This window comes from Scyliorhinus torazame, chromosome 20, assembly GCF_047496885.1.
Source record: "Scyliorhinus torazame isolate Kashiwa2021f chromosome 20, sScyTor2.1, whole genome shotgun sequence".
In the NCBI taxonomy this organism is placed as follows: Eukaryota; Metazoa; Chordata; class Chondrichthyes; order Carcharhiniformes; family Scyliorhinidae; genus Scyliorhinus; species Scyliorhinus torazame.
Genome location: NC_092726.1, coordinates 8,590,950 through 8,662,452, shown reverse-complemented (window position 1 = coordinate 8,662,452; position 71,503 = coordinate 8,590,950). Strand labels below are relative to the sequence as shown.

At 53.0% G+C, this 71,503-nt stretch overlaps 2 protein-coding genes across 2 annotated transcripts; one reads left to right on the top strand and one right to left on the bottom strand.

Annotated features, from left to right (window-relative positions):
• Positions 1-15,029: 15,029 nt before the first annotated feature.
• On the bottom strand, positions 15,030-53,554 carry cds2 (CDP-diacylglycerol synthase (phosphatidate cytidylyltransferase) 2). Its single transcript, XM_072485626.1, has 13 exons — positions 53,354-53,554; positions 36,639-36,757; positions 34,561-34,657; positions 32,111-32,208; positions 30,569-30,708; positions 28,555-28,613; positions 27,607-27,689; positions 26,143-26,230; positions 24,589-24,657; positions 23,770-23,922; positions 23,379-23,498; positions 21,531-21,634; positions 15,030-20,722 (listed from the first exon to the last, which is right to left on the bottom strand). Exons 1-13 carry the CDS (start codon positions 53,405-53,407, stop codon positions 20,599-20,601), a joined length of 1,308 nt encoding a protein of 435 aa, XP_072341727.1. The 5' UTR covers positions 53,408-53,554; the 3' UTR covers positions 15,030-20,598.
• Positions 53,555-55,370: 1,816 nt separating this feature from the next.
• pcna (proliferating cell nuclear antigen) lies at positions 55,371-61,573 on the top strand. Its single transcript, XM_072485625.1, has 6 exons — positions 55,371-55,753; positions 57,252-57,349; positions 58,706-58,773; positions 59,832-60,026; positions 60,746-60,869; positions 61,251-61,573. Exons 1-6 carry the CDS (start codon positions 55,533-55,535, stop codon positions 61,328-61,330), a joined length of 786 nt encoding a protein of 261 aa, XP_072341726.1. The 5' UTR covers positions 55,371-55,532; the 3' UTR covers positions 61,331-61,573.
• The last annotated feature ends 9,930 nt before the right edge of the window (positions 61,574-71,503 follow it).

Sequence of the window (71,503 nt, the reverse complement as noted above, 5' to 3'; positions counted from 1 at the left end):
CGGGTATCTGTTATTCAATATATAAACCACCCCGAACCCCTCGATTATATCCCAGTCTGTAACTCACTCCCGGGTATCTGTTATTCAATATATAAACCACCCTGAACCCCTCGATTACATTCCAGTCTGTAACTCACTCCCGGGTATCTGTTATTCAATCTCTAAACCACCCCGAAAACCTTGATTAGATTCCAGTCTGTAACTCACTCCCGGGTATCTGTTATTCTATATATAAACCACCCCAAACCCCTCGATTAGATTCCAGTCTGTAACTCACTCCCAGGTATCTGTTATTCTATATATAAACCACCCCGAACCCCTCGATTAGATTCCAGTCTGTAACTCACTCCCGGGTATCTGTTATTCTATATATAAACCAACTGAACCCCTCGATTAGATTCCAGTCTGTAACTCACTCCCGGATATCTGTTATTCTATATATAAAACACCCCGAACTCCTCCATTAGATTCCAGTCTGTAACTCACTCCCAGGTATCTGTTATTCGAGATAGAAACCACCCCAAACCCCTCGATTAGATTCCAGTCTGTAACTCACTCCCGGGTATCTGTTATTCTATATATAAACCACCCCAAACCCCTTGATTAGATTCCAGTCTGTAACTCACTCCCGGGTATCTGTTATTCTATATATAAACCACCCTGAACCCCTCGACTAGATTCCAGTCTGTAACTCACTCCCGGGTATCTGTTATTCTTCATATAAACCACCCCGAACCCCTCTATTAGATTCCAGTCTGTAACTCACTCCCGGGTATCTGTTATTCTGTATATAAACCACCCCGAACCCCTCGATTAGATTTGTCTGTAATTCACTCCCGGGTATCTGTTATTCTATATATAAACCACCCCGAACCCCTCGATTAGATTCCAGTCCGTAACTCACTCCCGGGTATCTGTTATTCTATATATAAACCACCCCAAACCCCTCGATTAGATTCCAGTCTGTAACTCACTTCCGGGTATATGTTATTGTATATATAAACCACCCTGAACCCCTCGATTAGATTCCAGTCTGTAACTCTCTCCCGGGTATCTGTTATTCGATATATTAACCACCCCGAACCCCTCGATTAGATTCCAGTCTGTAACTCACTCCCGGGTATCTGTTATTCTATATATAAACCACCCTGAACCCCTCGATTAGATTCCAGTCTGTAACTCTCTCCCGGGTATCTGTTATTCGATATATTAACCACCCCGAACCCCTCGATTAGATTCCAGTCTGTAACTCACTCCCAGGTATCTGTTATTCTATATATAAACCACCCCGAACCCCTCGATTAGATTCCAGTCTGTAACTCACTCCCAGGTATCTGTTATTCTATATATAAACCACCCCGAACCCCTCGATTAGATTCCAGTCTGTAACTCACTCCCGGGTATCTGTTATTCTATATATAAACCACCCAGAACCCCTCGATTAGATTCCAGTCTGTAACTCACTCCCGGGTATCTGTTATTCTATATATAAACCACCCAGAACCCCTCGATTAGATTCCAGTCTGTAACTCACTCCCAGGTATCTGTTATTCTATATATAAACCACACCGAACCCCTCAATTAGATTCCAGTCTGTAACTCACTCCCGGGTATCTGTTATTCTGTATATAATCCACCCTGAACCCCTCGATTAGATTCCAGTCTGTAACTCACTCCCAGGTATCTGTTATTCTATATATAAACCACCCAGAACCCCTCGATTAGATTCCAGTCTGTAACTCACTCCCGGGTATCTGTTATTCTGTATATAAACCACCCCGAACCCCTCGATTATATCCCAGTCTGTAACTCACTCCCGGGTATCTGTTATTCAATATATAAACCACCCCGAACCCCTCGATTATATCCCAGTCTGTAACTCACTCCCGGGTATCTGTTATTCAATATATAAACCACCCTGAACCCCTCGATTACATTCCAGTCTGTAACTCACTCCCGGGTATCTGTTATTCAATCTCTAAACCACCCCGAAAACCTTGATTAGATTCCAGTCTGTAACTCACTCCCGGGTATCTGTTATTCTATATATAAACCACCCCAAACCCCTCGATTAGATTCCAGTCTGTAACTCACTCCCAGGTATCTGTTATTCTATATATAAACCACCCCGAACCCCTCGATTAGATTCCAGTCTGTAACTCACTCCCGGGTATCTGTTATTCTATATATAAACCAACTGAACCCCTCGATTAGATTCCAGTCTGTAACTCACTCCCGGATATCTGTTATTCTATATATAAAACACCCCGAACTCCTCCATTAGATTCCAGTCTGTAACTCACTCCCAGGTATCTGTTATTCGAGATAGAAACCACCCCAAACCCCTCGATTAGATTCCAGTCTGTAACTCACTCCCGGGTATCTGTTATTCTATATATAAACCACCCCAAACCCCTTGATTAGATTCCAGTCTGTAACTCACTCCCGGGTATCTGTTATTCTATATATAAACCACCCTGAACCCCTCGACTAGATTCCAGTCTGTAACTCACTCCCGGGTATCTGTTATTCTTCATATAAACCACCCCGAACCCCTCTATTAGATTCCAGTCTGTAACTCACTCCCGGGTATCTGTTATTCTGTATATAAACCACCCCGAACCCCTCGATTAGATTTGTCTGTAATTCACTCCCGGGTATCTGTTATTCTATATATAAACCACCCCGAACCCCTCGATTAGATTCCAGTCCGTAACTCACTCCCGGGTATCTGTTATTCTATATATAAACCACCCCAAACCCCTCGATTAGATTCCAGTCTGTAACTCACTTCCGGGTATATGTTATTGTATATATAAACCACCCTGAACCCCTCGATTAGATTCCAGTCTGTAACTCTCTCCCGGGTATCTGTTATTCGATATATTAACCACCCCGAACCCCTCGATTAGATTCCAGTCTGTAACTCACTCCCGGGTATCTGTTATTCTATATATAAACCACCCTGAACCCCTCGATTAGATTCCAGTCTGTAACTCTCTCCCGGGTATCTGTTATTCGATATATTAACCACCCCGAACCCCTCGATTAGATTCCAGTCTGTAACTCACTCCCAGGTATCTGTTATTCTATATATAAACCACCCCGAACCCCTCGATTAGATTCCAGTCTGTAACTCACTCCCAGGTATCTGTTATTCTATATATAAACCACCCCGAACCCCTCGATTAGATTCCAGTCTGTAACTCACTCCCGGGTATCTGTTATTCTATATATAAACCACCCAGAACCCCTCGATTAGATTCCAGTCTGTAACTCACTCCCGGGTATCTGTTATTCTATATATAAACCACCCAGAACCCCTCGATTAGATTCCAGTCTGTAACTCACTCCCAGGTATCTGTTATTCTATATATAAACCACACCGAACCCCTCAATTAGATTCCAGTCTGTAACTCACTCCCGGGTATCTGTTATTCTGTATATAATCCACCCTGAACCCCTCGATTCGATTCCAGTCTGCAACTCACTCCCGGGTATCTGTTATTCTATATATCAACCACCCCGAACCCCTCGATTAGATTCCAGTCTGTAACTCACTCCCGGGTATCTGTTATTCTACATATAAACCACACTGAACCCCTCGATATTTCTCATTGAACTGGTGCAAATGACTGAATCAGTTGCTGAGGCTGCAATAGTTACAGGTGGCTCCCTCTCCCTAATATGGACAATTGGGAGCTTTGCCTTCAATAGTCGGGAAGTTTAAGCAGTGGAATGTGCCAGTCAGTGTTGGCTTTGGTCAGTTTTCAGCCTGTCCATTGTCCAGGTGGGCTTCCAGACGGGAATATTCCATTTTAGGAATAGAAAGCATTGGGAAGGCCCCCAATCAGCTCTGCCGCTCCCAAACCATGAGAAGGCCAGTCACAAAGTTTTACAAAATGTAGAAATTTTCCCCATCAATGCCTTTTCCAATCCAAAAGTATTCATTTATTTAATAAGGGGCCAATCAACTCAGGCTTTCTCGTGTCACGGAAAGCGTAAGTTCATTTATCTTTCTCAGGTTTAGTAAGTAATATTAAAGACTTGACGCGCACGTACTCAAGAAATGTGCTGTTGGGAGTCCGGCATTTCCTGCCCCAGAAATAAGGGTGTTAGCGTCCAATATACGTTAAAAGAATGTTAAGATCCAGTCCTTTACCTGTCTTTCAGGTGTCGATTGTTGAACGTTGCGGCTGTTTGCAGTTCGTTGGTTCCCGGCAGAATTCTGGAGTTGCCTTTGACAGCAGACACCAAGAGGAAAAGGCTATTGAGAAGCTGAGCTGGAGCATCAAAGGGGACAAGTGGGTTTGGGTCTGACTTCCTGTGGTTGGTGTCACTTTAACTGTTCAGCAGCAGGCCGGCACGGTGGCGCAGTGGTTAGCACTGCAGCCTACGGCGCTGAGGATCTGGGTTCGAATCCCGGCCCGGGGTCACTGTCCGTGTGGAGTTTGCACGTTCTCCCCGTGTCTGCGTGGGTTGAGCCCCCAGAACCCAAAAGATGTGCAGGGCAGGCGGACTGGCCACGATAAATTGCCCCTGACAACTACCATCAATTGTTGCAAAAACCCATCTGGTTCACTCATGTCCCTCGAGGGAGGGAAATCTGCTGCCCTTACCCGGTCTGGCCTACATGTGACTCCAGACCCACAGCAACGTGGTTGACTCCTAACTGCCCCCCCCCTCCGAAATGGCCGAGCTGGCTTTGACAGCAGACCAAGGCAGCACGGTTCAATTCCCGTACCAGCCTCCCCGAACAGGCGCCGGGATGTGGCGACTAGGGGCTTTTCACAGTAACTTCATTTTGAAGCCTACTTGTGACAAGAAGCGATTTTCATTTTCATTTCCTTTCATTATTTTAAAACTTGTGTTCTTCAATATTGCACCCCGGAGTTAGCGTTTAGCACCACCTGGTGGTGCTATGATAGCCACGTGTTTGAGTGCATCCCAGCTGATTGAAAGTGGGAGCCGTGGACACCTTCTCGAGGGTCTGCGAGATCGTCGGGAAGTGCAGTTAGGAGGCAGGAATTAGGTGTGGCTCTGTACACGGGAAGTGCAGAGGTGGCTGTCTCACCTGGAATGTGGAGGAGAGCGGGGAGACCAGCACACAAGAACCATGCCCGAATTCATTAAAAGCATCATAGAAACGCTATTTACCTGGACCGCTGCGCGGGTGGGGGGGGGGGGGGTCGGTTAGCTCAGTTGTCTGGAGGCTGGCCCGCGATGCAGAGCGACGCCAATGCCGCGGCATCGGTTGACGTTACCCACGAAGGCCCCGTCTTCTCAACCTCACCCCCTCGCCTGAGGTGTGGCGACGCTCAGGTTAAAGCACCACCAGCCAGCTCTCTCTCGCAAGGGGAGAGCAGCCTGTGCTCCTCTGGGACTGGGGCAACTTTCATCTCTCCTGTCTCACTCCAGATTGTAAGTTTTCTCTGGCGGGGAGAGGGGAGGAGGGGGGGTGTCCACCATTATTGATCCATTTCAAAAGGGGCCTTTTAACCAACAATCAACGAGTACCACCGCTTCAGAGAGCGTTACTATTCGTCAAGAAACACAAGGCTAAAAAACGGGGAAAATGTCAGAGTGTCTTTGAGAAAGATCAAAGAGGTGGCAATGGAGTGAAAGGGGTCAGAGGTTAGAGCTGAGGGAGGGATTATCTATCTTTTTCAAGGCTGGACAATCCCGATTATTGAGTTCGATTCCCTCTCCATCACCAAGACAACCCGTCTCAGAGGTACGACGGGTTCCAGCTCCGAGCATTCCAACTAAAATGAAGCGACACCAAGCACCGGATTCTTCACCCATGTGGATTACCCATAGTGTGGGCTACAGTTCACCCGGGCAGCGTGGGCTCTGGTATGTTGCAGGCTGGAGCTAGGCATCGCAATGGGAGAGGTCTCCATGTCCTTTCCATCACATGTCTGATCAGGAATCTCTCTCGCCCTTACCCGCCTGCCATTGCCGTGTGTTGGACGGATTTGCAGCTCGATACACAACTTGCGCAGGGGGAGATGTGAGCGCCCGTTCCTGGGCCATCAAGTCCTGGGGTGGCTCAGACCCAGGGACACCACAGCACAAGACATCGTGATGATTGTGCTGGAGTCGCCGAGCATTGAAGACGGAGGGAGGGCGCGCGGGGTTGGGGTATTTTGATCAAAGGCTGGGGTGTTAATAAGACACACACGCCTGACTGAAAGCCCGGATTTGCTCCTAATTACTGACTGAATTGTGAACTTGCCTGGATGGTGCTAACCAATGTGTGTGTGTGTGTGTGGGGAGGGGGCGTCTCAAGGCAAGTCATGTGACTGAAGCCAAGATCCAGGTACTCGCTCCTGACAGATCCGACACCATGGCAGAGTGGGAAGTCATGGGGGCAGGGGAAGAAGGGGGGGGGGCAGTTTGGAAGACTTTCCTCCCGATCACGAAGCACCTAAAACATCATCATTGCCCCCCCCCCCCCCCGGTCCAGAAACCCGTGTGCAGCACTCGACCAAATAATATTAGTGGTGCAAAGAGCCAGCACGGAGACGAGCGTAGCCGCACCCAGTGCTTCGCTGTGGCACGGCTGTCAGTGTGCGGCACAAGGGATGATCCTCCTGTTCATCCTCCGCAAAAAACACCCGGATCATAAAAGGAGCGAGAGACTCACCAAAGATTGGAGTATCTGCTCTAAAATTGGCTGAAGCCCACCAGCTAGCCAGGCCAAGAATCACACTGCCTGCCTCTTTTCCCATCGATGATGGAGCCAGGATCCAACATAGAAAATCAGCGGTGTAGCCACCTGGATCGGCCACTTCCCGTTTAAAATGGAGATCCGCTAAGAATGCAGGGAAATTCAGCCAACGCAGGAAAAACAAGCAGGTGTAAAGTTTCCTGTGTATCAGAACTTGCAGGAACCCAGACAGCACTGAAACCAGCAGCCATCTACATATTGATGAGCGATCCCCGGGGACAATTGGAAACAGTTAAGAGAAACAAGGCCAAGCCAGACTCCTCGGCGCCAGCAGGGGCCAAGACAAAGGAAGGCCAACAGACACTCAGGGACCGCCCAGCGATTAGGGAACAGCTCCAGTATTGGAGAAATCGAACCAAGTGATCAGAACTTAGTCCAATCACTTGGAACTAGATACGGGATCCGCCCAAAAGGGCACAAAGCCCCTGAGGACTATAAAATAGAGTCCCCAAGTTTGTCCTTCTTGGCAGGGTCTCTCAGCAGCTCGAAACAACCCTTGACCGTGACCTGCCTAGTCGCTGCACCAACCAAGTAAGTCTCCAGTCAATGCACGCTATGAGATCGGCGCTCCCGGCTACCAGGCCATACCAGCTTTGAAGCCTGCAGACTCAGAATTGAACAAAAGGCCATTTGTTCCCCTGACCTGGTGGGCCAGTTCCGAAGCTAAGTACAGGCCTTTTAGTGTTAGAGATAGTCTAGTAAATAGAGTTTTATGCATTAGTGATTGACTGTGTATAATAAATGTGTTTTAATTTGAAACTTACTAACTGGTGTGTTGAGTTATTGATCAGCATTTGAACTTAAACCTCGTGGTGGTATCATAAAGATACCTGGCGACTCGAGAGCAAAGGTTATAAAACAGATCAAATCAAGTAAAGACACAACGAGCAACATTTTACGGGACAACCAAAAGTTAGCAACAGCGGAGAAACCCTCAAATTTTCCTTTGCATTCAACATCTCGACAGTCTTTCTGCAGTAAGCGATCGTGGCAAAATTCAAAGAAGCAGACTTCCAGTGGCGGCTATGAAGGAGTAGGTCGCACATTTGGTGGCTCCCACTCGGTTCGGACCTTTGGACCTTTTCCCCTGATTTTTCACCGGACTTGATTTGGAAAATTGATGATAGAAGCAATTGTGAAGTGGATTCCCACATCTGTGCATGGAGAGGAGGACTAGAAGTGCTCGCAAAGGAAGAAACAGACAAACATAGAAGACTTGGGCTGAAGCTGTAGCGGGGGAAAGCATGGCGGATGGCCGGAGTCCTGGCTTGTCGACCCAGTGGCCAACGGAGCAGCTGATGCAATTTATCCAGGAGGGCTTCGCCAAGCAGAAGCAGGAATGCTTGGACCCGATTAAGGAATCAATTGCGCGGCTGGAGCTCAGATTGGACGCCCAAGATCGGGCGATCCAGAAGGTGCTGGCTAACCAGGAGGGACATCAAACTGCGGTGGAGTTGGAGGTGGTGATGCTGAGAGACCAGCAGAAAAGGCTCCTGCAGAGGTTGAGGACCTAGAGAATAGGTCCCGCCGGCAGAACCTGAGAATTGTCGGTCTCCCGGAGGGGTCCGAAGGAGCGGACGCTGGGACTTACATAGTGGGCATTTCGAGAAGCTGCTGTGGGATGGGACGTTCTCCCGACCCTTGGAGGTGGACAGGGCTCACAGAGCGCTCGCGAGGAGGCCGCGTGCGGGTGACCCCCCCGCCCGCCCCCCGAGGGCAATGGTGATGAGATTCCACGGGTACTTGGACAAGGAGAGTATTTTACAGTGAGCCAGGCAGACACGGAGCTGTAAATGGGACAACAGTATCCTGCGGATCTGTCAGGACCCGAGTGCAGAGGTGGCCAGGAGAAGAGCGGGGTTCAATCAGATAAAGTCCGGCCCGCCTCTGGGTCACGTACGAGGAGCAACATTTTTATTTTGAGTCGCCCGAGGAAGCGAAAAGGAAAGGACTGGTGGCGGATTGAGGACTTTGAACTTTGCTGCACCAACGAACACAGAAAAGTACAGCACAGGAACAGGCCCTTCGGCCCTCCAAGCCCGTGCCGACAATGCTGCCCAACTAAACTACAATCTTCTACACTTCCTGGGTCCGTATCCCTCTATTCCCATCCTATTCATGTATTTGTCAAGATGCCCCTTAAATGTCACTATCGTCCCTGCTTCCACCACCTCCTCCGGCAGCGAGTTCCAGGCACCCACTACCCTCTGCGTAAAAAACTTGTCTCATACATCTCCTCTAAACCTTGCCCCTCGCACCTTAAACCTATGCCCCCTAGTAATTGACCCCTCTACCCTGGGGAAAAGCCTCTGACTATCCAATCTGTCTATGCCCCTCAGAATTTTGTCGACCTCTATCAGGTCGCCCATCAACCTCCGTCGTTCCAGTGAGAACAAACAGAGTTTATTCAACCGCTCCTCATAGCTAATGCCCTCCATACCAGGCAACATCCTGGTAAATCTCTTCTGCACCCTCTCTAAAGCCTCCACATCCTTCTGATAGTGTGGCGACCAGAATTGAACACTATACTCCAAGTGTGGCCTAACTAAGGTTCTATACAGCTGCAACATGACTTGCCAATTCTTATACTCAATGCCCCGGCCAATGAAAGCAAGCATGCCGTATGCCTTCTTGACTACCTTCTCCACCTGTGTTGCCCCTTTCAGTGACCTGTGGCTCTGTACTCCTAGATCTCTCTGACTTTCAATACTCTTGAGGGTTCTATCATTCACTGTATATTCCCTACCTGCATTAGACCTTCCAAAATGCATGACCTCACATTTGTCCGGATTAAACTCCATCTGCCATCTCTCCGCCCAAGTCTCCAAACAATCTAAATCCTGCTGTATCCTCCGACAGTCCTCATCGCTATCCGCAATTCCACCAACCTTTGTGTCGTCTGCAAACTTACTAATCAGACCAGTTACATTTTCCTCCAAATCATTTATATATACTACAAAGAGCAAAGGTCCCAGCACTGATCCCTGTGGACCACTGGTCACAGCCCTCCAATTAGAAAAGCATCCTTCCATTGCTACTCTCTGCCTTCTATGACCTAGCCAGTTCTGTATCCACCTTGTCAGCTCACCCCTGATCCCGTGTGACTTCACCTTTTGTACTAGTCTATCATGAGGGACCTTGTCGTTCACGTTTAAAAAAGAGTTTCTTGTTTTTCGTTTGTTGGACGTTATTTGTAATGCCTTCTGTATTGATTGGGGGCCAGTTGCAGAGCTGAGTGAGTTAAAGTTTACATTTGCACTGATGGGGATGGAGGTGTGTTTGTTAAGATGCTGGATCTTCGGTTTGATCTTTTCTTTGTTTATCGGTTTTTTTCTAGGGCAATTGGGTTGGGACTGGTTTTTCGTTTGAATATGTGTATATGAGCGGGGGAGGTGGGGAGGGAACAATAGGTGGGAGAATGTCTGGCGCCAGGGGTGGGGGCCACCAAGCTAGCTGGGCGGGCTTGCTCACGGAAGCGCAGTGGGGGGTGAGCAGATGTTAAGCTTATCAAAGGGGCTGATTTACATTGTGCGTTACCAGGGCGGGGGAGAGGGGGGAAAATGTTCTCCTGATGAGGGAGGGACTTTTGCTGAGGGACAGTGAGGAGGTCGGAGGCGGAGGCTGCCTGGGGGCAGGCCAGTGGAGGCATGGGGTGCGGGCTGGAGACTGGCCCAAGAAAAGTGATGGCTGATCGGCGAAGAGGGGGGGGGGGGATGCAATGAGCCCCCCAACTAGGCTGATCACCTGGAATGTACAAGGGCTAAGTGGGCCGCTTAAGAGGGCACACGTGTTTGTGTATTTGAGAGGACTGAAGGCGGACGTGGTAATGCAGCAGGAGATGCACCTTAGAGTAGCTGGCCAGATCAGATTAAGGAAGGGATGGGTCGGACAGGTTTTTCACTTGGGGCTGGACTCGAAGACTAGGGGGGTCGCGTTCCTGATTAATAAGCGAGTGGTGTTTGAGGCGGGTAGAATAGCCTCGGACGTGGGAGTTCGGTACATTATGGTCAGCGGGAAACTGGAGGGGGTGCAGGTGGTACTAGCAAATGTGTATGCGCCAAATTGGGATGATGTGGAGTTAAAAAAGAGGATGCTGGGGAAGATACCAGACCTAGATTCGCACAGGTTGGTCATGGGGGGAACTTCAACACAGTTATTGACCCTGGTCTAGACCGTTCGAGTTCAAAGACGGGCAGGGTGCCAGCAATGGCTAAGGAGCTAATGGGGTTCATGGAGCAAATGGGGGGGTGGGGGTGGACCCACGGAGATTTGGGCAGCCGAGAGTGAAGGAGTTCTCCTTCTACTCTCGCGTGCATAAAGTGTACTCCCGGATTATTTTGAGCAGGACTCCACTGACAGGGGTGGTGGACACGGGGTACTCGGCGATCACAATCTCAGATCATGTCCCGCATTGGGTTGACCTACAGCTTAGCAAGGAGAGTAGCCAGCGTCTGCACTGGAGACTGGACGTGGGACTTTTAGCTGATGAAGAGGTGTGCGGGCGGTTGAGGAAATGTATTCAGAACTGGAAATCAACTGGAAATCGGAAGAGGTGGTCTGGGAAGCACTGAAGGCGGTGGTCAGCGGGGTGCTGATCTCGATATGGGCCCACAGGGAGAAGGTGGACAGGGCAGAGACGGACCGACTAGTAAAGGAGATATTATAGGTCGACAGGAGGTATGCGGAGAGCCCAGAGGCAGGGCTTTTAAGGGAACGGCGGAGGCTACAGGCGGAGTTTGGCTTGTTAACCACAGGGAGGGCGGTCGAGCAGCTGAGAAAGGTGAGGGGGGTGATTTACGAGCATGGGGAGAAGGCCAGCAGAATGCTTGCACAGCAGCTTAGAAAGCGAGGCAGCCAGGGAGATCGGGAAAGTAAAGGATGGGGCCAGGAACCTGGTTGGAGACTCAGCAGGGGTGAATAAGGCTTTTAAGGAGTTTTACAGTCGGCTGTCTAGGTCGGAATCCCCAGCTGGGCCGGAGGGGAGGAGGCACTTCTTAGGGGGGCTGAATTTCCCAAAGGTGGACGAGGAGCTGGTAGAAGGGCTGGGGGCCCCGATCGGGTTGGAGGAGATAGTGGAGGGTCTGAAGGCCATGCAGTCGGGTAAAGCCCCGGGGCCAGACAGGTACCCAGTGGAGTTCTATAAAAAGTTCTCTGGGATATTGGGGCCGTTGTTGATGAGGACACTCAATGAGGCAAGGGAGCGTGAGGTGCTTCCTCCGACAATGTCACAGGCCATGATGTCATTGATCCTGAAGCGGGACAAGGACCCGGAGCTGTGTGGGTCCTACAGCCCCATATCCGTATTGAATGTGGACGCCAAACTGCTGGCCAAAATCATGTCCTCTAGGATTGGGGATTGTGTTCCGGACGTTATTGGGGAGGACCAGACAGGGTTTGTTAAGGATAGGCAGTTGGTGGCCAATGTAAGAAGGTTGTTAAATGTGATCATGGTGCCCCCGGAAGGTAGGGAGGTGGAGGTAGTGGTCGCAATGGACGCAGAGAAGGCTTTTGATCGGGTAGGATGGGATTATCTGTGGGAGGTACTGGGACGGTTCGGATTTGGGCGGGGCTTTATTGACCGGGTCAGGTTGCTGTATCAGGCTCCTGTGGCAAGCGTACGGACGAATAGGACAACATCGGACTATTTTATGCTGCACCGGGGGACGAGACAGGGATGCCTCCTTTCCCCACTGTTGTTCGCGTTAGCCAGAGAGCCGTTAGCAATTGCTCTGAGAGCCTCAAGGGCTGGTCCGGGGGTGGGGGGGCGGGGGAGAAGAGGAGTGGAACACAGAGCTTTGCTTTGCGCAGACGACCTGCTCCGATATGCATTGGACCCATTCGAGGGGATGGAAGCAATTATTAGGATTCTGGGGGAATTTGGCCGGTTTTTGGGGTATAAACTAAATATGGGGAAAAGTGAGATGCTTACGGTCCAGGCAAGGGGACAGGAGAGGCGATTGGGGGAGCTGCCATTTACAGAGTGGAAGGTGGAAGCTCTCGGTACCTAGGCATCCAGGTGGTGCGGGAATGGGAACGGCTGCACAAGCTAAATCTGGCCCAACTAGTAGACCAAATGAAGGACGATTTTCGGAGGTGGGGCACGCTCCTGTTGTCACGAGCTGGGAGGGTGCAGACGGTGAAGATGACGGTCCTCCCGAGATTCCCGTTTGTGTTTCAGTGTCTCCCCATCTTTATTCCACGGTCCTTTTTTAAACGGGTCAACAAGGAAATTACTGGCTTTGAATGAGCGTATAAGACCCCGCAAGTAAAAAAGGGGATGCTTGAGCGGAGCCAGGGGGAGGGCGGGCTGGCGCTGCCGAACTTCAGTAACTACTATTGGGCGGCGAATATAGCTATGATCAGGAAGTAGGTGGTGGGGGGAGGGTCGGTGTGGGAGCGAGTAGGGGGGGCTTCCTGCAAGGGCACCAGCTTGGGGGCATTGCTAACTGTGCCTCTGCCGTTCCCGCCGGCACGGTACTCCACCAGCCCCATGGTGGTGGCGGCCCTGAGGGTCTGGGGGCAATGGAGGAGGCAAGTGGGAGCAGAGGGAGCATCGGTCTGGTCCCCAATCTGTAATGATCACTAGTTTGCCCCAGGAAGGATATCGGAGATGGCAGAGAGCAGGGATTGAGAGGATGGGGGATATGTTTATAGAGGGGAGCTTTCCTAGCCTGAGGAGAAATTTGGATTGGCGAGGGGCAACAAATTTAGGTACCTGCAGGTGCGGGACTTCCTACGTAGGCAGGTTTCAACCTTCCCGCTCCTACCACCAAGGGGGATACAGGACAGGGTAGTTTCCAGTGTGGGTCGGAGAAGGGAGAGTTTCTGACATTTCCAAGGAACTCATGGGGTCAAAGGAGATGCAGACGTAGGAGAGATAGAGGATGGTCTCTGGGCGGATGTGTTGAGTAGAGTCAACGCGTCCACAACTTGTGCCAGGCTCAGCCTGATATAATTCAAGGGCGTTCACCGGGCTCACATGACAGTGGCCCGAATGAGCAGGTTCTTTGGTGAAGATAGGTGTGCAAGGTGTGCGGAGGACCAGCGAACCATGTCCACATGTTCTGGACATGTCCGAAGCTTAGGGGATTCTGGCAGGGGTTTGCAGATGTCATGTCCACGGTGTTAAAAACAAGGGTGGCACCGAGTCCAGAGGTGGCAATTTTCGGGGTGTCGGAAGACCCGGGAATCCAGGAGGAGAAAGAGGCAGACGTTCTGGCCTTTGCTTCCCTGGTATCCCAGTGACGGAGGGACTCAAAGCCCCCGAAGTCGGAGACCTGGCTATCGGACATGGCTAGCTTTCTCTGTCTGGAGAAAATCAAGTTTGCCTTGAGAGGGTCACTGTTAGGGATCGTCCAGTGGTGGCAACCGTTCGTCGACTTCTTTGCGGCAAATTAATCGTCAGCAGAAGGGTGGTGGGTTGGTAGCTTAGTTTAGCGGTTAGTAAAGGCGGGACTTGTAAGGGAGGAAGACGGCTTTTGCACTATGTTGATAAATTCATGTACATTGTTTATTTTGTTGTTGTTGTAAAACCATACCTCAATAAAATGTTGATTAAAAATAAATTCCAAGGAGGGAAGGGGGAACTCTGGAACAGAAGCAGAAATGCTCACAGGGACAGGAGCAGCAGATACCTGGCAACAACACCACCTGGAGGTTCCCCCTCCAGCTCCCTCGCTGCCCCGACTCGGAAACGTTATCGGCTGTTCCTTCAATGTCCCTGGGGCAAAATCCTGATACGCCCTCCCTAACAGCACAGTGGGAGCACCCACACCACGCGGACTGCAGCGGGTTCAAGAATATGGCAGGCCACCACCACCTTCTCAAGGGGCAATTAGGAACAGGCTATAAATGTTGGGCCCGGAGCCCACATCTCGTGAACGAACAAATGAAGAGGCAAATGGACAAGCTAACGGGTTGCAATGTGCCAAATCTCAGATGCGCTGCTCTCTTTCAGAATGTCTTATCTGGTGTTAAATCTATTTGGCACCCATGTTGACTATTTTAATCTCCCCCCCCCCCCACCCCCTACCCCCACCACCAGCAAATGTCCATTTCACATCACCCTCCCAACTCCCAGAAACAAACCTCAGTCTGCAAGTGCAGCATCCGATCGCAAATGGGATTGGGGTCACATCAGGGCCACTTTGTGGCGTTTTGATAAGACTACCCGGAGAAACCCGAGCCGTGACTGCGTGAAGACAGCAGGCTTGCTCCCCTGAAGGACATCAGTCAACCAGTTGCCTTTTGAAGGCAAGATTGCAGCTTCGTAGCTGCTAAAGAAACAGAAGGCTACTTTGTCATTTAATAAGGTTCTTTTTATTTGCAACATATATAAATATTGTGCCCACTTTAACACCAAATACATATATATATATATATATGTATAATATATATATACACACACACACATACACTGAGGTGGACACGTTCAGTACAAAAACAAGCACATATACATTAACACAAGGCAGCAGGTATCACTTGAACTGAATGATTCATACTTGACATACACTCACAAAGAAGCATTAATAAAATAAACAATTTACTCAACTACTTTACCTAATGTATTACTCCATTCTGTAATCTGACGACTTCGAAGGTAAGTCTGTTCCCCTGACCAATGAGGCATTTCAATATTATTGCAAATTCCTCCATCTGAACATGTTCTAAATGGGCAGGCCCTTTTTATTACTCCCTTATCTGCTTGTTTTAGTCGATAATTCGCAAATCAGACTCGAAACGCAGCTCACGTTTTCACACAGCTGACATTTTTGAGGTGGGGGAGTGGTGTCTGGGATCAGTATGGGGGGGGGCGCATTGCCCCAGCTCTGCCCTGTTCATTTTGGATTCTGGTGGCATCTCGGGGGGGTTCTGCCTGTCCCTCACCCGCACACATCTCTGTTTACCTGTCTCCAACCCCTTCCTGCCTGACTCAAGTGTGCATCACCGCCAAACGCCCTGCTCTCTGGGCAGCCATGGTGACTGATGGGGGGGGTTTGTCCGATCAGAGACTTTACTGCTGGAAAGCGTATTATGTACACGGACAAGGAGAATCCACTCTCCATTTTAACTGTCATCAGCTGCGGCATAGTCCACAGAAAATACAGCACAGAACAGGCCCTTTGGCCCACGATGGTGTGCCGAACTTTTGTCCTGGATTAAGAACAAATCAATCTACACCCCAGCATTCATCCCAGAAGTTAATTCATTGTCGCGTGTCTGGAATTGATGGACAGTTTTGTTCACGCTGGCAATCCATGAAGAAAATTAAAAAATAATTTGGTTGCGTCCATTTGATGCCATACTTTTGCCCAGGTTGCACCAGAATTCTTGTATGCTTGTGCTCAGGGTCTTGGAATGAGTTAGAATCCTTCCTTAGCCAATTTAACTCATTTATTGTTTTTAACAGGCGTTAAAAAATATTACAAACGGGAAATAAACTTGAGTGTCCTCAACCAGATGCGCCAAACAAAGCAGCATTGGAGCTCCCCCAGGTCAGGCAGACACAGCATTTACTTTAGGCCTTCGTGTAATGTACGTCAGACAATAGTGCATGGACTTTGTTCAAGGAGTTGAAACGCGTCACAGAGTTTCCGCAGAACAGACGGGAACACCGCATTCCCAAACTTTGAACGAAGACAATTCCTGAAAGCTCCCTCACACCCACACCTTTTCTCGATCAGACATTTTTGCCTTTGAAGAGATGCTCAATTCATTAAATTCAAAAAAGATTGAAGGCCATCCACTATTGCGGCTGTGATGCTTGTGGCCATCTCTCACAGCGTCCATGTTGGGGTAGGGGAGCAGTGCACGAGGAATGGGTGAGGGGGGAGGATACGGGGAAGAATCACGTCACTGCAAGGTGCAGGGCCTCGTCAGCAGGTACCACAGGCAGCAAAGAGGACGCTGATGTGTTTCAGGTTGCTGTGCTGCCACGCACAGGTCACCTGTCTTCACTATTGCGGGCCAGTGTGTGACTGGAGTACACCCCGACATGGCCGGGTGCAGTGTTCCTCATGGTGACCAGGTTACAGTGAGAACCTGCAGAGAGTTTGAAATTCCCTTTTTGCTGTTAGCCCCTGGCTTGGTGGCATCACCATGCTGAAACAGCTCATCGTCCGAGATCAGCCCAGGTGCCAGAGGCAGCTGCACGACTTGTTCATTTGCCTCTGGTTGCTGGTGGGGTTTGGACGAGTGCCACAGGCTGACTTGAAAGGGTTAATGTGTCCCAGCGAGGGTGCAGCTATGGTGCTGGACCAGTTGATAATCTCTAAACTAGACAAGCAATGTAGACAATACGAAATACACCTTGAATTTCAGTGCCAGGCATTACATTTGTTTCGATCAAAGAAGAATTTCAGTTCAGCGGGAAGAGGATTTATCTTTCGAGTTTGTTACTGACAGTGCTTTAATAATGGACCAAATCTGAACACTGTAACAAATCTGTCCTTCGTTAAGCTCCCCCTCCCAAAAAAAACTTCTTTCAAGAACTGATGTCTTTACATTGTCATTTTCCCAACAACCTTTTTTTTGTGAAAAGATTGTTTTCGGTGTGTTTTTGACCAATTGTTGGAATTCTGACTCTGCGGAATCTTCAGCCAAGCTGATCACTTTTCAAACTAAATGCCAAACTTGCTCAAAACTAATTCCCGTGGACTTCTGACGATGAATCTTCCAACAACCAGGAAAGCAAACGTATGAAATAATAATTCACGGAAGGGAAGATGCTGAACGTGTTTGTGTTGTCATACAGAAATCCTGCTAATTATCCTCACAGGGAATGGGGAATCACATTCGGACAAACTAAGGGAATCAAGGGAAGGCGACTGCCGTGGGAAGGTTGACCGATTCATGAATTAATCCATCAGCATCGGCAATGCCAACACATGACCAGGGTTCCATCAGCTCCCTGTTTGGCTGCTCAAGCAGGAATCGGCTCCAGGTCTGGCGACCGGCCAGAGGTATTTCAAGAATGCCAGAGACTGCAAATCTCCGGAATTTCCTTTTACGGAGTTGTTCCATGGTCTTGAGGAATTTTAGAGAGCTGGCCTTAGCCCTGATCAGAGTGCTTTAAAAATGATACGACGGCAGCTTTCTCAGCCAATGAGACGGGCAGGATTTACATGGAGCTGCCAGTGTCACCTTTTGTCCAAGACATTGTTCATTTCCATCAGTTCCAACCCAACATCATTTCTGTCTTTGGCAAGTCTGGAAAATACTCGACTGGTCAGGCACTGGTATTATTGCAGTGAGATGGCCGAACTGATGCCAAGTGGCAGCATCGCAGGCTGAAAGTGTCCCACATTAACTGTGCACATGAGGGTACCTGCAGCCATTAGGTTTTCTGTGCACGTTTCCTTCATCACTTCCCCATACACCAAATTAATACAGCAGGACGACTAACAATCCAGAACGTAACAAAACACAAAAATAAGCCAGTGGGAATGAGCGCTGACATACGATGCTAATTCATGAGTCAGGATGTGACAACTTGACCCAGTTTGTCACCTGGCTTTATTGCGCATGGCACATGAACCCGCTGTGCACCCTCGGGTAGTCTCCAGAGCAGGTGTGTGTGTGATTTTCATCGTTCACAAGCGGACCCTGTCCGTGTTACACAAGGATTGTCAACACAGGATTTGTGGAGTTTATTTTGTTGCCGTGAAACGACCTTTCACAGCGATGACGGAGCGGAGTACTGCGAATTGACTGACACTCAGGTCCCTGAAATCCTGAGTACCCATCAACGGGGAGAGAGAGAGAGAGAGAGAGGGAGAGAGGGGAGCGGGGCAAATATAAGCAAAGGGAGAAAGGCAGTTAAATTGAAACGATTATTGGAAGAAACAAATTTCTTTCTCGTGTAGGTTTTGTTGGACTCCTGTGAAAAGGCTCACTTGTGAAATCTCCCTGGACTGTTCAGTGTTTTGTTTCCGAGTCAGTCCAGGGTCTGTGTTTGCCAGCTCTCTCTCCCTCTCCTATGTAAATGCGTTATTCTGGGTGTGTGCTAACCATATTTGACTGTGCCTGTCTTTTTCCTCCCAGCTGTCCTCACCATGATCCAGAGAAATGGACCCCGGAAGTGTAGAAGATTTTAGTTTAGTCGGGCAGCATGGTCGGCGCGGGCTTGGAGGGCCAAAGGGTCTGTTCCTGTGCTGTACTTTTCTTTGTTCTCTCCGTGTCACAGTGATCTGCCACCTCCCAAGGGGGGCTGTTAGGGGAGCAGTTTGCCTGCTTCTTCCCGTATCGCAATGAGCTTGGGAAGGGCAGGTTAACACTGGGTGCTGTGAACCCCAAGAGCAAACATACTCCGAAAAGCCCAGGAGTCAGCCTCCTTGTTGCTCATCCGATTGACAGCTGACTGATCATGTTGTGAGGTGAGCTGGGCTGAGCACAGGCAATTGTCAAAAACCTGCAGCGGGCTCCAACTGATCTCATCCACGCTCCAACAGGCACATTGCAATGAATCGCGTTGGCCTTGGGATGAAGGGCAGGAGACGAGACAGCTCGTGGTCACCATCCAGCATGTAGGTGCCAGCACGTGGAGTTGGGGGCGGGGGGGTTGTTGTTGTTGTTGTTGATGGATTGGTCTTTGCTGTGTTTCCGAGCAGGCTGCGGAAGCCATGTCTGCTTGTTGGTGAAGAAAAGCTTCGAAAGCGAAGGCACCGGAGGATGCCTGCAACCGGCCCAGAAAAGAAATCAACTGGAGTGAATTGAAATTGCAGCTCAGCAGGTTCCATGGCAAGGTTTTCGAGTGAAGTATCAGTGAAGGAAAACAGCTAAAAACTAAAACACTACCCTCCTGATGCTATACCCCTTCTAGATATACTTCTAGAAAACTTCAGATTTGCTTCAGTAACTGACTGCGGTCTGTGGAACGGAGATATCTATCTTGAAGTCTGTGGAAATTTGAAAAGAAATGGACAATGCTTTTGACAGTGCCTCACCACCATTCAGCCCATCAAGTTATCAGCTTCACTAACTTGTGACAAATGACATGCCGTCTGAGGAATTGCACACGGTTCTGGGATCTCCCCCTCCCCTCCGTCTCTCCCAGTCTCTACCTACTAGAATTCATGATGTGGAGATGCTGGCGTTGGACCCGAGGAAGGAACAGCGCTGCGCAAGCTAGTGACATCGAAACAAACCTGTTGGACTTTAACCTGGTGTTGTAAGACTTCTTACTGTACTAGAATTCAGACAGTGTAAAATTCAAGGTTGTCACTTCCTTCAGCTGCCTCAACAAGCCCGACGAATATAAATGCAAAACTTGATGTTTCCCCCCACCCCACTCCCCAAACGTTGGCATGGCCTGCGCGACAGCAAATTCTACATCTAATCTACCCGAAGCATATACTCTGGCTAAGGGGCGAGTAATGGTGGAGGATAAATCAGCTGGACCTCGGACACAAGATGCTGGCAGTGCTGCCGAAGAGTCTCGGGTCGGTATTCCACTCGGGCGATGTGTCCATGATTTATGCACAGTTTTGGATTCCGCCTCACAACTCCGCAATTGCTGTGCTTTGCAAATAGCAAGGGGGGAATCATTTTTTTAAAAAAGCAACTGGTGCGCGTGGGTGCGATGGTTAATCATAGGCTCAGCACGTCAATGGCCATTACGGCCTGTAACTTTGTGTACTAATGGGCTGAAGCCCCATGATTAAACTCGTGCCGACTTACTAATTATTGCATCAACCAGTGCGCGAGGAATGATTTGCGTCTGAAGGGATCTGGACCCTCTTGGTGACGTAAGGAAATTGCTGGTCGCATGCCAGCTTGGGTGCACACTGTGTTCGAGGGCGAGGTCACGGGCCGGATTCGGTTCCGAGGCTGTTTTGGCTGCGACCGCTTCACTGAACTCGCCAGTCCTACGCCCCGGTTGGCAGTACCCCCTTCTGGATCAGACTGGCCTTCAGACTCTTGAATATCTGGAGTTGCTGGTCGATGCGGAGGGCCAGGAGCTGCTGCAACAGTTTGGCGGGATTTGGGCCCCTAGGAAGAATCAGAGGCAAAGAGAGACACTTCAGTACAGACCCTTTCTAAACTCCACCTCCACAGGAACTCTCTGCAGCTGCACCCGCCCACGCGGTGAGGCAGAAGACTTGAATTTATACAGCACCTTACTTTCACAATGTCAGGACTTTACTAAGTGTTGAGAACGTAGGAGGCAGTTGCGAATCTTAGCCACTGTCATGTTGCAGGAATGTGATTAACACTGCAATGAAGTTACTGTGAAAAGCCCCTAGTCGCCACATTCCGGCCCCTGTTCGGGTACACAGAGGGAGAATTCCGAATGTCCAATTCACCTAACAAGCACGTCTTTCGGGACTTGTGGGAGGAAACCCACGCAGACACGGGGAGAACGTGCAGGCTCCGCACAGACAGTGACCCAAGCCGGGAATGGAACCTGGGTCCCTGAGGCTGTGGAGCAACTGTGTTAACCACTGTGCTACCGTGCTGCCCATTTGCAATTGAATAGTTCCTTCAGAGGAAGAAAATGCCCTAAGCTGTTTCACACAAGTGTAAACAGACAGACATTTCCTGCACCCACAACCATTCCATTTACAGCACTGACAGATCAGAGTCCCTTCACTCAGCCCTCAGTTGAGAAAGTTTGTTTTTTGTCCTGCACACCAATCATGTCAGTTTGAGGTTGTCGTCACATTCAAGGTGTTCTTTATAAATGCAGGTTATATGGATTGGCATAATCTGAAAACGCCTGGCACTGAATGGATTCCTTTCGGAAGGTTACGCCTTGCTGCCACATTGAGGAGATGAAGAATAAGTGAAAGGTTTTTACCTGATGAAGCTGGCGATGTAGACATTCACAAAGGTCGCCATAAGATATTGGCAATCAAAGCGGTCCATGATCCCACCGTGCCCCGGTATGGTGTCAGCAAAGTCCTGCGAAGACAATAGTCCGGTTTGATCATGGGAACGCCACATTTTCCTCGCATGCGCGCACTGAGTGTTGCTGGGCACATGTTTCAGCAAGATCACCTGTCACTCTTCGAAACTCCAGAGGGCTGATCAAATGTTTTGAGAAGAGGAGAGTTGCGACGGAACAGTATCTGGCTGAGAGTACATGTCGCAGACACATCCCTGATGAAGAGTCTTCTCGTGGAGGTCCGTAATAAGTACAAGTGAGGGTTACACATCACGAAGAATTGTGGAGCAAGTGGAAATGATAAGCAGAGTTCTGAGAACTCCTGCCGAGCACCAAGGTGGTGAATGGAAATGGGACGTCAATTAGATTAAGACACAAAGGTGAAGGAGGCTGCTTCATTTAGTACTTGCAGAAATACTCCCTTAGAAAGAGAGATTATTCAGTATCCCTTGCTCTTTTGATTTACCCCCAAGTTTAATTTAATTGCTTGGTTCAACCGAACATGGTACAGAGTGAGATTGGTGAGGCAGTGCTGGTGGTCAGAAGCAGGCGTTTGCAATGCTGTGCTCTCCAAATAAACCTCCTGTCAAGAGAACTATCTGTGTCCAGTATCACGTTCATCAACAGGCGTGGGATCCAATTATCAGTCACATTACTCCCACTGTCCATTTTGCCGAACATTAGGATTGGAATAAGTTCTGTAATTTGTTCTTTCAGGGATACGTGGCTGTCACTGGCTTGGCCAGCATCTGTTGCCCATCCCTAATTGCCCTCTGAGAAAGTGGTGGAGAGCCGCCTTCTTGGACCCGCGGCAGTCCATGTGGTGTAGGTACACCCACCGTGCAGTCAGAGAGGGAGTTCCGGGATTTTGACCCAGCGACAGTGAAGGAACGGAGATACATTTCCAAGCTGGGACGTTGCGATTTTGAGGGATTTAAAAATATATATATAAATTTAGAGTACCCAATTCATTTTTTCCATTTAAGGGGCAATTTGGCGTGGCCAGTCCACCTACCCTGCCCATCTTTGGACCACGCAGACACGGGGAGAATGTGCAAATCCTACTCGGAGCTGGGATCGAACCTGGGACCTCGGCGCCGTGAGGCAGCAGTGGTAACCACTGCACCTCCGTGCTGCCATTTTGAGGGATTTTTATTCTCCCAAGTCCTTTGCCACTTCACCCGAGGGTGACTCCTCAGCTTCCAGGCTGACTGGCATCTGAAAAGGGAAATTGGAGGGGACTCATATGGAGGGTTATTGGGAGGGGAAACGATGAAGTGAGGCCTCTGGATTAGAAATCCAGAGGTCCAGGCCCATGCTGTGGGGACATGGGTTCACATCCCATCACAGCACCCGATGAAGCAAAAAGCTCGTCTCAAGTTACGGTGACTGTGAAGCCATCATCGATGGTCTTACAAACCCATCTGGTTCGCTCGTGTCCTTTGGGGAAGGGAACCCGTCGTCTTTACCCGGTCTCACCGGCATGTGACGACGGCAAAATGTCTGGCTCTGAACTACCCTCCGAAATGGGCTAGCAAAGCTACCCAGTTGAAGGGCAATGGGGGATGGAGGCCCACATCCCATGACGAGAATACAGGGGGAAAAAAAGAGACAGACTGGATTCCCGGCTATGTTGCAAGATTGCAACAGCCTGTTTTGTGTGCGGTATGATTTGATGGTTTTTATCTCTTGCTGTGTGGGGCGGCTCCCAACATTGCACAATCGCTTCCCGGTGCCTCAGACAGGAAACAAAATCAATACCTTGATCTTGAACGCTCTCTTGAAACCGCTGGCAAAGAATCCTCCAAAGGGGCTGATGAGTGAGGCAAAGGTGGAAAGGGCGATACTGTGGATCTGGAAGGGGTATAGCCGGACAGTCTCCTACGGGAACGAGACAAGAGGAAGCATAAATAATTCACAGATAACCGTTTTTTTTTTGTCCATTTCAAGTTGGAACATTTAGCTTTAAGGGGCTGAGTTTCTGACCCTTGTTTTGCGGTCGCACACAGGCTGACGAATTGGCAGGAATGTTATTCAATGTGTCCTTTTATTTGGACGAGTGAAAGAAGTGCTTGCGACCGACCGGCGGCGCAGAGTGCAAAAATGAAAAAAAATCAGCCCCTCAAAACCTGACGGACTCACAGTGTCGTACCCAGCCTAGAAAGGATTGGAAAAGACAGGGGATGGTGTAATCCTGCAGCTGGAACAGCTCCGACGGCTCACAGTCCACCGTGAAGCTGTTTGCGTCACTGTTGAACTCAAACGGGCAGACAAAGTACTTGTATCCGGACATCACGTAGGACAGCTGTAAAAACAAAGAGAGACGGCAATGAAGGAGAACGGCAGCAACCAGGTGGCAGGCTACACGTCACGGTGACCGGGAGCCTGCTGTGTGATTCACCGTAAACCCAACGCAAACATATTCTCCCCGGGATCACAGGACGGAATTCGGCCCATTTGTCCAGTGCTAGCTCTTTTCGAGAGCAATCCAATTATCTAGCTCCCTGAGGTTTTTCCTTTGAGAATTTAATCGGATTCCCAGCACACTGCCCCCACTCCACTCCACTCCACGCCCCCCCCACCCCTCTCCCCCATGGTGACCGAATTCCCCCCAGTCCTGGGACCATTCTGGTTAATCGCCTCTGGCCAAGCCCTTTCTTGCCTAACGTTAGAACGAATAGCAGTCCCTTTAATCTGCAACCATTATCTGTGGGTGTAAATTACTTGGGCCCTTGCCTCTCAAACTAAAAGGATGGAATTCAGTCAGGAAAACATTTTCGTCACAATCCCCAAAGCGACATTGCACGTATCGCCGCTGTTGCTGTTTTTAAACTGAGCAACCACTCTGTTTAATGCAGGGACTTGCTGACTCAATGGGACGCTCGTGAGACACGACTGTACAAACAAATTATAGGAGCTCCTTGCTTTTTATTCTAACCCCGTCCACAGCGATATTTTTGTTGATTCTCACCAGGGCACCAAATAGAACAGTTGCGAAGAATCCTCCGATGAATCCTTCCCAGGTCTTCTTGGGGGACAGCTGTCAAGACACAGACACAACTGACAATCAGATCATTTTTAAAAAAGATGAGCACATTGAGAGAATTGTTATTGTACCCGTTGTTTTGCAACTTGTTCTTTGAGGTTTACAAGAGGTGGAGAGAAGTAACTTCAACAGTGACGTGAAAACGATCTGCGTCAGGCTGTTTTCTCTCTGTCCACCTCCACATCCCCCCATGTTCCACTCTGATCTGGGCCATTCTGAATGAACGAGGCAGCCCCACCCCACTCACATCACCCCAGGCACAGAAATCTGTGATTCCCTTGATGACTGCTTCTCGTGTGACTTCGGAGCATCTGTCTTCGCCATCCTCTCTGAAAGCCATTCGAGGAACTCGTGGCTGGGTTTGTATGATTATTCCTGGCTGTGGGCCTGCACCTGCCTGTTACTGATGCTGAATGCTGGCATTGTGTGCGGGATTATCCACTCTGTATCTCTCAGAGAACATCTCTCAGTCACCTGGGCTCAAGGCAAAAAGAGTTCCAGTTCTTTTCAATTGTTTTTAAGAGCCTTCCCAGCGCAGAAACAAGCTGGTGTTTCTGCTCCACATGGTACTCTCGTTATCTCACCCCAACAGCATGCCCACCTATTCCTTTCTTCTTCACGGATTTATTCAATTTCCACTGAAAGGGATACAAGCGTAATGCCTCCACTACTTCCTGTGGAAGCAAATTGCTGCGGCGTTCTCTCTCTGAGATCAGCTTTCGGATCTTGCTCTGGACTAACGTGTTTCAGGGAACGAGGGGGCGCCCTACCCGCAGCTTAAGACAGACTGGATTGGCAATGCGCTCTCCAGCTAGTTCAACGCTGTGCCCTGACTTTATGCCCCCGAACCGGTAAAGCCTCACTCTTGGACATTCCCTCCGCCCGCTCGTAACTGAGGTCCTGTTCGGCCTTCATTGCCTCGTAGTTGATTAAGAGACAAGACACCAGTGAGGTGCTGAAAATTCAGTCAGGATTGACTTGTGGGAAGACGTCTGACAACACCAGGTTAAAGTCCAACAGGTTTGTTTCGAATCACTAGCTTTCGGAGCACTGCTCCTTCCTCAGGTGAATGAGCAAGGAGCAGTGCTCCGAAAGCTAGTGATTCGAAACAAACCGTTGGCCTTTAACCTGGTGTTGTCAGACTTCTTACTGTGCTCGCCCCAGTCCAACGCCGGCATCTCCAAATCAGGATTGACTTGGACACTGGGTTGTCGGGCGATCGCTGCACTCGGAATTTTCTTGGCCAGGGAAACTTCAGCACCAGCTTCGAGAGCCACCGGGTGGAGAAAGTGCAGTACGAAGCTCCCTCCGCAACGTGCTTCAGCCTCAACCAGAAGAGAGCTCCTCCTGCAGCTACCTGCCATTTCTCCCACAAACCGTACTGTGGCCTTCTCTGAGCGAGCTCCCTCTGTTTTTGGCAGAGTTTTAAATAGTCTCTGCTCCCGGTGGTAGTGCCTCTCTGTCGCCCCACCCACTGACCTTGATGAGTGGAGTTCTGCCGAAGAAGAATCCGAACATGTAGGCCATGATATCATTGCAGATCACACAGGAAATGGGTACGATGAACCTGAGAAAGGGGAACAAAAGATAAATCAACGTCTGGGGGACAGAAAGGCCCACAGATCTATCAGGGCCCTGGGTCTTTAATCCACCCACTGGAAACAGTAGCTGACAATTACATTCTGAATGGCGCTGTGTTCCATGCTGTTAAATGCAGCATTTCTGTTCATGTTACTCATGACTGAGCTTCTGGCACTGGGACTGAATTACTCAAGTGCAGACTCTCAACCTCGTCTCTCAAGTTAACCCTGCACCGGGAAATGAAAATCGCTTATTGTCACAAGTAGGCTTCAAATGAAGTTACTGTGAAAAGCCCCTAGTTGCCACATTCCGGCGCCTGTTCGGGGAGGCTGGTACGGGAATTGAACCGTGCTGCTGGCCTGCTTTCAAAGCCAGCGATTTAGCCCTGTGCTAGACAATGCACGCTGTTGTCCATAAGACCCACAGTAATTTAAACTCAGGATCTCTGATAGGACAGGATCAGGGCTCAATTGGAGGCACGGTGCTTGTGTGCCTGAGAGACTGACAGAGTTGGACAGGGCTATGCCAGCATTACGTTTCCAAGGCTCGAGAGAGAGTCTTTGTTGAGCTTGGAGCCCTGGCCTACCTACACATGGCGTTGGGGTGGGGGGTTAGAGTGATGATTTGGTGTTCCCACAGGAGAGTTCAACAATGAAACATGCCACTGGGACCCAGTGGAAGCATCATTGCAGCTTCAAAAGGGAATTTCAGTCATAGCTAACTCCCACAGGCAGATGTACAGTGACAATCTTACCAACATCGGAATCCAAATCACCGGAACACAAGATTATTCATCTCAAGTCTCTGCCCCACTTGCCATGCATAATAATAATCTTTATTAGTGTCACAAGTGGGCTTACATTAACACCGCAATGAAGTGACTGTGAAAATCCCCTAGTCGCCACATTCCGGCGCCTGTTCGGGTACACGGAGGGAGAATTCAGAATGTCCAATTCACCCAACAAGCACGTCTTTCGGGACTTGTGGGAGGAAACCGGAGCGCCCGGAGGAAACCCACGCAGACACGGGGGAGAACATGCAGACTCCGCGCAGACAGTGACCCAAGTCGGGAATCGAACCCGGGTCCATGGCGCTGTGAAGCCACAGTGCCAACCACTGTGCGACCGTGCTGCCCAGTGATTTCAGCAGTGAAACACTGCGTGAAGCTCTCAGAGGCACTTCAACAATGTCAGGCAGCTCATGGCAAAGGCGTGCGTTTCTCTTCGCGCTCACTGGGGTGGGTGTGAAGGGCCCCACAAGGAAATCCTGTGTCGGTGAAAGGCTGAAGTGGACAGAAACAGGAGCCAATGAAAATGAGTCAAGTTTACACATTAGTGGCCAAAGGAACAGGTTGTCACGTACCAAATCATCCCATCAAAGAGGTTGTGGATGATCAGATGGGACTGAGTAACGACAATCAGCAATGTTACGTGGGTCCATCCAAACTGTGAAGGAACAAAGAACATCATCAGATAAACCCCCGGCCGGGCCACCAACTGACAGCCAATGTGCGGAGAAATGGGGGTTCCAGGGCTCTGGCACACTGCACCAAGCTGTTGCAACTGGCTCGAAACCCTAGACAGGGCTGACCTGGGGGGGGAATAGAATCAGCCTCACATCTGAGGCTGTGGGAAGCAGCATGGTTACAGGGACCAGCTCTGCACCCAGGAAACTACAAACTACAGAGAGTCGTGAACACCGCCCAGTCCATCACACGAACCTGCCTCCCATCCATTGACCCCATCTACACCTCCCGCTGCCTGGGGAAAGCGGGCAGTATAATCAAAGACCCCTCCCATCCGGGTTAATCTCTCCTCCAACCTCTTCCATCGGGCAGAATACAAAAGTCTGAGAACACGCACCAACAGGTTTAAAAACAGCTTCTTCCCCGCTGTTACCAGACACCTGAATGGCCCTCTTATGGACTGAACTGATCTCGCCACACATCTTGTCTACTGAGAAGTACTCGGTCTGCTTCACCCGATGCCTGTGTCTATATGTTTACATTGTGTATTTATGTGTATCCTATGTTTTTCATGTATGGAGCGATCTGTCTGGACTGTGCGCAGAACAATGCTTTTCACTGTACCTCGGCACACGTCACAATAAATCCAAACCAATCACCCAACAACGTGCAATGGAGACTGGGTGATTACTCTCCTTCCCCATTCAATTGGTTCCTCCCCAGCTTCCAGCCCATCGAAGCAGACCAATACGCCATGGCAGATTGGGACAACACCGAGGCTGGCACTAGTGGCAGCAGCAGTTGAAAAGCGAATGTTTTATTCTAATGTTGAGTGGTTTACGTACCATGTAGAACTGCAATCTGTAATGCTTCTTCACCAGGCTCAGGACAAACATGCAAAATCCTAGGAACAAAACAAAAATCATTGGTCTGGTGCCTTCAAGAGGACTTGCTGAAACTAGCTCAAGTCCCATTCCAATAGGTTCCTAGGTCGTTTGTGGTATGCAGTTCAACTGCCCCCTCAGGAGATTCTCGGCCCTTCCCGGGATGACCCCACCTTCGATCCTGCGGCTGCACGGAGTTGGCTGGTCTGAGGCATGATGGCGGCCGAGGTGGAGAAGCAGGAATGCTGCACAGGAAAGGGAGATGAAGCATGGAACTTGCAGCACACAAGCTATCCAGTCCAAACGTCTATGCTGGCGCCCCAGCCCCCTGCCACCCGGTCGACATGTCCGTCGCCTCCTTTATCCCTCCTGCGTTGGCCCAGCTACCCCTCGAATACACAAGAGCAAATTCACCTCAACCACTCCCTGTGGTAGCCAATCCCCCATTCTCACCACCCTCTGGGGGAAAGAAATTCTTCCCGAGTTTCCCGAGGTTCTTAACACAATCCGCCCCCGACACTGACCCACAACTCACGTTGAAAGTGAGGGCAGAATTGGGCTTGGATCTACCCCTGCCCTGTGCAGGCAGCTAGCTGATATTGCGCAGTTAGGAAAATCGGCCGCTTAGGTGGAGGTAGCAGAAGGCCTTTAATATCTCTGAAGCGTCATCCCAACGAGGAGCAACAGCTTCAGAGAAGGGGAGCAGAAAGGGTAGACTTTGAAGAGAAGTCCTCTTCACCTGTGGGGCTGGCCAGATTGACAACAAAGGTATTGTTCAGCTCTGCACTATCCTGTGGCGCCTCACTTCAAATCCAAATTCATTTTGCTGGAACTGTTCAGGGGAAAAGGACCGTTCTGTGGCCCTCTGTCCCATTACACAGTCATCCGACTCAAGGGTTGAAACAAGCTCAAAACACAGCTTGCAACCCCAAGGTGTTTGTGTAACCCAACACAAATGGATTGTCAGTCAGTGTTTTCTGTCGGGGCAGCATGTCCCTCAAGTTGCTATCGGGATAAACAGTTTTAATGCATTCCCGATGGCAGTTCACTCCAGGAAAAGGGATTTTCCCCACTTCAACAATCCATCATTGATTTCACAATTGGAGAGTGCAGGGACAAAGCAAGGTTAGAAATACTGGAGACAGTCAGCCCAGCAGGTGAAGGAGAGTTTCATCCACCAAATGGACACCATGCATTAAAACAAATGTTACTGTCTCTTTTTCCGTTCAAACACCCAGTGGAACTTGTGTGACACTAACGACAGCCCAGGATCTGACCGGCTCGGGTACAGCCTGAGATAAAGGGGTCAGTAATGGAAACAAGAGGCTCACAGCAGACCACAACCACCCCGATCAATGGTCAGATTGTTTGCATTTTCTTCTTGTTCTGAAGCTGATCAAATGTAAAATCTGCTGTGTGACGCAGTCTATGTGAAGTCTAATCTCACAGTGTCTTGTCTACAGTGTGTACTTCCTTCCTGTCATGCTCAATATTCCATAACTCAATGCATTGAAATATGTATTTGATGTATTCAGGGCAGCACAGTGGCCCTGTTAGCACTGCTGCCCCACAGGGCCAGGGGGTCAGCACCACTGCCAGGGACCCGGATTCAATTCCGGCCTTGGGTTACTGTGTGGAGTTTGCACGTTCTCCCAGTGTGTGCGTGGGTTTCCTCCCGGTGCTCCGGTTTCCTCCCACAGTCCAATGATGTGCAGGTTAAGTGGATTGGCCACAATAAATTACCCCTTAGTGTCCAAAGATTAGATGGGGCTCTTTCAGAGAGTCGGTGCAGACTCGATGGGCCGAATGGCCTCCTTCTGCCCGGTAGGGATTCTATGTTCAATTGTAAAGTTTCAGAGATAAATTTTAGCACCAAACCCTGTGAAGACAGATTGAGAAGTTGAGTGAATTGCTCCACGCTCACGCAGCGACTGTTTGGTCCACCCAGTGTTATTTTCGCAGATTGACACATTACCTGCCAGGTAAAGAGCAAAGGAAATGAAGCGATGGTATTTGCTCAGGATCCGTAAGGGCTCCTCTCTCTGAACCAGTGCGAAAAACGTGTCGGTTACCGTCTCCCCATAGAAGAAGTAATTAGCGCACAGCAAGAAATACCTGAAAGTGAAAAACATTCACCTCAAAACTTTGAGCAGGGAAAATGAAATGTTCACGTGAATCCTTTTAATCCAGCTCCTGTACTTTAGTTTCCTGATCTGGGAAAATTACAATCCTCTTTTCAAATCCCTCCCCACCCTCCTCCCTAAACAACTCTGATCTGTGGCACCTCCTGCAGCCGTCCCACTCTCCAGGAGATCTGCATCCCTCCAATTCTGGCCTCTCACAAATCCCCAATTCCACTCTTCCACCAGTGGTGGCTGTGTCTTCAGTGGCCAAGACTCCCAGCTCTGAAATTCCCTCTCTAAACCTCCGCACCACCCTCTCTTGCTCTGAGAGACAGGCAGCTGTGGGAGTAAACCATCTGCGTGGGTTTCCTCCCACAGTCCAAAGATGTGCAGGGTAGGTGGACCGGCCATGCTAAATTGTCCCTGGGTGTCCAGGGAATGTGCAGGTTCAGTTTACAGGGATAGGACCCCTCTTTCGGAGGGCTGCTGCATACTCGATGGATCGTATGGCCTCCTTCTGCACTGCAGGGATTGTATGGAAGTCTCAGAAAACGACTAAACAGCCCATTGAGGTGGGGGAAGGGACAGAAAACACTGGAGGGCCATTCAAAGGCCCGCTGAATTTGGAGAGGCTGGGAAATCCTGGCGATGGGAGAGAATTTCCCCCATCACGTCTGGCCTACACAATGTTCGCGGCGAATGGAAATGAATGGGCGGACGCATCTTAAACACGATCCCAGCTCTGTCCAGGGGACCAGATCAGGACTCTCTCCTCAGGTTTAAACACCAATGTGATTTCTACTCCCACTACTCTCGAGTTTAGGAGAATGAGGTGAACTCACCGAAAGAAATAAGGTTCTGAGGGGGCTTGGCAGGGTGGATTATGCGAGGAATCCCCCCCCCCCACCCCAGCAGATAATACACACTGCGTCACTGAATAAATTGGAGGCTGAGTTACAGAGTTTTGATTGACAAGGGAGGAGAAACGTGGAGTTGAAGCCATGATCAGGTCAGCCATGATCTGATGGGACTGACAGAACGGGTTAGAGGGACTGAATGGCCTCCCCCTGCTTCTATTTCTTATGTCCTCCCGGCTAATCTGCTGGCTGCAGATTCTCCACGTTCCTCACTGGGTCGGGCTGGGGGCTGAATGTTTCAGCATAGTCTCCCAGTCTGAGCGTGGTATCCTCGCTCTCCTGAGAACAGGCAACATGGTTGGGAGGCGGCGCTGGGGTGGAATACCAAGCCCAGCTTGTGGCCGTTTCCTGGAACGGAATGACTGCACTCCTATTCTAATTTTGTGACGCTGGGGAGGGGGGTTTGATTTTACAGTCAGGCTTTCCAAACGTGCTTTTGTCCCCGTGTCTGTGCCCAAACGTCTGTGGTGTGCTCACCAGCTCAGGGTCCGGAACCATGGCAGGTGGTAGGAATGGTAAACGCTGTATCCAATGAGAATTATTTCGTGAAAGCATTTGATCTGAACACCCATAACCTAGGAGCGGAAAGAGAAAAACAACAAACTGATGATCTGTGCTTTTTAATTCGTGTTCAATCCTGATTGCTGCTGCCGTGGTCAGCATTTGAGAGTTGAAATTCAGCGCAACAGTGGGTATATTTGGAATGAGATAGGCGTCTGGAGATCTCTTGGGTACAGGGAGATACTTTGGTGACAACTATGTTGTGAAGACTTCCCAGTGTAGACCACAGCATCCTTGAATGCAGTTGTATTAATACTTAACCCAGTTGTGGGATCATTTTAAATGTCAATTCAAGGAGTGCACAGGATCACTGACTGAACTCTGGGTTTAGAAGCTTGGAAATGGCATTGTGTGCTATCAACGTGTCACAGCTTCCTTCAGATCAAACCCTTCTGTCCACAACTTTCATGCCGACATTAACCCATTAATAATACGAGAGCTAACTGCCTCAAAACTGCGCCCCAAGTAAGCGACACCACTGCACTTTAACAATGGCACAACGCTGTTTCCCAGCTGAATTTTCTTCCTTGCATTTTACTCGAGGCACAAAGCACTTTGTACACGTCAGCCTGCCAAGTCCGATCACTGCCACACAGTGCTGCCTGGGGTTTGTGTACATTTGCTGCTATGGTTCTGACATATTGCGGACTGGATGGTTTTACCATGACTTCATTGTTTACTGTCTGTCCTTGTACCAATATTTTTCTTTCAAACAAAAATCTGATAAAGTTTGCACCAGGACATAGATTTTTTTTAAAAATTTAAATTATGGAAGTACACATTTGCAGAGTTCCAGTACTTTGACACAGCATATTTTTACTCAGAATCAGATTTTGTTAAAGCATTTGTTGCGGGAACGGCTGTTTGCAGGATTTTATTATTTGCGTGTGCATCTTCACTCCCTTCCCACTTTACTGACTCCACCTTGACTCGAAATATCTAGATCCATGAAACCTTGCAGTAAAGGCCTTTGCACTTCTGCATACCCAATGGCCTTGAATTTAAACACGATGCTGGTGTGAAAGCCAACGTGTTGCCCTGATGTGTCCCAATCACACATGGCATATGTGGGCTGGTGAGGGACAGACTCAAGTCAGCATTTCGGCTCCTGGACGTTATTCAGTGAGTCACGATTGTGTCTACGTCTATGGGAACACGCCCAGCATAGAATTTACAGTGCAGAAGGAGGCCATTCGGCCCATCGAGTCTGCACTGGCTCTTGGAAAGAGCACCCTACCCAAGGTCAACACCTCCACCCTAACGCCATAACCCAGTAACCCCACCCAACACTAAGGGCAATTTTGGACACTAAGGGCAATTTATCATGGCCAATCCATCTAACCTGCACATCTTTGGACTGTGGGAGGAAACCGTAGCACCCGGAGGAAACCCACGCACACACGGGGAGAAGGTGCAGACTCCGCAGACAGTGACCCAAGCTGGGACCCTGGAGCTGTGAAGCAATTGTGCTATCCACAAGGCTACCGTGCTGCCCCCTATCAGAGCGGCAAGGGGCTCAAATGTGATCCTTTCCGCAGTCAAAGCCCCGAGCTTCTGTTCAGGGGGCAGCACGCCTGCCTGCCTGTCGGCCCCGGCGTTCAGTTTACCGCCAATGCCAGAGACTTGAACACGCTGTCAGGATGACAGTTCGGTACTGCTCGTTTGGAAGTGCCATCGTCAGCGAGTCCCCAAGCCAAGTGTCTTCTCTTTCGCAGACACAGAAAATGCTCAGCAGATCTGACAGCACCTGTGGAGAGAGAGGGCGGAGCCAATGTTTCGAGTCAGGGTGACTCTTCGTCACAATCAGGCGAGGCCTTCCAGCATTTTTTTTCAGATCTGACGAAGAATCATCCAGACTCGAAACGTTAGCTCCGTCCTCTCTCTCTCTCTCTCCACAGGTGCTGTCAGATCCGCTAAGACTTTTTCCAGCATTTCCGGCTTTTGTTTCAGATTCCAGCATCCGCCCGGTCTTCCACTTGGACGTAAGGGATTCCCGGGCACGATTCAAAGAGCGATGTCGGGAGCTCTCCCCCTGGTGTGCTGCTCAGCAGCGATTGTCTGAAAACAGGTCATGTGGTCACGTTACAATGGCGGCCGCACTTCGAAAGTAGCTCGTTGACTGCCCAGTGACGTGGGGTGTCCCGAGAGACAGATCGAAATGAAAGTATTATTTGGGGGTGCGAATGGCAAATGAGGTTCAAGGCACCAAAGCATTTCTGTAAATCACCAATAGGGAGGTAGGGGAGAGGAGTGGAATAAACAGCAACAAGCAGGTGCACCCGAGATTAAACCTAACTCCGAGCAATCGAGTTTCATTGACAAAGAGCACAAAGCGGGGAGAGTGAAGTACAGGATGGGTCACCTACTATCATCATTAGAACCATGGGGCCTAGGTAGATGATGAGGAAGAAGAAACTGATCATGGCCAATGTGAGGATTCCGCGAACCCACCAGTTCTTCCATCTGTCAACAGAGAGAGAGAGAGAGAGAAAGGAAAATCAGCTTTACAATGGCAAAATCACGGGCGCTCACTTCTCTTCCCTTCATCGCCACGAGTCCCCCGGTAATGTCAGCTTGGCTCAGGGGGAAGCGCGCTTCCCTCCACTCACAAGCCCATGGGTTGCACAGTCAGATGCCACCACCAGTGTCTGCCCCCTCCCCCCACTCCCTTCCAGACTCCGGGGTGTCCACAATGCAGGTGCTTGCTGCGCTGTCGGCTGTTTAACACTTCCTGAATGAGACCGGAACCCAATTCCATGCGTGCAAACTACCCCAAGGTTTAACAGGCCGTATCAGAAGCAAATAAAACACTCGGCTTTGTTTCTGGAGGAATAGGATTGCAAAAGAGAAGTGGGGCAGCTCGGTAGCACAAGTGGATAGCACTATGGCTTCACAGCGCCAGGGTCCCAGGTGCGATTCCCCGCTGGGTCACGGTCTGTGCGGAGTCTGCACGTTCTCCCGCGTGTCTGCGTGGGTTTCCTCCGGGTGCTCCGGTTTGCCCCTACGGTCCAAAGATGTGCAGGTTAGGTGGATTGGCCATGATAAATTGCCCTTAGTGACCAAAAAAGGGTTGGGAGGGGTTATTGGGTTACGGGGATAGAGTGGAAGTGAGGGCTGAAGAAGGTCGGTGCAGACTCGGTGGGCGAATGGCCTCCTTCTGCACTGTGTGTTCTATGTTCTAAGTTAAACTTGTTCTGAACGTTGGTTCGGCCACGTTCGGGGCACAGCGCATTCATGGGCTCACCAAATCATATTGAGGACAGAGAGACGACACAGGCAGGGCAAGATGCAAAATCATATTGGAATTATGGTCTCTGGAAGGTTTGAAGGGGGCTTGATGAGGTAGATGTGGAGAGGACAAAATGCAGAGGCCATTAAAACAAGATAATCGAGTCGGAATTGAGCAGAAACTTCCTTTCGCCAGATAGTGATTAGAATGTGGAATTCACTTTCGCACAGATGCATTGCAGTGGAAACTCGATAAAGATGAGGCAGGAAGGAATTATCTTGATAGGGTTTGCTAAAGTCGGACAGGAGGAGAATTGTGTGTGCAACATAAACTGTGCACCAGCTCGACTGGATCGGTTGTATATCGTAACTCATTCAACTGAAGTAAACTTTCCCAGGTTGGCCTGATTGTCCAGCACGATTTAAATAAGAATGAGGGAGCTTTCCCACTGCCTTAACACAGATACCAGCATGGGAAGGGGGCTGAAATTCCACTTGCTGGGATCCTGTCTGTGTACTCTGAATGAACTGGTTATCCCTGTTCATTTTTGTTGAAATAACGCACACAGTTTTCCAATCAGAGTTTATTATAAACCACTGCATCCCCAAATAGAATATCCTTTTAAGTAAAAGCGGTCTTTCCTCCCCGCCCCAGTGCCTCACGTGGTCAGGCCAAAGTGTGGAGACAGCCACAGCCTGGACCCCAGACAGGTTTATCAAGCGTTGCGGCCATGCAGAATGTGAGACTGTACATTAAAACGGGGAAATTAGGAATGCAGTGTGAGCGTGTGTGTGGGTGTGCAGGAGGGGGCTCTCACTGGGAGCTCTGTCAAAGGGTTTGCACAGGCTGAACGGTTCCCTCCGTGCGCAATTTGATTTATGAAAACCGCTGTTATTTTTCAAAAGCTCGCTCCTGAATCTTTGGCCTGTGAAATGGCAGGGTAATTCCAAATTCACTGGCCGAAAACGCCACGCTACTCCCGTTTTACACTTGGCCCAGTGTTACTCAGTGGTTAGAATGCAAAGTAACCCTTTTACATCTGCCTAAAATAAGCGCTGCATCCAATCTGGTCAGATGAGTTCGGTGGATATTATCCCCCGCACCAACTCCAGATTGTTTTGAGTTCTGTACAAAACAGAGTGTCAGCAACCTACGGCCACGTGCCCCACACCTCGAGTCAGGATGTAAACGGTTTCACTGCTGGGACTACTGCACCTTGAAGAAAGGCCTGACAGAGCCTTGTTCAGCACCTCGGGAGTATTATCCACAGAAGCCGGGTCCAGATTTCCGGAGTCGTGTTTCGCCTCGCTTCCAGAGGGTGTCGGCTCTGGTTCCTGCGCACATATCAAATAAAAGCAAGGTGAGTTAATTGAAGAGCTGAATCGCTCGGAGTCAGGTCGCACGTGACAGAACAAGGTGAATGTTTCCGCTGAAGGGCGCCCCACTCACAGCGTTTACTTTCTGATGCTGATAACACTGCTGCATCATGTCTGGGCTTTTTGGTTCATTTCCAAGCTCACCAGGAGTTGTCAATGTATAAAATGTACAGTGCTTCTCTTTATGAAGACTGCCACAGTTATCAAGGGACCAGCCTCGTTGGGAGCGTGACCAGCCTCATTGGGAGCGTGACTTGTCTGTAAGACTGCACGTTTACCTCTTGACCATGGACAGCTTGCAAGAAGATCCCACAACCGACAGATACGAATGAAGTTTGTTGGTCTGATCTGGTTGAAGGTGCGTTGGCTGGAGGTGTCTGGGGAACAAATCCTCGGCACCAGGGACTGACGTACGGGGATTAAGAATCTCTGAATGGCCATGAATAGACATTGCACATCCTGAGGGGTATTGACAGGGTGGATGTGGAGAGGATGCGGTCTGTTGTGGGAGAATCTAGAATTTGGGTGGGGGAGAATGTCATTGTTTAAAAATAAGCGATTGCCCATTTAAGATGAAATGCAGAGAATTTGTGTTCTGCCTGTGGGGGGGGCGGGGAGTGAGTCTTTTAAACACTCTTCCTCAGAAGACAGTGAATATTTTTAAGGCAGAGGGAGATGGATAACTGATGATCCAGGGGGTGAACATTTATCGGGGACAGGTTACAATCAGACATGATCTTATTGAATGGCGGGGCAGGCTCGAGGGGCCGAGTGGTCTGATCCCTGCTCCTAATTCGCATGTTCATATCCAAAGGGATAACAGACAAAGGTTAACTTCAGGCAGCAGTAAGAGGGCAGCTCGAACATTCAAGATGGCTGCACTTTAACAAAGTGCACATTTCAAACGGGTGTGGAACTTCAGCGGAGACTAAATTCGCAATACACACTGACAGGGGTCACATCAAGCTGGTCAACTTGTCTCTTTGGGGTTGCTGAGGCAGGATGTGGCCCTGGACTGTCCATCAGCAGCTGTGCAGTAAAATAAATGCGTGTTCTCTCGAAGCATTTGAAGTTGAAATTACCTCCGGTTCTGAAGGGAAACAGTCGTTTGTGGTCTAACAGTGCGTATGGGAGAACTGTGAGTCAGGAGGAGGGGGCGGTACCTTCGACTGAGCTGCAAAGTGAAGAGGCAGGCGAGTTCCTGAGCAGCTTCACATTGTATACCACCACTGCCAACTATCAGGATTCACCACCACTGCCAACTATCAGGATTCACCACCACTGCTAACTATCAGGATTCACCACCACTGCCAACTATCAGGATTCACCACCACTGCCAACTATCAGGATTCACCACCACTGCCAACTATCAGGATTCACCACCACTGCCAACTATCAGGGTTCACCACCACTGCCAACTATCAGGGTTCACCACCACTGCCAACTATCAGGATTCACCACCACTGCCAACTATCAGGATTCACCACCACTGCCAACTATCAGGATTCACCACCACTGCCAACTATCAGGGTTCACCACCACTGCCAACTATCAGGATTCACCACCACTGCCAACTATCAGGATTCACCACCATTGCCAACTATCAGGATTCACCACCACTGCTAACTATCAGGATTCACCACCACTGCCAACTATCAGGATTCACCACCACTGCCAACTATCAGGATTCACCACCACTGCCAACTATCAGGATTCACCACCACTGCCAACTATCAGGGTTCACCACCACTGCCAACTATCAGGGTTCACCACCACTGCCAACTATCAGGATTCACCACCACTGCCAACTATCAGGATTCACCACCACTGCCAACTATCAGGATTCACCACCACTGCCAACTATCAGGGTTCACCACCACTGCCAACTATCAGGATTCACCACCACTGCCAACTATCAGGATTCACCACCACTGCCAACTATCAGGGTTCACCACCACTGCCAACTATCAGGATTCACCACCACTGCCAACTATCAGGATTCACCACCACTGCAAACTATCAGGATTCACCACCACTGCCAACTATCAGGGTTCACCACCACTGCCAACTATCAGGATTCACCACCACTGCCAACTATCAGGATTCACCACCACTGCCAACTATCAGGATTCACCACCACTGCCAACTATCAGGATTCACCACCACTGCCAACTATCAGGGTTCACCACCACTTCCAACTATCAGGGTTCACCACCACTGCCAACTATCAGGATTCACCACCACTGCCAACTATCAGGATTCACCACCACTGCCAACTATCAGGATTCACCACCACTGCCAACTATCAGGATTCACCACCACTGCCAACTATCAGGGTTCACCACCACTGCCAACTATCAGGATTCACCACCACTGCCAACTATCAGGATTCACCACCACTGCCAACTATCAGGATTCACCACCACTGCCAACTATCAGGATTCACCACCACTGCCAACTATCAGGGTTCACCACCACTGCCAACTATCAGGATTCACCACCACTGCCAACTATCAGGATTCACCACCACTGCCAACTATCAGGATTCACCACCACTGCCAACTATCAGGATTCACCTGAGGAAGGAGCAGCGCTCCGAAAGCTAGTGATTTGAAACAAACCTGTTGGACTTTAACCTGGTGTTGTAAGGCTTCTTACTGTGCCCACCCCAGTCCCAACGCCGGCATCTCCACATCACGGGCAACTGTCCATTCAGGAGGAGCTCGACGTTCCCTACATTGCTGTTCCTTTCTCCGGCACTGATCTCACGCCTGCCCAGATCGGTTACAATTATCTGACTTGTATTCTGACTGGTATGACGCCAAGAACTGACAAGACCCAACAATCACCAGTTAAACTAGTTGAGGAAGGGGTACAGATCGCCCTTCCCGTAAATGCAGGAGAGAAGATAAACTTTAACAGCTTCTTGCTGGGCATGCCGTGTCACCAATGGCATCATCTGACCTGGGCGCTGTGTGTCCATGGTCAGCGTCAGTCAACAGGCGGTTTGGAATGGTGGACAGTGTGACAGCCAAGATTGGTTTGTCCTCGTCCAAAGTCCACACAGTGACACCCTCCAGCAAGGGGCACTGCATTGAGCATGCAATGAACCTCTGGTCAGCCGGTCCCTTGGGCACAATGCCCTGCCGAGTGTGCCTGTGTCAGTCACGGCTGTCACGCGGACAACACAGGTATTTCAGACGTTTTTGACAAGGCAGGGAAACCTCTGCGGTGACCTCTCCGGGCCTCTCAACAGAGTCCACTGCCAGTTATCGGACGTAGAGCCGACACAACACATTTCCATCGGGGGCCTATGCAAGATTCCCAAAGAAATGAGGCACCACAGAAATTCAGGAGACAACACATGGATATTCAAAATAAACCCACAAGGATGGAGGTCAGTGCGTCAGCTTTGGAACTGTCGAAGCCTCACAACCCCTCTCTCCTCCCGAAAGGTCCCACAAAAGCTACCGCAATCACCGGACCCTCCCAGGTAATGCCCCATGGCTCCATGCCAGATTGGGGTATTTTAGCACGTCAGGAGGGGCTCTCTCAGGAGAAAGTGATGTTTCTCCTCTCCATTTCTGATCTGCCTCCCAACCCGCGTTTCCGCTGCCGGCTCGGCAATTCCACACAAGCCGGCTGAACTCATGCCGGCAACGTGAGGTGGCAGTCGATCAGGGCCGGGCAGTATCCTCCCGGCAACGTGAGGTGGCAGTCGATCAGGGCCGGGCAGTATCCTCCCGGCAACGTGAGGTGGCAGTCGATCAGGGCCGGGCAGTATCCTCCCGGCAACGTGAGGTGGCAGTCGATCAGGGCCGGGCAGTATCCTCCCGGCAACGTGAGGTGGCAGTCGATCAGGGCCGGGCAGTATCCTCCCGGCAACGTGAGGTGGCAGTCGATCAGGGCCGGGCAGTATCCTCCCGGCAACGTGAGGTGGCAGTCGATCAGGGCCGGGCAGTATCCTCCCTCACGCTGTACTGCTGACAGCCAGACTGCTCAATCTCCAATCGGAAGACGCAAGCTTTTCTGGTCAACTTCAAGCAACAACATTCGGGCCAACGTGATTTGGTGTATATTCCAAATACTGTTGCCCTGTTGTTCCAGATGAGGAAACTAAATCATGCCTGGGGTGAAAGCAGATGATAATTACGCAAAAAACGTGATCAGATAATTCAGTCAGAAATTGAGCCCATCATTTCCTCTCCATTCAATGTCTGTTCAGTGTTCGATTACGGACCGATGAATGTGCAGAATGCAAGCCTGTTGCTGATAGACGAGATCGCCCCCCTCCCCTACAGTCTCCTGGCTTACGACCTTCCATCCAGCCAGTGAGTCGAGTGACCCGTAGCAGATTTTCGGGCATTGGAGGGTGCAAGAGCTAAATGCGATCTCGCCCCCAGCCAGCAGTGAAAGCGGCCAGCTGTCTGAGCAGGTGAAAATGTGATGTTCCCCAATCCCACGCAAACAGAAAGAACCGTGCTTCAATCAGCTCTGACTGACCGAGTCAGCGGACGGTGGGTTCAAGTCCCACCCACTCCAGAGCCAAGAATCTAAAGTGGCCCTCTGGTGCTGGGGGAGTGCTGCAGATCTTAAAGCAAGACCACAGCTGTCTCCTGTGGTGGAGGTTAAAGATCCAAGGGCACCGTTGTGAAGAGAAGGGGAATTATCCCCAGTCAATGCTCCAAGGGTGATTGAGCCAGCCTGAATGAGATGGGGTGCGTGTCCGAGGAGCCCTCTCCACACACTCCCGAGATCAACCTGGAAAACCGGTTTAGCCACGCCTCTTCCACAAACTCTCCCCACCCTCTGGGTAATCTGTGAATGATCGGTTCAGCCCGTCCTTCTGCTGTTCCTGCTCCTTGGCAAGTCACGTCTTGTCATAGTCAGCCACCGTGGTCTGTTATTAACTCTCAGTCGGCTGCTGTTCCACACAAAGCGCACTGTCACCTCGAGGCAATTATCAGCACCACTGATTACTACCCAAGCTTTCAAACAATGGGAAGGCAGCAGCTCTCTGCATTAACCTCAGTTTCCCCCAAGATCCACTTCTCATTCTGCACACAAGGCAAAACAAACTCTCCGTCTGACCTGGGAGGGAAAAAAAAAATAGAAACCATCCTTGCAAAGGGTTGGGCGTACAGGACAGACGTACAACGTGTGAACCATTCCTTGTTCAAATGAAAGTGAAGTTCGGCATGTACCAGACACTTCCTCAACATTTAGCTCGTGCAATTGAAAACGTTGTCCTGTTAGTCACTCTGAACTCATCCTTCCCCGATGATTCATAACTGACCAGAGGGACGGTCTCCTGAAACATCCGGTTAGATGGTACCCAATACCACACACTCCATCAAACATGCCCTATAAACACAGTGGTGACAATGGAATGGAATAATGTCACAGGAGACGGTCCATTCAGCGCCCCCCACCCCCCCCGGCCTTGCTCTGCCGTTCAATTCAATCCACTTACTTCGTACATTGGCCGAACCGACAAAGATCGAGCAATCTCCGTCCACAATTTCAAATTGAGCTCCAGCCTCGGCATCCAACTGTGGGGAAAGACTTGCCGATCTCCACAACCCTCTGCGTGAAGAGCTGGTTCCTGACCTTACCCCTGCATCAAAGTGAGAGATTCGCCTCGCCAAAGGAAACAGTTTCTTCCCCCCCATCAGACTGCGCTCTCATTGTCAGCCTGTCAACATCTTGACTCAATGGAATCCAGGCCTGGTGTGAACAAGCTCGGAATTTAGCCTGCTCTCGTTTCACCTTCGTCTTCTTGCCTCCTGCAGGTTTTTTTTTTGTCGGGAAAGTCGGTGACTGCGAACATGATCCCAGCTGCATGACATGTCTCTTTGGAACAGCGGATAGTCAATTAACATTTTAATTAACGATCCAACCCCCCCCCCCCCCTTCAGTTCGGTCTGAATGCAATTTTCTTTCCCAACTGTCCAGTGTTCAAAATGGGAAAGAAAAAACTAAAGAGATTCTCTTCAAAAGCAGATGACGGAAATTCATCAAGGCTGGATTCTTTCTCAGTTCCTATTCAGCGGAACGCAAAGTGGGAAGAGGGGGGGATTGGAAACCAAGACTCGGATTGATGCTCATTGCATGGGATTCATCTCTTTTTTAAAAAAGCAACCAATCAATTTTGAATTAGGATGTGGCTGACTAAAATAACAGAGCAGAAAGCGTAATGAGAACAGGCAAGAGAATGGTTCCAAGAAAATAGTGCTTGGATTCTTTCAACAGCCCGAACATTTCGGCCAGAGAACATGGGAGATTTTCCCACAGGTGCATACGTAGCAGACACAGCACAACCACACATCCTCGAACAATTAAAAAAGATCACATCACGTCCAGACACAGTCTTGTGGCAGAGAGCAGCTCATGCATGACCACCCGAACTTGGAAATTCAGCGTCGAGATGGAATGGAAGAGGAAAGAGGACCGAGGAGGCAGATACACAAAGAGTAAAGGAGGTCGCTTTGTTTCCAGAGGGACAAATTGATAAGCAGGTGAGTTAGGGTCAGAGTTTCTGGACCAAAGGTTCTGTGCGCTGTTCTGATCTCCGCATAATCGAAGAACGAAGCCACAGTGGAAAGGGAACACACATCTGAAAATAAAGTGATCAGGGTGCAACTCACCACTCTCAAAGAAAAGACTGAGGTGACCTGTCAGATGTCGATCAGGTTGTGAATCAACTTGACTGGGCAGATGTCAAGAGGGTGTTCCTACTTGTGGGGGCTGGCCAGAGTGAGGGGGCCACAAATCTACATTCACAAGGGAACGGCAGCACAACACTTTCCTCAAGACCCGAGACAACTCTCAAACAAATGAAACCTTCCAAACTGCTGCCGACATGTGACAAGTTCAATTCCTGAAATTGACCAAAGCCTCCGCCTGCCCAGGCACGTCCCAGATACACACCTCGGCCAACCAGACACGGTCTGCATCCACAAGACGAATTTCCAGATACTCCTGAAGGCGTCCACACAGGATGGCATGGGCGACCTCACATTGTCAGACAGTGGGTGGCACGTGTAACCAAGGCCTTTGCGGATCCAGGGTCGGCTGTGGTATGGCTGTACCGCCTGGGGCTTGGGGTGTGTGTATGTGTCTGGGGGGGGAAGAAGAGTGATGGGTCTGGGTGCAGGATGTGTTTGGGATTGGGGTGGGATTTTGGGGTGCCTTTGCAGGTGAAGGGGGTGACGATGAGCGGTCTGGGTGTGGAGGGGAAGGGAGGATATGTCTGGGTTGAAGAGTGTTCGAGAGGGGGGGCTGGAATCGGGGGAAATATCCTTGGGGGGGGGGGGGAGCTGTATAATAATAATCACTTATTATCACAAGTAGGCTTCAATGAAGTTACTGTGAAAAGCCCCTAGTCGCCACATTCCGGCGCCTGTTCGGGGAGGCTGGTTCGGGAATTGAACCGTGCTGCTGGCTGTGTTCTGCATTACAGCCCCTATTGGGGGGAGAGGGTGCGTGATGATGTTTGTGTGGCATGGATCGCACCAGACGTGAGAGGAGGGGGGGGGGGTAACCAAACAACACACTGAAATATTCCACTCCCACACCCACACAATTACCGCCCCAATTCCCCAAAATTACCACCCCCCCAATTCCTCCCTCCACCCAGTTCCCCAAATTACTCCCCGTCCCCCATCAATCACCCCCCTCCCCCATCAATCACCCCCCTCCCCCATCAATCACCCCCCTCCCCCATCAATCACCCCCCTCCCCCATCAATCACCCCCCTCCCCCCCAATCACCCCCTCCCCCCCACCCAATCAATCACCCCCCTCCCCCCCAATCACCCCCCCTCCCCCCACCCAATCAATCACCCCCCTCCCCCCACCCAATCAATCACCCCCCTCCCCCCACCCAATCACCCCCCTCCCCCCACCCAATCAATCACCCCCCTCCCCCATCAATCACCCCCCTCCCCCATCAATCACCCCCCTCCCCCATCAATCACCCCCCTCCCCCATCAATCACCCCCCTCCCCCATCAATCACCCCCCTCCCCCATCAATCACCCCCCTCCCCCATCAATCACCCCCCTCCCCCCCAATCACCCCCTCCCCCCCACCCAATCAATCACCCCCCTCCCCCCCAATCACCCCCCTCCCCCTCCCCATCAATCACCCCCCTCCCCCCCTCCCCCCCACCCAATCAATCACCCCCCTCCCCCCACCCAATTAATCACCCCCCTCCCCCACCCAATCAATCACCCCCCTCTCCCCCCACCCAATCAATCACCCCCCTCCCCATCAATCACCCCCTCCATCAATCACCCCCCCCCCATCAATCACCTCCCTCCCCCATCAATCACCCCCCCCACCCAATCAGTCCCCTCCCCCTCCCCCCACCCAATCAATCCCCTCCCCCTCCACCCAATCAATCACCACCCCCTCCCCACCCACCCACCCAATCAATCCCCACCCACCCAATCACACCCCCCTCCCCAATCAATCACCCCCCTCCCCCACCCAATCAATCACCCCCCTCTCCCCCCACCCAATCAATCACCCCCCTCCCCATCAATCACCCCCTCCATCAATCACCCCCCTCCCCCATCAATCACCCCCCTCCCCCATCAATCACCTCCCTCCCCCATCAATCACCCCCCCCACCCAATCAGTCCCCTCCCCCTCCCCCCACCCAATCAATCCCCTCCCCCTCCACCCAATCAATCACCACCCCCTCCCCACCCACCCAATCCCCACCCACCCAATCACACCCCCCTCCCCAATCAAATACCCCCTTCCCCCCCCACCCAATCAATCACACCCCCTCCCCCCCACCCAATCAATCCCTCCCCCCCACCCAATCAATCCCCCCTCCCCCCCACCCAATCAATCCCCCCTCCCCCGCACCCAATTACCCCCTCCCCCCCACCCAATCAATCCCCTCCCCCTCCACCCAATCAATCACCACCCCCTCCCCACCCACCCACCCAATCAATCCCCACCCACCCAATCACACCCCCTCCCCAATCAATTACCCCCTTCCCCCCCAACCAATCAATCACACCCCCTCCCCCCCACCCAATCAATCCCTCCCCCCCACCCAATCAATCCCCCCCTCCCCCCCACCCAATCAATCCCCCCTTCCCCCCACCCAATTACCCCCTCCCCCCCACCCAATTACCCCCTCCCCCCCCACCCAATCAATCCCCCCCTCCCAATCAATCACACACCCCTCCCCGCCCACCCAATCAATCACACCCCCCTCCCAGCCCACCCAATCAATCCCTCCCCCCCACCCAATCAATCACACCCCCTCCCCCCCACCCAATCAATCCCCCCTCCCCCCCACCCAATCAATCCCCCCCTCCCCCCCCACCCAATCAATCCCTCCCCCCACCCACCCAATCAATCCCCCCCTCCCTCCCACCCAATCAATCCCCCCTCCCCCCCACCCAATCCCCCCTCCCCCCCACCCAATCCCCCCTCCCCCAATCAATCACACCCCCTCCCCCCCACCCAATCAATCCCCCCTCCCCCCCACCCAATCAATCACCCCCTCCCCCCCCACCCAATCAACCCCTCCCCCCACCCAATCAACCCCTCCCCCCACCCAATCAACCCCTCCCCCCACCCAATCAATCCCCTCCCCCAATCAATCCCCCCTCCCCCCCACCCAATCAACCCCTCCCCCCACCCAATCAATCCCCCCTCCCCCCACCCAATCAACCCCCTCCCCCAATCAATCCCCCCTCCCCCCCACCCAATCAACCCCTCCCCCCACCCAATCACCCCCTCCCCCCACCCAATCAATCCCTCCCCCCCACCCAATCAATCCCCCCCTCCCCCCACCCAATGAACCCCTCCCCCCCACCCAATCAATCCCCCCTCCCCCCCACCAATCATTCCCCTCCCCCAATCAATCCCCCCTCCCCCACCCAATCAACCCCTCCCCCCACCCAATCAATCCCCCCTCCCCACCCAATCAACCCCCTCCCCCAATCAATCCCCCCTCCCCCCCACCCAATTACCCCCCCCCACCCAATCAATCCCCCCCTCCCCCCCCACCCAATCAATCACACCCCCTCCCCGCCCACCCAATCAATCACACCCCCCTCCCCGCCCACCCAATCAATCCCCCCCCCCACCCAATCAATCACACCCCTCCCCCCACCCAATCAATCCCCCCTCCCCCACCCAATCAATCCCTCCCCCCCCACCCAATCAATCCCCCCCCTCCCCCCCACCCAACAATCCCTCCCCCCCACCCACCCAATCAACCCCTCCCCCCCACCCAATCAACCCCTCCCCCCACCCAATCAATCCCCCCTCCCCCCACCCAATCAATCCCCCTCCCCCCACCCAATCCAATCCCCCCTCCCCCCCACCCAATCCCCCCACCCCCCCACCCAATCAACCCCTCCCCCCACCCAATCAATCCCCCCCTCCCCCAAACCCAATCCCCCCTCCCCCCACCCAATCAACCCCTCCCCTCCCCCCAATCAATCCCCCCCTCCCCCCACCCAATCAACCCCTCCCCCCCACCCATCAATCCCTCCCCCCCCACCCAATCAATCCCTCCCCCCCACCCAATCAATCCCCCTCCCCCACCCAATCAATCCCTCCTCCCCCCCCCTCCCCCCACCCAATCAATCCCCCCTCCCCCACCCAATCATCCCTCCTCCCCCCCACCCAATCAACCCCCCCTCCCCCCAATCAATCCCCCCTCCCCCCCACCCAATCAACCCCTCCCCCCACCCAATCCCCCCTCCCCCCCACCCAATCAACCCTCCCCCCACCCAATCAACCCCTCCCCCCACCCAATCAATCCCCCTCCCCCACCCAACCAATCCCCCCTCCCCCCACCCATCCCCCCTCCCCCCCACCCAATCCCCCCCTCCCCCCACCCAATCCCCCCTCCCCCCCACCCAATCAATCCCCCCTCCCCCCACCCAATCAATCCCCCCCTCCCCCCACCAATCAATCCCCCCTTCCCCCACCCAATTACCCCCCTCCCCCCCACCCAATCAATCCCCCCCTCCCAATCAATCACACCCCCCTCCCCGCCCACCCGAATCAATCACACCCCCCTCCCAGCCCACCCAATCAATCCCTCCCCCCCACCCAATCAATCACACCCCCTCCCCCCACCCAATCAATCCCCCCTCCCCCCCACCCAATCAATCCCCCCTCCCCCCCACCCAATCAATCCCTCCCCCCACCCACCCAATCAATCCCCCCCTCCCTCCCACCCAATCAATCCCCCTCCCCCCACCCAATCCCCCCTCCCCCCACCCAATCCCCCCTCCCCCAATCAATCACACACCCCCTCCCCCCCACCCAATCAATCCCCCTCCCCCCCACCCAATCAATCCCCCCTCCCAATCAATCACCCCTCCCCCCCCACCCAATCAACCCCTCCCCCCACCCAATCAATCCCCTCCCCCAATCAATCCCCCCTCCCCCCCACCCAATCAACCCCTCCCCCCACCCAACAATCCCCCCTCCCCCCCACCCAATCAACCCCCTCCCCCAATCAATCCCCCTCCCCCCACCCAATCAACCCTCCCCCACCCAATCAACCCTCCCCCACCCAATCAATCCCCCCTCCCCCAAACCCAATCACCCCCTCCCCCCACCCAATCAATCCTCCCCCCCACCCAATCAATCCCCCCTCCCCCACCCAATGAACCCCTCCCCCCCACCCAATCAATTCCCCCCTCCCCCCCACCCAATCATTCCCTCCCCCAATCAATCCCCCTCCCCCCCACCCAATCAATCCCCCCTCCCCCACCCAATCAACCCCCTCCCCCAATCAATCCCCCCTCCCCCCCACCCAATTACCCCCCCCACCCAATCAATCCCCCCTCCCCCCCACCCAATCAATCACACCCCCTCCCCCCACCCAATCAATCACACCCCCCTCCCCGCCCACCCAATCAATCCCTCCCCCCACCCAATCAATCACACCCCCTCCCCCCACCCAATCAATCCCCCCCTCCCCCCCACCCAATCAATCCCTCCCCCCCACCCCACCCAATCAATCCCTCCCCCCACCCACCCAATCAATCCCCCCTCCCCCCCACCCAATCAACCCCTCCCCCCACCCAATCAATCCCCCTCCCCCCCACCCAATCAATCCCCCCTCCCCCCACCCAATCAACCCCCCCTCCCCCCCACCCAATCAACCCCCCCTCCCCCCCACCCAATCAACCCCTCCCCCCCACCCAATCAATCACCCCTCCCCCCCACCCAATCAATCCCCCCTCCCCCCACCCAATCAACCCTCCCCTCCCCCCAATCAATCCCCCCTCCCCCCCACCCAATCAACCCCTCCCCCCCCACCCAATCAATCCCTCCCCCCCACCCAATCAATCCCTCCCCCCCACCCAATCAATCCCTCCCCCCCACCCAATCAATCCCCCCTCCCCCACCCAATCAATCCCCCTCCCCCCACCCAATCAATCCCCCTCCCCCCCACCCAATCAACCCCCCCTCCCCCCACCCAATCACCCCCCTCCCCCCCACCCAATCAACCCCTCCCCCCCACCCAATCAACCCCTCCCCCCCACCCAATCAATCCCCCCCACCCAACCAATCCCCCCTCCTCCCCCCCACCCAACCAATCCCCCCTCCTCCCCCCCACCCAACCAATCCCCCCTCCTCCCCCCCACCCAACCAATCCCCCCTCCTCCCCCCCACCCAACCAATCCCCCCTCCTCCCCCCCACCCAACCAATCCCCCCTCCTCCCCCCCACCCAACCCCCCCTCCCACCCAACCAATCCCCCCTCCTCCCCCCCACCCAATCCCCCCCTCCTCCCCCCCACCCAACCCCCCCTCCCCCCCCCCACCCAACCCCCCCTCCCCCCCCCACCCAACCCCCCCTCCCCCCCCCCCACCCAACCCCCCCTCCCCCCCCCCCACCCAATCCCCCCTCCTCCCCCCCACCCAACCCCCCTCCCCCCCCCACCCAATCCCCCTCCTCCCCCCCCCCACCCAACCCCCCCTCCCCCCCCCCCACCCAATCCCCCCTCCCCCCCCCCCCACCCAATCCCCCCTCCTCCCCCCACCCAACCCCCCCTCCCCCCCCCCACCCAATCCCCCTCCTCCCCCCCACCCAATCCCCCTCCTCCCCCCCACCCAATCCCCCTCCTCCCCCCCACCCAACCCACCCAATCCCCCCCTCCCCCCCACCCACCAATCCCCCCCTCCCCCCCACCCACCCAATCCCCCCTCCCCCCCACCCACCCAATCCCCCCCTCCCCCCCACCCAATCCCCCCCTCCCCCCACCCACCCAATCCCCCCTCCCCCAATCCCCCCTCCCCCCACCCACCCAATCCCCCTCCTCCCCCCCCCCAATCCCCCTCCTCCCCCCCCCCACCCAATCCCCCCTCCTCCCCCCCACCCAACCCACCCAATCCCCCTCCTCCCCCCCCCACCCAATCCCCCCTCCTCCCCCCCACCCAACCCACCCAATCCCCCCCTCCCCCCCCCCCACCCAATCCCCCCCTCCCCCCCCCCACCCAATCCCCCCTCCCCCCCCCCACCCAATCCCCCCCTCCCCCCCCCCACCCAATCCCCCCCTCCCCCCCCACCCAATCCCCCCCTCCCCCCCACCCAATCCCCCCCTCCCCCCCACCCAATCCCCCCCTCCCCCCCACCCACCCAATCCCCCCCCCACCCAATCCCCCCTCCCCCCACCCACCCAATCCCCCCCTCCCCCCACCCACCCAATCCCCCCCTCCCCCCCACCCACCCCAATCCCCCCTCCCCCCCAATCCCCCCCTCCCCCCCACCCACCCAATCCCCCCTCCCCCCCACCCCCAATCCCCCCCTCCCCCCCACCCACCCAATCCCCCTCCCCCCCCACCCAACCCACCCAATCCCCCCCTCCTCCCCCCCACCCAACCCACCCAATCCCCCCTCCTCCCCCCCACCCAACCCACCCAATCCCCCTCCTCCCCCCCCCCACCCAATCCCCCCTCCTCCCCCCCACCCAACCCACCCAATCCCCCCCTCCCCCCCACCCACCCAATCCCCCTCCTCCCCCCCCCCACCCAATCCCCCCTCCTCCCCCCCACCCAACCCACCCAATCCCCCTCCTCCCCCCCCCACCCAATCCCCCCTCCTCCCCCCCACCCAACCCACCCAATCCCCCCCTCCCCCCCCCCACCCAATCCCCCCCTCCCCCCCCCCACCCAATCCCCCCCTCCCCCCCACCCAATCCCCCCTCCCCCCCACCCAATCCCCCCCTCCCCCCCACCCAATCCCCCCCTCCCCCCCACCCACCCAATCCCCCCCTCCCCCCCACCCACCCAATCCCCCCCTCCCCCCACCCACCCAATCCCCCCCTCCCCCCCACCCACCCAATCCCCCCCTCCCCCCACCCACCCAATCCCCCCTCCCCCCACCCACCCAATCCCCCTCCCCCCCTCCCCCCTCCCCCCAATCCCCCCCTCCCCCCCTCCCCCCAATCCCCCCTCCCCCCCACCCACCCAATCCCCCCTCCTCCCCCCCACCCAACCCACCCAATCCCCCCTCCTCCCCCCCACCCAACCCACCCAATCCCCCCTCCTCCCCCCCACCCAACCCACCCAATCCCCCCTCCTCCCCCCCACCCAACCCACCCAATCCCCCCCCCCACCCACCCAATCCCCCCCTTCCCCCCCACCCACCCAATCCCCCCCTTCCCCCCCACCCACCCAATCCCCCCCTCCCCCCCACCCACCCAATCCCCCCCTCCCCCCCACCCACCCAATCCCCCCCTCCCCCCCACCCACCCAATCCCCCCCTCCCCCCCACCCACCCAATCCCCCCTCCCCCCCACCCACCCAATCCCCCCTCCCCCCCACCCACCCAATCCCCCCCTCCCCCCCACCCACCCAATCCCCCCCTCCCCCCCAATCCCCCCTCCCCCCCACCCAAACCCCCCTCCCCCCCCACCCAAACCCCCCTCCCCCCCACCCACCCAATCCCCCCTCCTCCCCCCACCCAACCCACCCAATCCCCCCTCTCCCCCCCACCCAACCCACCCAATCCCCCCTCCTCCCCCCACCCAACCCACCCAATCCCCCCTCCTCCCCCCCACCCAACCCACCCAATCCCCCCTCCTCCCCCCCACCCAACCCACCCAATTCCCCTCCTCCCCCCCCCACCCAATCCCCCCTCCTCCCCCCCACCCAACCCACCCAATCCCCCCCTCCCCCCCACCCACCCAATCCCCCCCTCCCCCCCACCCACCCAATCCCCCCTCCTCCCCCCCACCCAACCCACCCAATCCCCCCTCCTCCCCCCACCCGACCCACCCAATCCCCCCTCCTCCCCCCCACCCGACCCACCCAATCCCCCCTCCTCCCCCCCACCCGACCCACCCAATCCCCCTCCTCCCCCCCCCACCCAATCCCCCCTCCTCCCCCCCCCCCACCCACCCAATCCCCCCCTTCCCCCCCACCCACCCAATCCCCCCTTCCCCCACCCACCCAATCCCCCCCTCCCCCCACCCACCCAATCCCCCCTCCCCCCCACCCACCCAATCCCCCCCTCCCCCCACCCACCCAATCCCCCCCTCCCCCCCACCCACCCAATCCCCCCTCCCCCCCACCCACCCAATCCCCCCTCCCCCCCACCCACCCAATCCCCCCCTCCCCCCCACCCACCCAATCCCCCCCTCCCCCCCAATCCCCCCTCCCCCCCAATCCCCCCTCCCCCCCACCCACCCAATCCCCCCCTCCCCCCCAATCCCCCCTCCCCCCCAATCCCCCCCTCCCCCCACCCCCCCAATCCCCCCGCCCCCCCACCCCCCCAATCCCCCCCGCCCCCCCACCCCCCCACCCAAACCCCCCCTCCCCCCCACCCAAACCCCCCCCTCCCCCCCACCCAAACCCCCCCCTCCCCCCCACCCAATCAACCCCTCCCCCCCCACCCAAACCCCCCCTCCCCCCCCACCCAAACCCCCCCTCCCCCCCCACCCAAACCCCCCCTCCCCCCCCACCCAAACCCCCCCTCCCCCCCCACCCAAACCCCCCCTCCCCCCCCACCCAAACCCCCCCTCCCCCCCCACCCAAACCCCCCCTCCCCCCCACCCAAACCCCCCCTCCCCCCCCACCCAAACCCCCCCTCCCCCCCCACCCAAACCCCCCCTCCCCCCCCACCCAAACCCCCCCTCCCCCCCCACCCAAACCCCCCCTCCCCCCCCACCCAAACCCCCCCTCCCCCCCCACCCAAACCCCCCCTCCCCCCCCACCCAAACCCCCCCTCCCCCCCCACCCAAACCCCCCCTCCCCCCCCACCCAAACCCCCCCTCCCCCCCCACCCAAACCCCCCCTCCCCCCCCACCCAAACCCCCCCTCCCCCCCCACCCAAACCCCCCCCTCCCCCCCCACCCAATCAATCCCCCCCTCCCCCCCCACCCAATCAATCCCTCCCCCCCACCCAATCAATCCCCCCCTCCCCCCCACCCAATCAATCCCCCCCTCCCCCCCTCCCCCCCCACCCAATCACCCCCCCTCATCAATTATCCCCCTGCCCCCCTCCCTTTAATTAAAGGCGGTGGGCCGGGTTGGGCCGACCCTTTCGCCCCCTCACCCGCTCGTCGAGCGACTCCTCCTCCTCGTGGCCGCGGCGCCTGAGCTCGGTCATGGCGGCCGCTCTTCCTCCTGCCCGCGCTGGGATGGGGCTGGACACCGGGGGAGTGAGAGGAGAGACGCTCCGGTTCCCCGCCGCCGCCGCCGCTCTGCAACGGCCGCTTGACGCCCCGCCGCCCTCTGCACGCGAGATGTCCCCGGCGCCGCTCCTCCGGCCGCCAGGAGGCAGTGGAGGCCCCACCGCCGGCAGCAACAGCAGCAAAGACTTCTCCACAACACCGCGGCTGACGTAGCGCCGCAGCCTGTGGCTTAGCGGGTAGAGCGCCGGCCTCTGAGCCGGAGCTTGCGGGTTCGAATCCCGAACCCCCGAGGTGCATTCATTAGGGTCGCTGTAGACTTTTGGAGCGGCTGAAGGAGAGACCCTTCGGCCCATCGTGTCTCTGCCATATCTATCATAATCGCATTCCACATGGTGCAGCTGACAAGTGGGTTGATCCTCTGAAAGGAAATTGGAGCCTTTGCCACCACGTCCCTTGTCCAACAGCTTGGCGGAGTTTTTTACAGCACGGGAAGAGGCTCTTCGGCCCGTCATATCTGTGCCGGCCATCAAGTCTGTTCTAATCCCATTTACCAGCACCTGGCTCGTGGACTTTCAAGTGCTCATCAAGCACACAATCTAAGGCCATTTGGCCCATCGAGTCTGCACCAGCCCTCGGAAAGAGCACAATTTTCCCAACCCACGCCTCCACCCAACCCAGTAACCCCACCTAACCTTTGTTTTGGACACTAAGGGCAATTTAAGCATGGGCAATGCACTTTAAATTTGAGCTGTGTCTCTCTTGAAGCAGTTCCTCACAAGAATGAGAGTAATCCGAGCAGGAGTAGATTACGTGGGCCATCGCGACTGCTCCGTCACTCAATACGATCATGGCTGACCTTAGACTTCAACATCCGTTTCCCCCCCCCCCCCCCCCCCCCCGCCCCTTGTCACTTCATCCCCTGACAGACCAAAAACCTGTCTACCCCACAGCCTTCCAATGTATTCAGCCCTGGAGCATACTCAATCCTCTGGGGGAGAGAATTCCAAAGATTCACAACCCTCTGAGTGCAGTCCTTCTCATGAAACAAAGAATGGTGTTCAACTGGAATCTTAACGAGTTGGAGGGGCTGAATGGCCTTCTCCAAATATATTTCACCACCGTGTGACTGCCGCGGAATAGAAATTGCTTCATCGCTGACAGCGAGACAGTGTGGAAGCACCACCGTCACCACCTCCGGGAGGCAGCAGTGCCGCGCCACAGGAAAATACGTGGATTGACCCTGGTAAATTACCCCTCCGTGTCCAAAGATGTGCACGTCAGGCGGGGTCACAGGGATGGGGGGGTGAGGGGGGGGGGAGTAGGTATTTGGTGGGGTGCTCTTTCTGAAGGGTCGGTGCAGACTTGGTGGGCTGAATTTACAGTGTAGAAGGAGGCCATTCGGCCCATTGCACCGGCCCACACCTCCACCCGATCCCCGTAACCCCATCCAATCTTTTTTTGACACTGAGGGCAATTTAGCGGTGGCCAATCCACCGAACCTGCACATCTTTGGCCTCCTTCTGCACGTAGGGATTCTATGGAAAATGGAGCCAAATCCTATCCAAAAAAATGCAAAACCGCCTGTTTGAACAAGATGAAAGGGGGGGGGGGGGGTAAGAAACTTGCACTAAAGAAAATTGCACGTTTAGAAGAAAGAGGTGGTAAATTGGCAAGTGTTGAGTGGGGAGCTAAATTCCAAATGTGACAAATTGGAGGTGGGTACAACAATCTGAAACTGCAGCCTGCCAGAGTATATATTGCAATGCAACACACACTTTGCAGCAAAGGCTTGCGACAAGACAGCCAGATGTGTGCAGAATCTGATTTGAAAGCTGCAGGAGCAGAGTTTGGCGCCCTTGCCATATATGGCAAGGCTGATTTGCATAAGGTTATATGAGGAAGTGAGCGAAGCGGAGGCCTTCTTATTGCTGAGTCTGAGTGCTGGAGAGGTGCTTGGAACGTGTGTGCGCTCTCGCTCTTTATTGCATTTCCCTGCTCTGCTGTCGGGGTTTGTTTTGTTACAAAGCCCCGGAAAACCGTCCCGGTTATTTGTGCTTTTTCTGCTTTCATTTCTTGCTGTTTGTGCAACCGATCGGCAAGATGTTCGAGGCTCGCTTGGTGCAGGGCAGCATCCTGAAGAAGGTGCTGGAGGCCCTGAAGGACCTGATCACCGAGGCCTGTTGGGACATCAGCTCGACCGGCATCAGCCTGCAGTCCATGGACAGCTCGCACGTCTCCCTGGTCCAGCTCACCCTCCGCAGCGATGGCTTCGACACCTACCGCTGTGACCGAAACCTGGCCATGGGGGTGAACCTCAGCAGGTAAGGGGGGGGGGATGCACACACCCTGCCCAGCGCACAGATCAGCAAGGCTGTCCTCAATGTGCACCGTTCATTCAATTCCAGCAAAATGAGACCGAACCCCCAAATCAATCATTGCAAAAAGAATATGGTCCATGAGTTTCATTCCAGTGAAATGGATCACAGATCCTAAATAAATCATTGCAAAAATATGGACCTGTAACGTTAATTCCAGTAAGATTACCCCAAATAAATGATTGAAATGAAAATTGTGGATCATTAATTTAATTCCAGTAAAATGAGACACAGACCCAAATCAATCTTTGCAAAATGTAGTTTTTAAGATGTGTATGTTGCTGCAAATGATGGAGATATTCCGGACCTTTGAATTAGTTTGTGTTAAATGTTGAGAAGGGGGTGTTGGGGGGGGGGGTGCAGCTTTGTTACAGAGAGACACACACACCCAGGGCAGAGGGGTTTCCTGCCCTGATCTGCTACTTCTGCGTTTCTCCCCCCAGTTTTTTTGTTACAAAAAGGCGCCAGCGGCCCTGCCCTGACGTCATTAGCGCGCGAAAGGACTGGGGCCGGAGTTGGCGGGAACTCGCTCATTGATTCAAACAGCAGCAGTAGGCGGGGTTCCCGCCCGCCCCCTCCCCCGCTGCTGGGCTGGGCTGCAGGCAGTGTGCCCCCCCCCCCAAACCCCGTGCTTTAACTCTGCTTTTCACATTGAGGCAGCCCTGTACCTGAGCTTGTCTGAAACTGGGAGTTACTCACTCTCCAGTCCCAGCATTGTATCACCCCCTAGCCCCTGGGATCACCCCCATCTACCTACCCCCTGGTATTCCCCTGCCCCCTGGTTCCGTCCCCCAATCCCGAGGCATCACTGTCCCACCCCGGCAACGGTTCTAGATGTTGTGCCCACCAGAAGCGACACTCCGATGTGCTGTCCGTCTCGGGTGGCGCTGACAAGTGGGGGTGAAAGCTGACGCGCTGGCCGTTGTTTTGATGAAGGGCCTGTGACTGGGGGCACGGACAAATGCTGGGTCTTTCCAGCGTCCCCTCTTGATGTTGATGATCGTGGTGGTGCTCACTGCCTCCCCTGTCCCTGCCCAACTCCTCGCCCTCCACTTCCTGTATGCAGTCACCACACCTCCATCCCAGCCGACAAAGCCATTCCTTCTGCCAATCCCATCCCAGACACAAATATAAAACTGTTGGAAATGATCAGGTCAGGGGAGAGGGATACAGAATTCAAATTCCTCTTCTGGGTCAGGAGAGCAGTGACCTGGGGGAGCATCGAGCCCACTCTGCCATTCAATCATGGCTGATTATCCAACTCTGTAGCCTCACCCCCACCCCCATATCCTTTGATCTCCTTCGCTCCAAGTGCTGTTGCTAACCCCAGTACAGGGTGAAACCAAACCTGCCCCTCCAACACATGGAATGTGGTCACGAGGGGTAACAGTTAATTTGCCGGGACAGTCACGGTGATTCATTATACTCTGCTTCCTGTCCACAGCATGTCCAAAATTCTCAAATGCGCTGGTAACGACGACATCATCACACTGCGAGCCGAGGACAATGCTGACACGCTGGCACTGGTGTTTGAATCGCAAAGTGAGTATCCAGGGGCCCGTATTAACTGTGGTGCCGGCAGTTTGACTGCGTCTCGTGTGAAGGTGAAGTGGATTAAGTTCAGTACTGTGTGTCAGATTTCCGAGCTGTACTACATTTTACACTGGCATAACCAAAACGGCTCGTCATTGTCAATGACTAGAAAGCGAGTCCTGGAGGTTTACAGCATGGAAACGGGTCCTTCGGCCCAACCTGTCCATGCTGCCTGGTTTCTACCACTAAGCTAGTCCCATTTGGCCCATCTCCCCTCTACTACCATCTTACCCTGTCTAAATGCTTTTTAAAAGACAAAATTGTACCCGCCTCTGCCACCGCCTCTGGCAGCCTGTCCAAGACACCCACCACCCTCTGTCAAAAAATTGCTCCTCTGGACCCTTTTGGATCTCTCACCTGAAATCTCTTGACTATCTACCTGATCTGTGCCCCTCATTGTTTTATAGACCTTTTATAGGATCACCCAAGCCTCCTACGCTCCAGGGAAAAAGCTCCCAGTCTATCCAGCCTCTCTTTGTAACTCAGACCACCAAGTCCGGGTAGCATCCCACTAAATCATTTCTGCACTCTTTCCAGTTTAATAATATCCTTTCTGGAATGGGGTGACCAGAAGTGGACACAGTATTCCAAGTGTGGCCGTACTAATGTCTTGTACAACTTCAACAAGACGTCCCAACTCCTGTATTCAATGTTCTGACCAATGAAACCTCGCATGCCGAATTCTTCCTTCACCACCCTGTCCGCCCACGACTCCACCGTCAAGGAGCTACGAACCTGTACCCCTCTTTGTTCTGTGACTCGCCCCAACACCCCACCATTAACTAGAAAAATAGATTAGAAACAGCGCACTGATGAATCTGCGTGCATTGTTGTCGAATTTTGCCGCGTGCAGTTTGACATATTGTGCCTGGATCAGCTATTTGACGGAGCTATTCAAATTGTTCACTCGTCTGCGCTGTTCCAACAGCTTTATCCCATTTTTTTTCCTGTGAATCACTGTTGAATGTACTTCCGGAACATTGGAATCCGTCGTGTTCTGAAAATCGAGACTCATCTCTCCCTTGTCGTTGCCAACACATTTCTCTCCCTCGACTCGACCAATGCCCCTTGTCGATTTGAGCATCCGTGCTGACGTTCCCGGGCTTCTTTGCTCGAATGGGAGTAATCCCTGGCTCGTGTAGCCCCTGATTCCATTCTGCTTCATGTGTGAGAGACCTTGTTGGGAGTCCTGCCCAGAACGCGGCAGGGATGGGCATTAACGGTTACCCCCGTGTTGGTGGAGTCGGTGGGGAATGTTCTGGAGTCGCTGTGGAATGTTCAGCTGACTTGTGCCTTTTGTTCTAGATCAGGAGAAAGTCTCCGATTACGAGATGAAGCTCATGGACTTGGATGTCGAACAGCTTGGAATACCGGTAAGCGGGTTTGAGCACGTCCGCCGCAGGCGTGGAGCGATGGCGACACCGCCCATGCCAACCCGTGTGAAATTCGTACCTTTCAGCCGGACTTCAGCCAACTTTGGGATGAACCTCGTGGCGCTTGGTATTCCCGAGTGGTGATGGCGGATGTTTGATTTGGGCCCGGGGCAGACCCCACTGCAGTGGAAGGGAGTGGGGGATAAACCAACAACACTGAAGATATCTCACCCAAGTTAAACACACCGCTTCGGAGCAGGGCCATTCGGCCCCTCGAACCTGGTCCGCCATTGAATTACATCATGGCTGATCTGAGTGGAACCTGAACTCCACATTCCTGCTGCCCCCTGATGACCTTTCACCCCCTTGCTAATCAAGGCTGCCTTGAAAATTTTAATTGAGACTCTGCTTCCGCTGCCCTTTCAGGAAGAGAGATCCCTGGACCCTCGAGTGACCTTATCTCGATGGGCCACCCATTTTTTTTTTTTAAGTTAGAGCACCCAATTCATTTTTTCCAATTAAGGGGCAATTTAGCGTGGCCAATCCACCCACCCTGCACATCTTTGGGTTGTGGGGGTGAAACCCGCGCAGACACTGGGAGAATGTGCAAACTCCACACGGACAGTGACCCAGAGCCGGGATCGAACCTGGGACCTCGGTGCCGTGAGGCAGCAGTGCTAACCCACTGCGCCACCGTGCGGCCCTGGACACCCCTTGTTTTTAATCACTGACCGTTATCTCTCGGAGGTAGATGCAGAAATGTTTTTAGCCTTTACTTGGTGGTATTCATAAATATTTGTACGTTGACAATTTGAATCAAATCATTGACCTCTCCAGGATTACACTTTGCCTCTGAAATCTCTGCACTTTGATCTTTCGAAAACCTCGGTCGAATTTTACATTGAAACATTTTAAAGTCAAAAAATAGTTGGGCTTGCTTTTCACCCGAGTTCAAGGTTCACAACTGTATATATAATGTGTGTGGTAAGTAATACAGCCTCCGTTTAACCCTGTCCTGCCCAATCTGAGTGACCGCCATTGTTCCATGTGATGTTCAGGAGCAGGAGTATAGCTGTGTGGTGAAGATGCCCTCTGGCGAATTTGCCAGGATCTGCCGTGACCTGAGCCAGATTGGCGATGCCGTGGTCATCTCCTGTGCCAAGGATGGGGTGAAGTTCTCCGCCAGTGGCGAGCTGGGAACGGGCAACGTCAAGCTATCCCAGACCAGTAACGTGGACAAGGAGGAGGAAGCTGTGAGTGCGTCGATCCTGTCGTGGTTTGGGTGGTGGGGGAGCGTGTGTGAAAGAGCGGCGCTGCTGATTGACGTGACGAACCGGGATAGCCTGCGTGCAGAGATCTGCCCCCTGTGATCCCCACGGGGACACCGTGACAAGGCCCCTGGGCCAGGAGTCCAGCTCTGGGGACTCCCAACGCCACAATTAGTGGAATTTAAATTCATTTGGTGAGAATCAATTGATACAAAACCAGGCTGCGTAACGGCCACCCTGAAACTTATCAATTCTTGCATTAGGGGGAAAAACCCCAGCTGGTTCATTCATGTCCTCCCGAGAAGGAAATCTGCTGTCCTTACCCAGTCTGGCCTCCATGTGACCCACACAGCAACGCGGTTGGCTCTGAACTGCCCCCATCCCCTGAAATGGTCGAGCGAGGCACTCGGTTCAAACGACTGTGGCCCCCACACGAGATCATTCCAAATCCCTGCCACGTTGAGAGACGCAGCAGGAGGGCGAGGTTCCAGCTTCTGTGGGTGGACTGCCAGAGTCTGGAGTTTGGCGAGGCATTGCCTGAGAATGCATCCCTGTTTCCGTGCCCTGTCTCTGGGAGTGCGTGTGTGTGTGTGTGAGCGAGTCAGGGTGGATGTCCTCGGTAAGCGTGTCTGTAGCATGCCCACAGCCGACCTCTGTCTGTGATGAAGCAGCTGGGAAAACTAATACCTTTCTTCTTTCCTCAGGTGACCATCGAGATGAATGAGCCTGTGCAGCTGACGTTTGCCCTGCGGTACCTGAACTTCTTCACCAAAGCGACCCCCCTCTCCCCCACCGTCACGCTCAGCATGTCTGCGGATATCCCTCTGGGTATGTGTTACGTTGATGTTGCAGCTCTGGGATCCTGGGCGCGGTATTTCCACGTCATCTCCCCCCTCCTGGAAGAGCCCTTTGTTCTTCCGCCCATCTTGCTCCCTGTTGGCCGTTGGTGCCAGTTAAAGTACAATAAAATGCAGAAGGAGGCCATTCGGCCCACAGAAGCAGAGCCCTGACCTCCCTCCCTTCAGCGGGACTAAATAGCCTGGTCATTGTCAACTGGCTGTGTCTAAATTGACTCCTGTATTTGCTGTGTGACAATGTACTCCAGACATTCGGGGACGCTGGAGCAGCTGGGAGAGTTTTGAGTGATTGTTATGGGTCCGTTGTCCTGTGCTACTCGTGCTCAAGGTTGTTTGATTGTTGTCTTTCTAGTGGTCGAATACAAGATAGCTGACATGGGTCACATCAAATATTACTTGGCACCCAAGATTGAAGACGAGGAGACCTCTTAAGGCCAGCTGGTGGAGACTGAGCATCGGACAGATGTGGTTGAGACAGGATATGGTTCCGGAACTTGTGTGAAAGCGCTGTTCACTGGCCGTGCCTCCGTGACAACGTTCCTCTCTTTCACAGGCACCTCTCTCCCTGTCCTTTTCAAACGTTTTTGTAGATATTCTCTGTAAATATGTTGTCCGACGTTGAATTGCCTTTTTGTAAGCCCGAGGGACGAGGCAGAAATAAAATGTTTCTGCGACCTCCCGCTGGTCTGTCTTTCGAATGGACGCGAGGTTGGGGTGGACGCGCCGTTCGGAGCTGATGCGGCGGAGGGTGGGGGGTACAGTTAGATTTACAACTTCCGCTCAACAACTCTTGTCCCGTTGGAAGATGCTGCGGATGCGTCGTCCAGTCACGGGCGCGTCCAGAGGTCAAATCGCACCGAGACATGGGGGAATTGAACCCAGCGCAAAGTTAGAACATAGAACGATACAGCGCAGTACAGGCCCTTCGGCCCACGATGTTGCACCGAAACAAAAGCCATCTAACCTACACTATGCCATTATCATCCATATGTTTATCCAATAAACTTTTAAATGCCCTCAATGTTGGCGAGTTCACTACTGTAGCAGGTAGGGCATTCCACGGCCTCACTACTCTTTGCGTAAAGAACCTACCTCTGACCTCTGCCCTATATCTATTACCCCTCAGTTTAAAGCTATGTCCCCTCGTGCCAGCCATTTCCATCCGCGGGAGAAGGCTCTCACTGTCCACTCGATCCAACCCCCTGATCATTTTGTATGCCTCTATTAAGTCTCCTCTTAACCTTCTTCTCTCCAACGAAAACAACCTCAAGTCCATCAGCCTTTCCTCATAAGATTTTCCCTCCATACCAGGCAACATCCTGGTAAATCTCCTCTGCACCCGCTCCAAAGCCTCCACGTCCTTCCTATAATGCGGTGACCAGAACTGTACGCAATACTCCAAATGCGGCCGTACCAGAGTTCTGTACAGCTGCAACATGACCTCCCGACTCCGGAACTCAATCCCTCTACCAATAAAGGCCAACACTCCATAGGCCTTCTTCACAACCCTATCAACCTGGGTGGCAACTTTCAGCGATCTATGTACATGGACACCTAGATCCCTCTGCTCATCCACACTTTCAAGAACTTTACCATTAGCCAAATATTCCGCATTCCTGTTATTCCTTCCAAAGTGAATCACCTCGCACTTCTCTACATTAAACTCCATTTGCCACCTCTCAGCCCAGCTCTGCAGCTTATCTATATCCCTCTAACCTGCTACATCCTTCCACACTATCGACAACACCACCGACTTTAGTATCGTCTGCAAATTTACTCACCCACCCTTCTGCGCCTTCCTCTAGGTCATTGATAAAAATGACAAACAGCAACGGCCCCAGAACAGATCCTTGTGGTACTCCACTTGTGACTGTACTCCATTCTGAACATTTCCCAAAAACCACCACCCTCTGTCTTCTTTCAGCTAGCCAATTTCTGATCCACATCTCTAAATCACCCTCAATCCCCAGCCTCAGTATCTTTTGCAATTGCCTACCGTGGGGAACCTTATCAAACGCTTTGCTGAAATCCATATACACCACATCAACTGCTCTACCCTCGTCTACCTGTTCAGTCACCTTCTCAAAGAACTCAATAAGGTTTGTGAGGCATGACCTACCCTTCACAAAGCCATGCTGACTATCCCTGATCATATTATTCCTATCTAGATGATTATAAATCTTGTCTCTTATAATCCCCTCCAAGACTTTACCCACTACAGACGTGAGGCTCACCGGTCTATAGTTGCCAGGGTTGTCTCTGCTCCCCTTTTTGAACAAAGGGACCACATTTGCTGTCCTCCAGTCCTCTGGCACTATTCCTGTAGCCAATGATGACATAAAAATCAAAGCCAAAGGTCCAGCAATCTCTTCCCTGGCCTCCCAGAGAATCCTAGGATAAATCCCCAGGTCCCGGGGACTTATCTATTTTCAGCCTGTCCAGAATTGCCAACACCTCTTCCCTACGTACCTCAATGCCATCTATTCTATTAGCCTGGGGCTCAGCATTCTCCTCCACAACATTATCTTTTTCCTGAGTGAATACTGACGAAAAATATTCATTTAGTATCTCGCCTATCTCTTCAGACTCCACAATTTCCCATCCCTGTCCTTGACTGGTCCTACTCTTTCCCTAGTCATTCGCTTATTCCTGACATACCGATAGAAGGCTTTTTGGTTTTCCTTGATCCTTCCTGCCAAATACTTCTCATGTCCCCTCCTTGCTCGTCTTAGCTCTCTTTCTAGACCCTTCCTCGCTACCTTGTAACTATCCATCGCCCCAACTGAAACTTCACACCTCATCTTCACATAGGCCTCCTTCTTCCTCTTAACAAGAGATTCCACTTCCTTGGTAAACCACGGTTCCCTCGCTCGACGCCTTCCTCCCTGCCTGACCGGTACATACTTATCAAGAACACGCAGTAGCTGATCCTTGACCAAGCCCCACTTATCCAGTGTGCCCAACACTTGCAGCCTACTTCTCCACCTTATCCCCCCCAAGTCACGTCTAATGGCATCATAATTGCCCTTCCCCCAGCTATAACTCTTGCCCTGCGGTGTATACTTATCCCTTTCCATCATTAACGTAAACGTCACCGAATTGTGGTCACTGTCCCCAAAGTGCTCTCCTACCTCCAAATCCAACACCTGGCCTGGTTCATTACCCAAAACCAAATCCAACGTGGCCTCGCCTCTTGTTGGCCTGTCAACATATTGTTTCAGGAAACCCTCCTGCACACACTGTACAAAAAACGACCCATCTATTGTACTCGAACTATATCTTTTCCAGTCAATATTTGGAAAGTTAAAATCTCCCATAATAACTACCCTGTTACTTTCGCTCATATCCAGAATCATCTTCGCCATCCTTTCCTCTACATCCCCAGAACTATTTGGAGGCCTGTAGAAGACTCCCAACAGGGTGACCTCTCCTTTCATGTTTCTAACCTCAGCCCATACTACCTCGGAAGAAGAGTCCCCATCTAGCATCCTCTCCGCCACCGTAATACTGCTCTTGACTAGCAGCGCCACACCTCCCCCTCTTTTGCCTCCTTCTCTGAGCTTACTAAAACACCTAAACCCCAGAACCTGCAACAACCATTCCTGTCCCTGCTCTATCCATGTCTCTGAAATGGGCACAACATCGAAGTCCCAGGTACCAACCCAGGCTGCCAGTTCCCCTACCTTAGTTCGTATACTCCTGGCATTGAAGTAGACACACTTCAAACCACCGACCTGAACACTGGCCCCCTCCTGCGACGTCAAATCTGTGCTCCTGACCTCTATACTCTCATTCTCCCTTACCCTAAAACTACAATCCAGGTTCCCATGCCCCTGCTGCATTAGTTTAAACCCCCCCAAAGAGCACTAACAAATCTTCCCCCTCAGGATATTTGTGCCCCTCAGGTTCAGATGTAGACCATCCTGTCTGTAGAGGTCCCACCTTCCCCAGAAAGAGCCCCAGTTATCCAGAAATCTCAATCCCTCCCGCCTGCACCATCCCTGTAGCCACGTGTTTAATTGCTCTCTCTCCCTATTCCTCATCTCATTATCACGTGGCACGGGCAACAACCCAGAGATAACAACTCTGTTCTAGTTCTGAGCTTCCATCCGAGCTCCCTGAAAGCCTGCCTGACATCCTTGTCCCCTTTCCTACCTATGTCGTTAGTGCCAATGTGGACCACGACTTGGGTCTGCTCCCCCTCCCCCCTAAGGACCCGGAAAACACGATCCGAGACATCACGTACCCTTGCACCTGGGAGGCAACATACCAAACGTGAGTCTCTCACGCTCCCACAAAATCTCCTATCTGTGCCCCTGACTATCGAGTCCCCAATTACTAATGCTCTGCTCCTCTCCCTCTTTCTTCTGAGCAACAGGGACAGACTCCGTGCCAGAGGCCCGTACCCCATGGCTTACCCCTGGTAAGTCGTCCCCCCACAAGTATCCAAAGCGGTATACTTGTTTCTCAGGGGAACGACCGCAGGGGATCCCTGCACTGACTGCTTCTTCCCAGTCCCTCTTACAGTTACCCATCTATCTCCAATCTTTGGTGTAAATAATTCCCTGAAGCTGCTATCTATGACCCCTTCTGCCTCCCGAATGATCCGAAGTTCTTCCAACTCCAGCTCCCTAACTCGGTCTTGGAGGAGCTGGAGATGGCAGCACTTCCTGCAGGTAAAATCAGCAGGGAGACGAACTGCATCCCTCACCTCAAACATCCTGCAGGAGGAACATTGCACTCCCTTCCCTGCCATCCCTCTAACTTCCTACCAAGATCTGGCTAGCAACTAAATTAAATTTTTTAAAAAATAATAATAAAATATGGTACTTACCTCAGACCAATGGGTTTTATTATTAGGTTAGAGGAGGAGGGCGGGTGGGAGACACTACACGTGTAGTGTCTCGGGTTTCCTCTCCACCAGAATTTATTGGTGAGGGTCTTCCCAGAAGTCCGCGGGTCGAACTTCCTGTTCCCGCCTTAAACACTAAAATTAAAAAAAAAACAGCAAAGAGGGACCGAAAACGGGACCAGGTAAGTGTTTACCGCTGAAATTGACTAGCCTGCTCCTGTGAAGGTCTCCCAGAAATCGCTAACGCTCCGCTCCCGCTGAAATTGACGAGCCTGCTCCGCTCCTCGCTGAAACCTGGGATAAAATGCTCGGTGAAGGTGGACATAAGACCATGATGGGGGAGAGGGGGGAAATCTGCCGTCCTCACCCGGCCTGGCCTATATGTGACGAAGTTTTTGAAAAAAATATCTTTTATTCAAGACATTTAACAAATGTGCAGAATATGAGAAGTACAACCCAACTGACCCCCTGATTCCGACCGGCCCTCCACATCCTGCCATTTCCCCCCCCACCCCTCGACTCCTGAGTATTCCGACACCAAATATCGCCACCTTTACGTTGGCCCCTCCTCTGCAAAAAACGTGCTCACCCTCGCCACTGTCAGGCAAGCCCCTGTACCACTTTAAACTGGGTGGGGCGTAACCTCGCCCACGACAAGGACGGGTTCACCCTCCGCTGTGTCCCAGCTTGTCCGGTTTGTGCTAAACAGCCTCCAGCAGGGCTGCCCTTCCTCCATCAATTCCATATCAATATCCCAACACCCTCCTCTATCCTATATCATCCTCCAATAACAGCTTGTCCTGCAGCCTGTGAGGTAGCAGTCCCGGGAACCACGGCTCCTCCTGAAATCCCAAACCTGCAGGTACCTCAAACCATTCCCAGTGGACGACTCACACACCCTGCTTGCCCCCGATAAACAGGACCCTGAGGGACTCGAACCCTGCTTGCCCCCTATAAACAGGACCCTGAAGTACTCGAGCCCTGCTTGCCCCCTATAAACAGGACCCTGAGGTACTCGAACCCTGCTTGCCCCCTATAAACAGGACCCTGAAGTACTCGAACCCTGCTTGCCCCTATAAACAGGACCCTGAAGTACTCGAGCCCTGCTTGCCCCTATAAACAGGACCCTGAAGTACTCGAGCCCTGCTTGCCCCCTATAAACAGGACCCTGAAGTACTCGAGCCCTGCGTGCCCCTATAAACAGGACCCTGAAGTACTCGAGCCCTGCTTGCCCCTATAAACAGGACCCTGAAGTACTCGAGCCCTGCTTGACCCTAAAACAGGACCCTGAAGTACTCGAACCCTGCTTACCCCCGATAAACAGGACCCTGAAGTACTCGAACCCTGCTTGCCCCTATAAACAGGACCCTGAAGTACTCGAACCCTGCTTACCCCCGATAAACAGGACCCTGAAGTACTCGAACCCTGCTTGCCCCTATAAACAGGACCCTGAAGTACTCGAACCCTGCTTGCCCCTATAAACAGGACCCTGAATTACTCGAACCCTCCTTGCCCCTATAAACAGGACCCTGAAGTACTTGATCCCTGCTTGCCCCTATAAACAGGACCCTGAAGTACACGAGCCCTGCTTGCACCTATAAACAGGACCCTGAAGTACTCGAACCCTGCTTGCCCCCTATAAACAGGACCATGAAGTACTCGAACCCTTCTTGCCCCTATAAACAGCACCCTGAAGTACTCGAACCCTGCTTGCCCCTATAAACAGGACCCGGAAATACTCGAGCCCTGCTTGCCCCCTATAAACAGGACCCTGAAGTACTCGAGACCTGCTTGCCCCTATAAACAGGACTCTGAAGTACTCGAACCCTGCTTGCCCCCTATAAACAGGAACCGGAAGTACTCGAACCCTGCTTGCGCCCTATAAACAGGACCCTGAAGTACTCGAGCCCTGCTTGCCCCGATAAACAGGACCCTGAAGTACTCGAGCCCTGCTTGCCCCTATAAACAGGACCCTGAAGTACTCAAACCCACTTACCCCCTATAAACAGGACCCTGAAGTGCTCGAGCCCTGCTTGCCCCCTATAAACAGGAGCCTGAATTACTCGAACCCTGCTTGCCCCTATAAACAGGACCCTGAAGTACTCGAGCCCTGCTTGCCCCTATAAACAGGACCCTGAAGTACTCGAACCCTGCTTGCCCCTATAAACAGGACCCTGAAGTACTCGAACCCTGCTTGCCCCTATAAACAGGACCCTGAAGTACTCAAACCCTGTTTGCCCCTATAAACAGGACCCTGAAGTACTCGAACCCTGCTTGCCCCTATAAACAGGACCCTGAAGTACTCGAACCTTGCTTGCCCCTATAAACAGGACCCTGAAGTACTCGAGCCCTGCTTGCCCCTATAAACAGGACCCTGAAGTACCCGAAGCCTGCTTGTCCCCTATAAACAGGACCCTGAAGTACTCGAACCCTGCTTGCCCCCTAAAAACAGGACCCTGAAGTACTCGAACCCTGCTTGCCCCTATAAATAGGAACCGGAAGTACTCGAACCCTGCTTGCCCCTATAAACAGGACCCTGAAGTACTCGAACCCTGCTTGCCCCTAAAACAGGACCCTGAAGTACTCGAACCCTGCTTGCCCCCTATAAACAGGACCCTGAAGTACTCGAGCCCTGCTTACCCCCTATAAACAGGACCCTGAAGTACTCGAACCCTGCTTGCCCCCTATAAACAGGACCCTGAAGTACTCGAGCCCTGCTTGCCCCTATAAACAGGACCCTGAAGTACTCGAACCCTGCTTGCCCCTATAAACAGGACCCTGAAGTACTCAAACCCTGTTTGCCCCTATAAACAGGACCCTGAAGTACTCGAACCCTGCTTGCCCCTATAAACAGGACCCTGAAGTACTCGAACCCTGCTTGCCCCTATAAACAGGACCCTGAAGTACTCGAGCCCTGCTTGCCCCTATAAACAGGACCCTGAAGTACCCGAAGCCTGCTTGTCCCCTATAAACAGGACCCTGAAGTACTCTAACCCTGCTTGCCCCCTAAAAACAGGACCCTGAAGTACTCGAACCCTGCTTGCCCCTATAAATGGGAACTGGAAGTACTCGAACCCTGCTTGCCCCTATAAACAGGACCCTGAAGTACTCGAACCCTGCTTGCCCCTAAAACAGGACCCTGAAGTACTCGAACCCTGCTTACCCCTATAAACAGGACCCTGAAGTACTCGAGCCCTGCTTGCCCCTATAAACAGGACCCTGAAGTACTCGATCCCTGCTTGCCCCCTATAAACAGGACCCTGAAGTACTCAATCCCTGCTTACCCCCTATAAACAGGACACTGAAGTACTCGAGCCCTGCTTGCCGCTATAAACAGTACTCTGAAGTACTCAAACCCTGCTTGCCCCCTATAAACAGGACCCTGAAGTACTCGAACCCTGCTTGCCCCCTATAAAAAGGACCGTGAAGTACTCGAGCCCTGCTTACCCCCTATAAACAGGACCCTGAAGTACTCGAACCCTGCTTGCCCCCTATAAACAGGACCCTGAAGTACTCGAGCCCTGCTTGCCCCTATAAACAGGACCCGGAAATACTCAAACCCTGCTTGCCCCTATAAACAGGACCCTGAAGTACTCGAACCCTGCTTGCCCCTATAAACAGGACCCTGAAGTACTCGAACCCACTTACCCCCTATAAACAGGACCCTGAAGTACTCGAGCCCTGCTTGCCCCCTATAAACAGGACCCTGAAGTACTCGAACCCGGCTTACCCTCTATAAACAGGACCCTGAAGTACTCGAACCCTGCTTGCCCCTATAAACAGGACCCTGAAGTACTCGAACCCTGCTTGCCCCTATAAACAGGACCCTGAAGTACTCGAGCCCTGCTTGCCCCCGATAAACAGGACCCTGAAGTACTCAAACCCTGCTTGCCCCTATAAACAGGACCCTGAAGTACTCGAGCCCTGCTTGCCCCCGATATAAACAGGACCCTGAAGTACTCGAACCCTGCTTGCCCCTATAAACAGGACCCTGAAGTACTCGAGCCCTGCTTGCCCCTATAAACAGGACCCTGAAGTACTCGAGCCCTGCTTGCCCCCGATAAACAGGACCCTGAAGTACTCAAACCCTGCTTGCCCCTATAAAGAGGACCCTGAAGTACTCGAGCCCTGCTTGCCCCTATAAACCGGACCCGGAAATAGTTAAACCCTGCTTGCCCCTATAAACAGGACGCTGAGGTACTCGAACCCTGCTTGCCCCTATAAACAGGACCCTGAACTACTCGAACCCTGCTTGCCTCTATAAACAGGACCCTGAAGTACTCGAGCCCTGCTTGCCCCCGATAAACAGGACCCTGAAGTACTCGAACCCTGCTTGCCCCTATAAACAGGACCCTGAAGTACTCGAACCCTGCTTGCCCCTATAAACAGGACCCTGAAGTACTCGAACCCTGCTTGCCCCTATAAACAGGACCCTGAAGTACTCGAGCCCTGCTTGCCCCCGATAAACAGGACCCTGAAGTACTCAAACCCTGCTTGCCCCTATGAACAGGACCCTGAAGAACTCGAGCCCTGCTTGCCCCCGATAAACAGGACCCTGAAGTACTCGAACCCTGCTTGCCCCTATAAACAGGACCCTGAAGTACTCGAGCCCTGCTTGCCCCTATAAACAGGACCCGGAAATACTCAAACCCTGCTTGCCCCCTATAAACAGGACCCTGAAGTACTCGAACCCTGCTTGCCCCTATAAGCAGGACCCTGAAGTACTCGAACCCTGCTTGCCTCCTATAAACAGGACCCTGAAGTACTCGAGCCCTGCTTGCCCCCTATAAACAGGACCCTGAAGTACTTGAACCCTGCTTGCCCCGATAAACAGGACCCTGAAGTACTCGAACCCTGCTTGCCCCTATAAACAGGACCCTGAAGTACTCGAACCCTGCTTGCCCCTATAAACAGGACCCTGAAGTACTCGAACCATGCTTGCCCCCTATAAACAGGACCCTGAAGTACTCAAACCCTGCTTGCCCCTATAAACAGGACCCTGAAGTACTCGAACCCTGCTTGCCCCTATAAACAGGACCCTGAAGTACTCGAGCCCTGCTTGCCCCAAAAACAGGACCCTGAAGTACTCGAGCCCTGCTTGCCCCCTAAAAACAGGACCCTGAAGTACTCGAACCCTGCTTGCCCCCTAGAAACAGGACCCTGAAGTACTCGAGCCCTGCTTGCCCCTATAAACAGCACCCTGAAGTACTCAAACCCTGCTTGCCCCCTATAAACAGGACCCTGAAGTACTCGAACCATGCTTGCCCCCTATAAACAGGACCCTGAAGTACTCAAACCCTGCTTGCCCCTATAAACAGGACCCTGAAGTACTCGAACCCTGCTTGCCCCTATAAACAGGACCCTGAAGTACTCGAGCCCTGCTTGCCCCAAAAACAGGACCCTGAAGTACTCGAGCCCTGCTTGCCCCCTAAAAACAGGACCCTGAAGTACTCGAACCCTGCTTGCCCCCTAGAAACAGGACCCTGAAGTACTCGAGCCCTGCTTGCCCCCTATAAACAGGACCCTGAAGTACTCGAGCCCTGCTTGCCCCTATAAACAGGACCCTGAAGTACTCGAGCCCTGCTTGCCCGTATAAACAGGAACCTGAAGTACTCGAGCCCTGCTTGCCCCCTATAAACAGGAACCTGAAGTACTCGAGCCCTGCTTGCCCCCTATAAACAGGACCCTGAAGTACTCGAACCCTGCTTGCCCGTATAAACAGGACCCTGAAGTACTCGTACCCTGCTTGCCCC

What these genes read in the sequence shown, in the direction of transcription:
- cds2 (XM_072485626.1), bottom strand. Translation starts at nt 53,407, where the DNA reads ATGACCGAGCTCAGGCGCCGCGGCCACGAGGAGGAGGAGTCGCTCGAC. An exon ending in CTGTCAGGCCTTTCTTCAAG is followed by an intron (nt 34,658 to 36,638) that starts GTGCAGTAGTCC and finishes CTCTGTTGACAG; the next exon opens with ATGGAAGAACTGGTGGGTTC. An exon ending in CTCTTTGATGGGATGATTTG is followed by an intron (nt 26,231 to 27,606) that starts GTACGTGACAAC and finishes CCCCTTTCTCAG; the next exon opens with GTTCATCGTACCCATTTCCT.
- pcna (XM_072485625.1), top strand. Translation starts at nt 55,533, where the DNA reads ATGTTCGAGGCTCGCTTGGTGCAGGGCAGCATCCTGAAGAAGGTGCTG. An exon ending in ACTGGTGTTTGAATCGCAAA is followed by an intron (nt 57,350 to 58,705) that starts GTGAGTATCCAG and finishes CTTTTGTTCTAG; the next exon opens with ATCAGGAGAAAGTCTCCGAT. An exon ending in TCGAACAGCTTGGAATACCG is followed by an intron (nt 58,774 to 59,831) that starts GTAAGCGGGTTT and finishes TGTGATGTTCAG; the next exon opens with GAGCAGGAGTATAGCTGTGT.